The sequence below is a fragment of the Heterocephalus glaber genome, unplaced genomic scaffold (genome assembly GCF_053883595.1).
Source record: "Heterocephalus glaber isolate CG9 unplaced genomic scaffold, H.glaber_assembly_v1.0 deba00000901, whole genome shotgun sequence".
Lineage (NCBI taxonomy): Eukaryota > Metazoa > Chordata > Mammalia > Rodentia > Bathyergidae > Heterocephalus > Heterocephalus glaber.
Genome location: NW_028258171.1, coordinates 1,941,823 through 2,013,911, shown reverse-complemented (window position 1 = coordinate 2,013,911; position 72,089 = coordinate 1,941,823). Strand labels below are relative to the sequence as shown.

At 37.0% G+C, this 72,089-nt stretch overlaps 1 protein-coding gene across 2 annotated transcripts; it reads left to right on the top strand.

The window, feature by feature from the left end:
* The first annotated feature begins 15,860 nt into the window (after positions 1–15,860).
* Sec23a (SEC23 homolog A, COPII component) lies at positions 15,861–71,459 on the top strand. 2 transcript variants are annotated; one of them, XR_206012.4, is made up of 21 exons: positions 15,861–16,008; positions 20,743–20,984; positions 22,864–22,921; positions 23,434–23,520; positions 23,743–23,979; positions 29,045–29,124; positions 29,862–30,006; positions 38,706–38,864; positions 41,506–41,621; positions 46,081–46,204; positions 47,581–47,661; positions 48,973–49,062; positions 50,916–51,022; positions 53,340–53,493; positions 58,666–58,743; positions 60,106–60,267; positions 61,292–61,378; positions 62,380–62,535; positions 64,663–64,728; positions 67,261–67,410; positions 69,878–70,040. XR_206012.4 is itself a non-coding variant. In XM_004862747.4 (20 exons), the coding sequence occupies exons 2-20, from the start codon at positions 20,764–20,766 to the stop codon at positions 69,965–69,967; spliced, it is 2,298 nt and encodes a 765-aa protein (XP_004862804.1). In that variant the 5' UTR covers positions 15,861–16,008; positions 20,743–20,763; the 3' UTR covers positions 69,968–71,459. The 2 variants fall into 2 exon arrangements, 1 of the variants encoding a protein (XP_004862804.1); XM_004862747.4 differs by lacking the exon at positions 67,261–67,410 and having other exon boundaries at positions 69,878–71,459.
* The last annotated feature ends 630 nt before the right edge of the window (positions 71,460–72,089 follow it).

Here is a 72,089-nt window from a genome sequence, read left to right as displayed (position 1 = left end):
ATTGGCCTGTAGTTCTCTTTTTTGGGTGGATCTTTCTCTGGTTTTGGTATCACAATAATGCTTGGTTCTAGGAATGAATTTGGGAGTGTTGCTTCCCTTTCAATTTCATTAAAGAGTTTGAGAAGTATCAGCATTAGGTGTTTTCTAAATTTCTTATAGAATTCAGCAGTGAATCCATAGGGGCTTAAGTTTTTCTTTGCTGGTAGATTTTCATTTACATCTTCAATTTCATTGAGTGATATTGGTTTATTTAGAATTTCATATCTTCTTGATTCAGCTTTGGTAATTCATATGTATCTAGGAATCTGTCCTTTTTTTTCTGTTTTCCATCTTGTTAGAGTACAAGTTTTCGAAGTAGGTATTATCTTTTGGTTTTTGCAGGACCTGTTGTGTTTTCACCCTTTTCTAATTGCATGGATTTGAGTCTTTTCTTTCCATTTTTGGTAAGATTGGCTAATTTTTTGATAAGGTTGGCAAAGGGTTTGTCAATTTTATTTAATCTTTCAAAGTATCAACTCTTCATTATTTGTTTGTATTGTTTTCTTAGTTTCAATTGCATTAAATTCTACTCTGTTCTTTATAATTTCTTCCCTCCAAAAGTTTTGTGCTTGACTTACTCTTTTTTTCTAGAAGCTTGAGAGTCAACATTAGGTTATTTATTTGAGTTCACTCTATTTTTCTTTTTTTTTTTTTGGTACCAGGGATTGAACTCGGGCCCTTGTGCTTGTAAGGCAGGCAGCAGGACCACTGAGCTAAATTCCTGGCCCTTCACTCTATTTTTCTGATGTGAGAATTCACTGCTATACATTTGCCTGATAGGACTGCTTTCATTGCATCCCATAAGTTCCAATGTGCACTATTGGAATTTTTGTTTAATTGTAGAAACTATAATTTCTTCTTTATTTACATTTGTGATCCATAGGTTGTTCTTATGGTTGTTATTTTATTTCCACGTGTTTACGAAGTTCTTGTAGTTTCTTTTACCATTGATTTCCAATTTCATTGCACTATGGTCTAATAATATGCATTGGATAATTTCAGTTCCTTTGCATTTGTTTAAGCATGTTCTATAAGCTAGTATGTGGTCTATTTTGGAGAACGTCCCATGTACAGCTGAGAAGAATACATATATTCTGATGTTCTGATGAATAAATATATTCTGTAGACATCTATTAAGTCCATTCATTCAAAAGTTTAGTTCAGTTTTGATATTTCTTTTTTGAATTTTTTGTCTAGTTGATCTGTCTATTTGTGACAGTGGGGTATTGAGGTTCCCTATGACAACTGTATTTGTGCTTATTTGATTTTTCATGTCTGTTAATATTTGTTTAATATAGTTGGGTACACTAGTATTTGGTGCATATATATTTATGATTGTTATCCCTTCCTTTTGGATTGTTCCCTTTACAAGTATGTAGTGACCTTCATTTTCTTTCTTGACTAGTCTTGGCTTGAAATCCATTTTTTCTGCAAATAGCAAAGCTACCTTTACTTTTTTCTGGGTTCCTGTTGCATGGAGTATTGTTTTCCATTCTTTGACTTTCAGTTTATAAATTTTTTTTTTTGAACCAGGGATTGAACTTGGGACCTTGCGCTTGTGAGGCAGGCACTGGAACCACTGAGCTAAATCACCGGCCCTGTAAATTTATTTTTGAGTTAATTGTGTTTCTTGTATGGAGCGTATTGTTGGATCTTATTTCTTGATCCATTCTGCCAGTCTGGTTTTTTTTTGATTGGTGAATTGAGACTATTTACCTTTTTGTCCTTCAACCTTCCTTCTAATCTCTTTTTCTCTTTATTACTCTTATTACTTTTAAATTTTCTCCCCAAAGTATAAAATTACTCAATTGAAGGGATATTTACTGTGTATAATTTTCTGGTTTGTTTTAGATTTTGTTACATAACTATAAATCTTATTCATATAGTTAAAGGAGGCAAATTAATAGTTACTACAGCTTCTTATTTTCTAGGCTCTGTAGATCCTATTGTCATTACTGATTGTATTACTATAGCCAAGGTGACATAGTTGTTCTGGTCAGTTGCTCTTCCTTGTATGCCATGACTGAGATTCTCTGAGGTCATAAACAATACTATAGTCCAATACCAAAGAACCAGGAGCTAGGCCAAATAGCCAGCAACTTCTCATCCCCAGTAAATTGAAGAGGTAGGATCTTGTGACAGACTCAAAAAGCCAAAAGCCAGCTACAACTAGAAGACATCTTTGAAAAGTAGTCATTTCCTAAGGATGTCTCAATACTAGTAATAAAGCTATCTACCATAAGCTTTTTATAACCATCAACAGATAAAATAAATTTTTAAAAATAGAAAATGAGACAACATGGAACCAAGATGCAACACCATCTCCTTATACTGGAGTTGCTGTAAATAAGTTTAATCTTTCTGATATGTGTATTATTTCTAATTCGCAACATATAAATTTAAAGTGCAAAGTAGTGTTAGTATAGACACACAGTGGACCCTCGAATTACAACTGGCCTCACATATGAACAACTCGGGTTACGACCAGAATTTTAGTTTTAACTTATGACTAAAGTCTTGAGTTATGACTCGAATTCCAGTCTTTCTGTGTGGGGTTAATTGAGAAATCCTGGCCCAATGTCTAAGAACACTGAGATCTGCCTACAAAAAGGCGTGGCCTAAAATTATTCATGCGAGAGACTTTGAAGGCTGTGTGAACTAACCTGAGTGTTCAATTGACCCCATTGATGATGACACTGTCACTGTAGCAGAGTCCATAGGCTTGCAGGTAGACAGTGGTGATGTTGAGGAACTGATGAAGGAACACTCAGAGGAACAGTCTACAGAGGAACTTTAGCAACTTCTGGCTAAGCCACAGAGAATGCAGCTGAGGAGCTTTCTGAAGAGGAGGGGGAGTATCAGCAATCAGTGCAGCAAAGTCCTTCTTCTGAAGTAAAGGAAATCCTGAGAAAATGCACAGAGCTACAAACATTTGTAGAGAGACCCACCCAGACAGAGAAAAAGCCAACTGTTACATTCTCTTGCTTAATGACAATGTCATGTCATACTACAGAACAATGTTAAAGAAAAGACAGAAACATACAACCTTAGACCAGTTTTTAGTTCTGAAAAGGTTGAGACCTAGTGAATCAGAAGCTGGTCCTAGTGGGCTACGGACTCTCCCAAGGAGAGAAAGGACACTAGAGGACCAGATTCCTGATGTTCAGTGGAAGGGGACTCTCCTTCCAAACAATAACCACCTTCCATTTTATCCTCTCTTCCTGCAAGCCAAAGATGTCCACTCACTGAATGGTGAGTACAGTATAAAATTGTTGTTTCTGGTAAAATAGGCACATTTTATAACTTTTTAGTGAATACACACTAGGAAAATTATTGGTGTTTATGGTAAATTATGCACATTATACAACATTTTTATTATGGAAAGGTTAGTTAAGGAGTGCTTTGGGAGGTTCAGAATGCATTATGGGTATTTTATTTCTTATAAGAAAAATAGTCAACTTGCAATCAACTTGAGTTACAACTAGCCCTCCAAATGAATTGAGTTAATAAGTCAAAGGGTCCACTGTAAATAATTTATGAGTAACATTTTATGAGCAAATATTTTTCTTAAACTTTTGTTTGTTTTGCTTTTGTTGTTTTGGGTTTTTTTGAGACAGGATCTATGTAGTTTAGACTGGCCTCAGACTCACTATGTAGCCTGGACTGGCCTTGAACTCATGGTGAACCTCCTGCCTCAGCCTACTGAGTGCTGGGATTACAGGTGTGCACCACCATGCCCAGTTTAAACTTATAAGTGTATAATTTAATATGTACAGAAGTTTATTGGATGGTGTTTTATAATAAAATCCTTCTTTGCCTGTTTATATTATAACTCCATTTTTTTATCCTTTAGGGCCTGAGAGAACAGGAAAAGAGCATATTCTGAGTTATAGTAATTTATAAGATTATTTTAACCTTATTCATTTATTTATTTTTTGAGATGGTCTCGATATGCCTGTGGCTTGCTGATATGTCCTCTGTAACCTGCTGACATGTCCTTAGGATTGCATGTGGCCTGCTGACATTTTCTTTGACCTCAGTAAAATGCAAGCTACATTTCTCCAAGATGGCAGGTGGGGTCATTCGAACTGGCTATGTCCCTGTCCGCCCTTTATTGCATACAACCAAGGCATACTGTTCAAACTTACAACCTACCACTTGGAGTTATTGTTTTGTACAGTTCTGAACATCTTGTTTATAGAGCTTTAGTACACCATGTTTATACAGTACTGTAATTTTTGCTTATTGTCCTGTACAGTTATGCACTTTTATGCTGTGTTATACATTACAGTACTGCATATAAGGGTTATGCAAATAAAAGCAAAATCATTAAGTTGGAGTTTCCTTTTACCACTTCTTTTTTCTGAATATTGTAATGTACCTACTATATACAAGTCCTCATTTAGTGACCAATTCATTTAACACCCTAGTCACAGGAATGTAACTTGGTTGTTAAAGAAGGAATGTCTGTATTAATGTTAGGTCAATCTTATGAGTCAGGTACTATTATTATGTTCATTTTACTGATAAGGAAACAAAGCAGAAATGGAAAAGATAATTTGCTGGGTCACAAAGTGCAAAAACAATGGAAGTATATCTAATTGTCTCTAAACAAGCTGGGTGAATACAGTTGACCTCTAATGTATTTCCTAATGTTCATTTTAAGGCCTTTTCTTTTTAAACACTCCCTGTAGTTTTCAAGGAATTGATTTTAGTCAGGCTGTAACTAATTTAAAGATAAAATGATAAAAGTCCTTAAGTTAAGAGTTAAGGAATTATTGCTTATGAACTGTAATAAGATAGTTGGGAGGCTTCGAAAGATACTTCATGGATGTAGTCAAACTAGAAAGTTATTTGGTTAAATTTTTTTCATTGGTTTTGGGGCAAACAGATTTAAGAAATATGGAGAGATACTCCCATCTCACATTTAGATGATAATCAAGACAAAATTAATAATATCAGTACTCAGGAGGCTGAGACAGGGAATGGAAAGTTAGAGGCCAACTTGGCCTATGCAGAAAGAAATTATCTAAAAAAAAAATTTGAAAAAGTAAGTGTGACTTCATTTCTGGATTTTCTTAAAATACTTTTTTGGGGTATACTGTGGGTTAAACCCAAGGTCTTCACACTGAGCTACATCCTCTGCCCCCCTATTTTGAAACAGAGTCTCACTAGTTGCCCCGGTCTGCTTGAACTTTCCATCATCCCGTCTCAGCTTTCTGAATGCTGAGATTACAAACATGAACAACCATCCCTAGCCACAAATACTTTTTCTTTTGAAACTGAAAGTTATTAGGAGTTTCTGTCCATTTTTCTGGAGAAAAGAACAAGTAATTTTATAGCCAACCAACCATGAATGAATTATTGCTTACTACCAGATTCTATGTATAAGTAGGTGTTAGAATTAATATGAATCAAAGCAGAGGAATACCAGAATGGGACAAAGTTTATCCTATGAATAAATTATTTTCTAAAAGAAGAGGTGAGTAATAAAATGTTTCGTAGTTACTTCCTCATTGCTGAGACAAAATACCAGGCATCCAAAGTTAAAAGAGGAAGGGTGTATTTTAGCTCACATTTTGTAGAGGTTTCAGTCCATAGTTGGCTGGGTCCAAGGCAGGGGAGCATGGTGGAGGGGCATCACAGAAGAGAATTAGTTCATGGCAGGGCAGGCAGAAGACAGTAAGCAGCAAGCAGCAGAAGCAAGCCTCCCTTTCCCTCTTATCTCACTCAGACTACAAGCCTTTTGGGTGGTGCCACACACACTCAGGGTGGAGCTTCCCATTACCCACACCCAGAACTATGATAAACCAATTAGTGGACTAATCCAGGACCACACACACTTAACCCACATTCACACACTCTAAATTCAGCAACCTCCAAACCCCATCTATGAATGCGTGGGGCTTTGGAAAGGATATCTAGATACAAGTCATGACAAAGTATAATCATGGTTCTGAAAATTTAATTACACAGCAAAGAATTCATTCAGGAGAGAGGTGCTGGGAGTGCTGTACTGTAGATCACTATGGCCAGGCCTAACTCCCCTCCTCCCGCCCATGAGGTAGGGCCCTGTGGGAGGAGAACAGGTAACAAGAGGGTGTGGCAAAGCAAGGCCTGGCCAAGAAAAGGACCTGTCTTCCTCCGCATCCATTCCACATAAAACTATCAAAGCATGATGACCCTCAGACCTTGGCTATGCTCCAGGTTCTGGTTACAGACCATCCCTTTTACCTCCCCCTGCACTTCCCTTATCTCTAACACTATAAATAAAGTGCTGCAGTTCTCAGGAAGTCCTTTTCTCCTGTCAGGAGTGAGGCTCCACCTGGCCCCAGCTTTTGTATCTCTTTGTTCGGTCCTTTTTCTTCATCCCTCATCATTCCCCCTCCATGGACCCTTCAGCTGCTCAGGCCATGGCAGAAAGGAAAGTAAATAAAGACTGATAAGCTTAACTTTCTGATACTTTAAATATAATATGACCTAAAAGAATTCTTGATGTTGTTTTTTGTGCAAGATTAAGTGTTTGTGTTTTAACATTTGGATCTTTGATCCATTTTGATTTTAGTGTAGTATATGATGAGATACATGGGTCTACACTTAGTCTTCTGCATGTGGACAGTCAATTTTCCCAGGACCGTTATTAAAGAGGTTATCTTACTTCCAGTGTATGTTTTTGGCCCCTTTCTCATGTCAAAGATTAGATAGCTGGATGTGGCTGAGATTATTTCTGCTTCCTCTCTTCTGTACCATGGATCTACATGTCAGTACCATGCTGTTTTTATCACTGTAGCTTTATGATGTAACTTGAAATCCAGGATTGTGATGCTTCCAGCTTTGTTCTTATTACCCATGATTGCTTTGCTATTTTGGGTCTCTCCCTCCCTCCCTCTCTCTCTCTCATTTTTAAAGACAGGGTCTCAATATGTAATTCACTGACCTTGAACTCACTGTGTACCCCAGGCTACGCTCAAACTCGCAGCAATCCTCCGGCCTCAGTCTCGCAAGTGTGGCATTACAGGCATGTGTTTCCATGCCTGGCTTATATTTTGGGTCTCTTTTGGTTCTGTATGAATTTTAAGATTGTTTTCTGTAGATTTATAGGAATACTGTTGGTATTTGGCTGAGATTGCTTTAAATGTACATGTCAGTTTTGAAAATATGGCCATTTTGACAATACTGGTTGTGCCTACAAAGGAACAGCAGACGTCTTTCCATTTTCTTATGTCCTCTTTGATTTCCTTCTTTCAGAGTGCTGCAGTTTTCATTGTAGGGGTCTTTCACTTCCTTGGTTAGGTTAATTCCTAAGTATTTAATTTTTCATGATGCTATAATGAATAGTATTGTTTTCCTAATTTCTTCTCATTGAGTTTATTATTGCTGTACAGGAACACCATTTATTTTTGTGTGTTGATTTTGCATCCTGCTACATTGTTGATTTTGGCTATTTATTCTAGGAGTCTTTTGGTGGAATTTTTTGGGTTTTGTGTGTAGAGGATCATGTCATATCTATACGTACATATCTATAGAAACATATATTCCTGTACATATCTTATTTCTTTCTTTTGCCTGATTGATCTGGTTAATTTTCAAGGACTGTACTGAACAGAAGTGGTGATAATGGAGATCTTTGTCTTCTTCCTGGTTTTAAAGGGAAAGTTTTCATGTTTTCCCCCCTTTAATATGATGTTGGCAGTAGGTTTGTCATGAATGGCCTTTACCAGATTGAGATGTCCTTCCATCTCTGTTTTCTTTAGGGTTTTTATCATGAATGGAATGAATGTTGGATTCTATCAAAAGCTTTTTCTGCATCTATTGAGATCTTCATGTAATTTTTGTCTCTGTCTGTTTATGTGATGTATCACATTTATTGATTTGCGTATGTTGAACCATCTTTGCATCCATGGAAAGAAGCCTACTTGGTCATGATGTATGATCTTTTTGCTGACTTGTTGCATTCTGTTTGCCAATATCTTGTTGAGAATACTCCTTAAAGACATTGGCCTGTTATTCTCTTTTTTTGGTTGGATTCTTGTCTGGTTTTGAAACCAGGGTAATACTAGCTTCCAGGAATTACTTTGGAAGTGCTCCTTCCCTTTTGATTTCATTGAAGAGTTTGAGCATTAGATTAAGTTGTTGTATAATTTGGCAGTGAATCCATCAGGACCTAGGGTTTTCCTTAGCTGGTAGGACTTTATTACTCCTTCAATTTCATTTCCTATTATTGGATTATTCAGGGTTTTTCTATCTCTTGGTTCAGTTTTGGTAATTCATATGTATCCAGATGACTATCTATTTCTTCTGAATTCTCCAGTTTATTGGCATATAAGTTTGTGAAGTAGTTGCTAATAATCTTCTAGATTTCAGCAGAAGTCTATGAGGTCTATTTGTAATTTCACCTTTTTCATTTCTAATCATATTGATTTGTGTCTTTTCCTTCTTTTTTTTGGTAAGATTAGTTAAGTGTCGGGCCGGGGATTTAGCTCAGTGGTTTCACCGCCTGCTGTGCAAGCACAAGGACCCGAGTTCGATCCCTGGTACCAAAAAAACAAACAATCAAACAAAAAACAAGATTAGTTAAGTGTCTATTTTATTTATCTTTTCAAGTTTTTTTGGTCTCTATTTCATTTATTTTTGCTCTGATCTTTATAATTTCCTTCCTTGTAGTAGCTTTGGATTTGGATTGTTCTTGTTTTTCTAGGACTTTGAGGTGCATCATTAGCTTATTTATTTGACCTCATTCGGTTTTTCTGATGTGGGCATTCACAGTTGTAAACTTCTATCTTAGGGTTGCTTTCATTGTGTCACATAAGTTCTGGTATGTTGTACTGATATTATTATTTAATTCTAGAAACTGTCTAATTTCTTCTGTGACCCTTTGACTATTCAAGAGTGTATTATTTGATACTCATGCATTTGCATAATTTCTGTGATTTCTTTTGCCATTCAATTCTAGTTTCATTGAACTATTATCTGATAATATATGTGGTATATGTTTGTTTTTTACATTTACTAAGCATGTTTTATTGGGTATTATGAAGTCTATTTTGAAGAAAATTCTATGTGCTGCTTAGAAGAATGTGTATTCTCTTATTGTTGGGTGGGACATTGTGTAGATATCTATGAAGTCCATTTGTTAGAAGGTTTGTTTCAACCAACTCTGATCTTTCTTGACTTTTTTTGTCAAGGTGATCTATTTGTGTTAGTAGGGTATTGAGGTCCCCCATTATGGTTGTATTTATGTTATCTGATCTTTCATGTCTAGCAGTGTGTGTTTTATGAAGTTGGATGCACCATTGTTTGGTATATATATCTTTATAATTGTCAGGTCTTTCTGTTGAATTGTTCCCTTTGCCTCTTCTGATCAGTTTTGGCTTGAATTTTACTTTGTCTGAAAAGAAGATAGCTTCTCCTTGTTGTTTTCATTTCATGGGCTTACATATAACATCTCTTAACTGTTTGCCAGGGATGTAGCTCAGTGGCACTGTGCCTGCCTGGTAAGTGTAAGATCCTGAGTTTGATTGCTGGTACAAAAAAAAAAAAAAATCTCTCAACTGTTAGTGTACTAGAATAAAATAGTCTCCACATTTGCCACTTGCTTTCAATAGATCTATTTTAATTTTTTTTTGCACTGGGGATCAAACTCAGGACCTTGTGAGGAGGCACTATGCCACTGAGCTAAATCCCTGCCTGACTCATTTTAATTATTACATCAAGTTATTTGATAAGATAATTATGCAGATTAAAGGAATAGTCAATGAAGGTTTCTTTTTAAAGTGAAGGGACACAGGAAAACAATTTTATTAGACATTTAATAATCTGAACAAGTAATCTCCAATTTTTGCCCGTATTTTCCTCATTTTGAAAATATATCTTTCAGATGGGCAAAGTTCTCTGAAACAGTCAGCTGCTTATATCACCTTTCATGTATGAATCTGGAACATGCCCATTTTGTAAACAGTGACTACAAGGGGACTGAGATATGAAGACAGACAGGGAGAGAGAGGAGGGGGATGTGAAAGGAATGAAGATGTGTTATGTACATGTACCAATCTCCCATGATGAATGTAATCATCATACTAATAAAAATAATAATTAAAAATGATTACACATTTCAAATATATGACTACTAGGTCCCAGTTTATTGTTAATTCTTGTTTGTCTTGCATTTCTATCATCAGAACACAAGACTTGCAGATTTTTTTTAATAGACAAGTACCCTTTTATTGAGAAGTAAGACAAATGCATTTACAATATTCAATCGTTAGATTATATAATCTGACTGAGACTTTTTAAAGCAGCAGTATACCATGAATTACAATTTGTAAGGGGAAAAGAAAGACATTCCAAATGTTTGTTACAGAAAATACATTGGAACAATGACAGAAACACTTAAGGCTATATAGTATTAGACCTTTTCCTCCATCTCTATAGAAAAAAAATCAGTACATTTTTGTCATGAAGACAGGCGGCTGATTTTGGAAGGGAAGAAACAATAAGACAGGGCTTCTGGACTTCTTTTTTTTTTTTTTTTTTTTGGTACCAGGGATTGAACTCAGGACCTTGTGCTTGCAACGCAGGTGGTGGCACCACTGAGCTAAATCCCCAGCCCAAACTTCTGTTGAAAGGCTAGTATGTTTAAAAATAGAGCCTCATCAAGGTTCAGAATAAGAAATATACACTGCCAAGCAGTCCCACACTCACAGGATATTAACTGCACACTCGTTAGAAACTAAAAACTGCTCCAGTCCCTCCACCTCACTGAGGACTCAGAGATTACAAGAGTCTTTTCAAGTCCAATAATGCTTTCTGAAATAAGATTGTTGAAAAAGGGATCTCTGTTAACAGTGCAAAGAGCATTTTGATAGAAATTCATGTTTACAAAGAAGTTAAATGATACAGGTGTTCCTTACACCAGCAGATGCTGTCCTTGCCCTAAAAAGGGAGAAATACCTAGCTAGCCACAGTAGCTAATATGGGTCAGTCAAAAATATGTGTAGGAGTCCTACAGGGCATCTTGTATAAGTCAATTCCTAAAGTATATGTATTTGACACTCTCCAAGTGAGGATATTACTTTTTTTGCATACATTTTTTTTTTTTTTTAGGTACCGGGGATCGAACTTGGGTCCTTGTGCTTGCGCAGCAGGTGGCGAAACCACTGAGCTAAATCCCTGGCCTGGATATTACTTTTTTTGAAGAACATCAGACACATCACTAGGTCTCTTATTCCATGAACTATTGAGGTAGGAGTCTCCATTTGTCTCATTTTCACAGATTACATCATAAAGTCAAATGCAAGTACCAAACACAACAGTAATCCACAAGACTGAACCATTACACTTTGTACTGAGTCTTTCCTTCTGTAGACAAGCAACATTGGGAATTCTTTGTGCATTCTGACATAACTAAAACAAGCAAAAAAAGCTTAGATATCTTGTAGACATGTTTGTAAATAAATATCACAAATTTTAATTATGCCTTTATGTTTTAAGAAGCTTTGCAACTATTAAAAAAATAAATAGAGGGCCGGGGATTTAGCTCAGTGGTTCTGGCACCTGCCTCGCAAGCGCAAGGACCAGAGTTCGATCCCCGGTACCAAAAAAAAAACTAGTGCAATCATTAGTCATAAAATAGTACTGTGGATATTGAAATGTGTTCCTACATCTACAACAAAAGCTGTGACCTTAGAAAAGGAAATGACTGTTGTTTCTTACTATCAATCAGCAACAGAAGGAAGAAAAAGAAAACACGTCTTTAAGAAACGACATGCAGTTTAATTACGGTAAAATAGTGTTAGTAGATATTTTCTCCACTAACTCAAGGACAAGAGTGATCACGGGAAGCATGTGTCACACCTTCTGATATTTGTGTGTTATGAAAAAGTTGAAAATACAGGAAAGCTCATTAAGTGAACATCCCTTAAACAACAGTTATAGGTTTTAACATGTTACATGTCTTAAATATTACCAAAAGTTAGTTTAATTTATGAAAAATAAACCACTGCTGAATTTAAAAATAAAAAAAAGAAAAACAACATTATGATGGAAAAAACCCATTTAGTATGCATCATTTAGTATCTTAAATAAAAGACTATTCAAAGAAACAGGCTATGTAACCCATGACTTCCTGGTCACGAATGCTTTCTGTTAAATGCTTACATGTAATGAACAATACAAACATGTGTGCAGATTGGACTTCCAAGAAGTATGAGTGTTTTTAGAGTATGTCACTGACCAAATTGCTTCATCAGCTGGAATTTAGAAACTAAAAGTTAGTAAAGGATGACTTAGAATGTCTAGCTAGTTCAGATTTTCACTTGGCTTTAAAATATTAAGTTTCAGAAGAACCATAAAAGTTTTATTTTAATCACGTTTACCCAAAAAAGTGATTCAAAACATGAAAACGGGCTTTCCTGGGGTTAAATACATCAAAATGACATAGGCACTTCCAATTCATGCATCACTCTCTGAGACACAGTGCAACTGGAAATGTTTTTGCCATCACAGTGGATATTTCTAAAAGCCAATGCTTAGGGATGCTCCTGAACCTTAAAAATAAAAAGAAGTAACAGCACAGAGTTTTCTAAGGATGGCTGTGTTTCCGCACACTGCAGAAAGACAAGAAAAACAGCCTTCTAGAGTTTCAATCTGCATTGTAAAATGGATTTCATCTCCCTCAGCTTGCTTGCTGACTTCTCAGACCTCTTGATCAGCAGCCTATTTTCACTGATTCTTTGCTAACTGCTGTTGGTACTCTGCAGGCTTACACATTTAAACTTCTGTAAAGAACACTGCAAGCTATTTCATGTAATTTAAGTTTGTGCTGAATGTTCTTCAAAGGATTTTATAACTAATACAATATTTTAAATGAGTCTTCAAATTCACTTGTTGTTATACCATATTGTTGCTTTCTCCAACTTTATCTACAAATGATCTGATTCCAGGTAAATTTAAGAGGGATCCAAGGACCAGCGCTCTTCTAATAAAGCCAACAACCACAGGAAAGATGCCCCCGAACAAGAGAAAGAATCCATAAATTTCTAAGATCATGCCTATCAAAGGCCAACCAATAAGGACTACAAATACACCACCCAGAAAAAATCCTTCTGTAGCTTTCATTGTATGTTTTTGGAAGAAGAATCTGAATTTTCTTTCTAAACCAATTACAGAAGTCAAGCCAGCCACAAATAAAACATTTCCAGTAGCCAGTAGTGCTTTGTCAAAAAAGAGAATCACAGGCAGGGGATTTAGCTCAGTGGTTTTGCCGCCTGCTGCACAAGCACAAGGACCCGAGTTCGATCCCCGGTATGAAAAAATAAAAATAAATAAAAAAATAGAATTGACCTGAAAGTAAAAAAACAAAAAACAAAAAACAATTGATGAACACACAGAAAGATGAATGCACTCTTTAAAGAATGACCTCTTTGCACTGTCCTCTACCACTATCAAGTTATCTCTTTTTCCTTTGGAGAATACAGTAAATCATCTTCATGTTATATTAAAAAAAACAAACTAAAGGATGGTGCAATTGTGACTCATTTCATTATTATATCCTTTTAGGCAATCCCATCCTTTTTCTTAATACTTTACCTAATTATCCTCCAAAGGCCTCACTTCTTTTTAAAAATTTTTCCATGTATGCCAAGCAAGCACTCTACCATTGGGCTACATCCCCAACCCTAGCTCCACCTGCTTTAGAACAACTTCTTGCAGGTTAGAATTTCAACCTATGAGTTCTTGAAGGACACAAATACTCAGACCAGAGCAATATTGATAAGACCCAAGACAGCAAGCTTGCCCCTTCTACTATCCAAAGACAGCTACAAGGTCCTCTGCAGACACTTAATTATCTGGCATCTCTATCTTGGAATTCCTCAGTGTGCAGGACAGTGAGAAGTAAATTTTTGCTACTTATAAGTTATCCTGTTTATAGTATTTTGTTATAACAGCCTGAATAGACTAAGATACATGTCTATTTACCCTACTCATTCTGGGATGATCTCCTCTTTCTCCTTTTCCTTCTTCTTCCCCCTCCTCCTTCTCTTCCTCTTCTCCTCCCCCCCCTTCTTCCTCTGGTCTTTCTCCTTCTTTTTGGGGGGGCTTTTTTATTGGTACTGGGGATCAAACTCGGGTCCTTCCGCTTGCGAGGCAGGAGCCGGAACCACTGAGCTAAATCCCCGGCCAGTCTTTCTCCTTCTTTTTATGAATGTCCTTATTCTACCTTTAAAACATTGCCAATTGCTATTTACATGTAGTCAAGAATCTCTCTTTTTTTGGTACCGGGGATCCAACTCGGGACCTTGTGCTTGCTTGAGAGGCAGGCGCCAGAACCACTGAGCTAAATCCCTGGCCAAGAATCCTTCTTAAGGGAGCTCCCCGAACCCACTTTATTTGCAGGTGTGCACTAAATTTTTGCTTTTGATTTTCATTCCTTTTTTAGGGTTTTAAATTTGACAACCAAACTCTTTCTCTTCCACTTTCCAAAACACTCAGCATACACACTATACAAAGGGAAATAAATGTATATTTGGTGCTATCTTCTCATGAATATAAACTTTGAAGAAAGGATTTTATCTTTTTCGAGTCCATAGAATACCTCTTTTGGTACTGGGAATCGAACTCAGGGCCTTGAGATTGCCAGGGAGTCCATAAAATACTGATGGGGTAAACTGTGCAGGATTTGAGGTGTGGTCATACTTCTAATTAATTCTGTGAGCATCTCCTCCCTGAAAGGAGGCCTTTTGAGACCATGAAATTGAATGTTTTTTCAACCTGTTAAGGTCCCATTTTCCTCAGTTCTTTTCTTGGAAAGAGAAGCAGTAAATTTACATCCAGAGCAATCAGTCAAAGGTGGAGACAGGGTGACAGAGGTAGTGGAGGAAAAGAGAGACTGACTAGTAATAGTGTGTAAATTCTTCCAGGCCAGAGTCTTTGAGTTATTTTGCTTACGTCACATTATCAGCATTTTAAACTGCTGTCTGGTACATAGCAGGTGTTCAGTAAATATTTCTTGCACTGAGTGAAAGAAGTAACTTCACACTTTTTTTTTTTCCAGAGATGTAGTTTGTGGTTTTAGGACTCAGCAAGGTCCTAGATGTTCTAGGGAACTCATCCATTTCTCTCTGCAAGCTGAGGAGTGTTTTAATTTTTCGGTAGTGGGGATTGAACCTGGGGCCTTTGCATCGAGCTACATCTCCAGTACTTTTAAACTTTATTTTGAGACAGGGTCTCTCTAAGTTGCTAAATTGGCCAGGCTGGGCTGGAATTTGCCATCGTCCAGCTTCAGCCTCCCAGGATGCTGGGATTACGGGCGTGCATCGCCGCGGGTGGCTCTGGGCGTCTCAGGGCCAGCTGCAGTTCTCCAGCCTTTCTGCGACTGCAGGAGCGGGACTCGGTGCTTTCAGAGAGGAAAGTGTCCTACAGCGCCGCCGCCTCGCTCCCAGGCCAGGGTGGTTCGTCTGTTTTGGCCCCCTGGCTGCGACGCGGCCTCCAGTCCCTCTTTCCCCCTCTAGTTCCCTCCACGGCTCCCTACTCTCGCACACTACTTCCACACCCTCGCCTCCCGCGGCCCCGCCCCCGGCCTCCCCGCGGCCCCGCCCCCGGCCTCCCCGCGGCCCCGCCCCGTTTCCGACAGGTCCTCCCCCTCAGCCCGCCCCTTACTAGCTCGAGGCCCCGCCCTTTGCCCCCAGTGTCCCCGCCCCCCTGTTCCCCGAAGCCCCGCCCTTTGCCCCGGGGCCGCTGCCACTCTGATCCGTGGCCCCGCCCTTTGTCCCCCGGGGCTCCGCCCCTCGCCTCCCCTTGACGTGGCAAAGGCGGCACCAGCCGGGCCGGCCTGGCCGAGGTCCTCGCGGAGGCCGGAGGCGGGGCGGCGCCGGCCCGGATTGCGGTGCCACGGCTGCTCCTGCTCGGTAGAGCGGACTGACTTCGCCGGGCGGAGGCTGCGGCTGGCTCGGATCTCGTCGTAGGGCGCTGGTAAGGGCCCACTTCGCGGCCATCTGCTCTCCGCTGCCCGGGGCCGCGGCGCCCAGCGTGGAGCCAGGGCTGGCGGCGGCGGCCTGGGGCCCGGGTCTGGTGGTCCCGGCCCTGCCCTGACGCCGCCTGCGGCGGGCGAGGCGCGCAGGAGGCTCGGCCCGGGCGCCCGGAGCCCGGAATCTGTCACCCCGGCCCGCCTCGCCCTCCTTCGCTGTCCCGGCCCGGCTCCCGGCGCCCGCTTCGGGTGGAAACTGAGAGACGGCGTGAACGGGCCCGGTGCCCACACCACCCGGGACCCAACCGGGACCCTCCCTCCCTCCCTCCCTCCCTGCCCAGCCCGCGCTCGGGCGCTGGTGCTGCTCGGTTCACCCCTTGCCGTATCTCAGGTGCCCTAGACTTTGAACCGAGCTGACTTCATCACCGACTGTCGGCCGTTGGGGTTACAGAGGTGAAGGGGAAAGTTAATGCCCTGGGCCTTGGTTACTGATCGAGCTCAGTTTTCAGACCAAGACTGATCCTATACCGTTGAGCTTCCGTTCTGCTAGTAGTGTTTGCCCCTTCTCGGGTAAGGAAAAGTCACAGAAGTTATAGTGAATCCACATGTATCACTGGGGAAGAGATGTTGAATTCACGTTCTCACATGAACTTCCTTAACCTCTACCTCACAAAAACCACGGGTAATTAGCCAAGTTAATTTCAAAAACGTTTTTGATTTAAATATAAATGCATGTTAAATCTCCTATCTTCAGTAGTATCGTTAACATCATTTCAGAAAACCATCCATTTTAAGCTGACAGGAAATGTTAGAGTTAGATGGGACCCTGTAGTTTTATAGCCCAAATCCCTCATTTTACTGATGAGAAAATCGAGAATAAGGGAGATTAGGCTGTTTTCCAAAATCATAAAGCTACTCCTTAGTCCACCTCATTGAGGATTTTACCGCTGAGAAGTAGGAGAGGCACATTTAACTGTCTAGCAATAAATGCATCTGATTGAAAGGAATTCTAATTTTACTTGCAGTTTTGTGTGTTTTTCAATTGAGTACGTTTAAAAGGGCTAAAATTGGAATAGTGAAAAACTAATTTAAAGGGAATTCCTTTTAAAATGCTCTGGGCAAATATTTAAAGTGACATATTGCTTTGCTTCTAGGTTGCATTGAAAATGGAGCATTTCTTTAAAATGTTCTTTTATTTTTTTTTTAAAAAAGATCAGCTTGTTAAGTGTGCGTTCTAATATAGTATGAATAATATTTATTTGGTTTTATGCTTTTATGTGAGCATGTTAATTTTAGGGGATAGAGTGCTTGTCAGATAATGACATTTTATATAAAACTAGCTTTTAGAAGGACATTTGGACTTGAATTAATGATTTTAACCTTGAGCAGTTCCTACTTTTGAAAGGTGAGGGAAGAAAAGGAGATGTGGATGGCTGTGCAGTTGGACCAATTAAGAAAAAAACAAGGGGGACTTTCATCAAACTGTTGCTGGGAGTTAAGAATGTAAGAAACATAGTGGATGTGATTTACTGAGCATAGGCTATTAGTGCAGAATGATTGAGAGAAAAAAATGTGAGAATTGTGCTCTACTGTTATTCAGGTGATGTTGTCCTAAAAAGTACGAATGTGGGATTATAATCCAGCCTGCTATTTGTTGTAGAAACCTAAACCAGGCTGTTGACTGTAGGTAAATATCTTCCTGCTAAGGCTCCTAGAGCTTTTCTCAGTGAGGTTCCCCAGCCATCTTGGGGCTTTGGTTCACAGGATCCCTTTATAATCTTCAATATTATTTGAGGATCTAAAGGAAAAAACAGCTGTTTTAATAGAAGGTAGGTTTTCATGACTACTTCTGCAGTCTGTTGAAATATGCTGTATGAAGGAAATTTGGCTTTATATAGAAACATAGTTGGAAAAGGAAGAGATTTAACAATAGCTTCTTCAGATAATTATGCATATTCTTGTTTGATATCACACCAAATCCCAGTAGTTTTAATTAAGACATTAAAGGTTAATTCCAGTGTGGGATCTGAAACCTTAGAAGCGAATATTTTGAATTCATATTAAAGCCCATTGATTATTCTCCACTTTGAATGGTTTATCTACCATATATGATATTGTAGGATCATAAATTGACCATTTGGGAGATTTTGCTTCACTGAATATGTGTGTATTCTAAATCCTCAAGTTTCATTATACAATGTCAAAAACCACATTAATTCAATCACTGCTCTCATCAGGAGAATCTTTACATATTAGGAAGGTATCAAGCTCTTGTATAGATACAAGATTGTAAAAACTTTAATATTTGCTTTGAAGATCAAATTTTATTAGTAGCAACAAATATTGTTGTTTTCCTTGAAGTAATGTGGCATTTGAGAAAATGTGTGAAGTACTTCTTATATATTGTCTTTGGGAGAATGGAGAAAGTAGTGACTCAAAACATTTTTTGTGTTTAGTGTTTCAGTGAACAACCACGATTGGTCTAGTGTGTTTTAGTGGGTATTTTAATGCTTTTTGGAGATAATGTTTTAGATTATAGGTGCAATTATAAGTGCAGAGAATTTGATTTGCTTTTTTGTTCAGGAGTAATAATGGGAGGGATCACATAGTCCTAGAATTTATAGTCACATTTGCAACATGAAAGCTGTTTGTTAAAACTAGATATTTTTCCTCTCTGAGGGAAGTTGTCATTTTTCTTATTGTTGCTTCTTATTTTATTTTTTTTGGTGAAACGGGTTTGAACCCAGGGCCTTTACACTGAGCTAAGTCCCTAAACCTTTTCCTTTTTTCTTTTTTGTTGAGACAGAGTGTCGCTAAGTTGTCCATGGTGGCCTCCAACTTGGAACTCCCCGGCCTCAGTGTACCCTGGAGCTGGGACCAGACCTTTGTTTGGTCGTTATCATCCAGCAGTCACTTTTTCTTGAAAACCCATACTCCTATATTTACACTATAGTTTAGTCTTATCTTAGGATTTTTCTCTAGCCATTATACACCTGTGAAATACACATGCTCATTTGGTTGGTTTTTTTTTTTTTTTTTTTTTTTGGTACCCTGGATCGAACTCAGGTCCTTGCACTTGCAAGGCAGGCGGCGGAACCACTGAGCTAAATCCCCGGCAACATGCTCATTTGATTAGTGCAACAGTCTCTGGTTGTCTGTGGCATTCTGGCATGATAGAAATAAGGCAGTTTTTCTTTTATATTTTTCTTATTTCTTTTAAAGAAAAGAATGGAAAGTTGCTTAAAATACTTAGATTGTTAAGCTTCTTTTATTGTAATTTGTATATCAACATCTATTTGAAAGTTTTTCTAAAATTAAAATTGTTTTACCTAAATTTGTATTTCCCCTTCCTTCATATTTTAGTTTCTTTCTCTTTTTTTATTTTTTATTTTTTGAGACAGGATCTGCTTTGTAGTGCAGGCTGGCGTTGAACTCACTGTTTAGCCCAGGTTGCCTCAAACTCCTGGCAATCCTCCTGCCTAAGCCTCCTGAATGCTGGGATTACAGGCATGTGCCTCCATGCTTGGCTCCTTAGTTTCTTGTCTCACTGTTTTTCTTAGCAACTTTAACATCCATGTTGGTTCTTCTGACATCCTAGGTTCACAATTCTTAAGCTCTTTTAACTTTGCCCTTCATTGCTGCCACATAGCACTTGAAACTCTTTATCCTCCTACACTTTTGGGTTCTTCAGCCTCCTTCCATGACTACCACTGTTGCAATTTGAGAGCCTGAGAGATAGAAGGATGCCTAGGTGGGAAAGCTGACATTCTAGGCAGGGAGTTAGTAACAAAATTGAGCTGTCCCTTAATGCTAGACCTTCCCTAGAGTGGCCTCCTCTTCCTCTGGTGATAAACTTAAATTATTATATTGGAATGATATATCTCAAATTAGAGTTTAAAATGTTCTCATAAGTTAGCATGTAAACATTTTCTTGTATTGTTTCTGCAGAAGAGGTTATATGATAGGTAAGTCACAGAATACCATGTAACAAGCATGTTGTTTACTGTGTCACAAATATCCTATATTTGCACAGTAAAAAGTTACTTGACTAGTGAATATATACCTAGTTTTAGGAAAATCATGTTTGTTATGTGCTATTAAATATTCTCTTACAGAAAGTTCATGGGAACTTAATCATTTCTGGTTAGAAACCATGTGAGTTTTAAGAGTTTATGATTTTGATATTTGTTTTGAGAATAGTGCAACTTACAAAGCTAATATTGAAAGCATAAGATCTAGGTTTATGCTGGGCATGGTGGTGCATGCCTGTAATCCTAGCACTGGGGAGGCTGAGGCGGGAGGGTTGCTGTGAATTTGAGGCCATCCTGGGCTACATAGTGGGTTCCAGGCCAGCCTGAACTATATAGCAAGACACTGTTTCAACTCCCACCAAAAAATAAAAGGATTTAGATTTACCATTCCTGCCCACTTTTGCCTTTTTTTCTCTATACACCTTTAAATAAATACCTGAGGACATTTGCTATTTTTTGCCATACTTTATACAAAAGTAAATAAAAAGTGTAAAATACTCTGCATTTGGCCTAATGAGGATTTGGGGTCTGAGTCATTATTTACTCATTATAAGTAGAGTTATTGTTGCTTGCTAATTGCTTTCTGAGATAAATATTTTGATTTGGTCATGATTTATAATGTGTTAGCATTGTTGAATTTGGGAAAACTTATTTTTAATCTTTTTAAGAGGATGCTAGATTTTAAAATATCTTTTGGTTTTGTTACAGAAGTAAGAATCAAGCTGTACAATGACAACCTATTTGGAATTCATCCAACAAAATGAAGAACGAGATGGAGTCCGATTTAGTTGGAACGTTTGGCCATCAAGTCGACTGGAAGCCACTAGAATGGTTGTTCCAGTGGCAGCCCTATTTACACCACTGAAAGAGAGACCTGACTTACCTCCCATTCAGTACGAACCTGTTCTGTGCAGTAGGACCACCTGCCGTGCAGTTTTGAATCCTTTATGGTAATTAACACAATGGGGACAAAACTAAAGTGGTGATACAATTGATTCAAAAGTGTAGTTTCTCCCTTAGTCATTCATATAAACATGCTTTTGTTTTTTAGTTAGTTTTAAAAATTAAAATAGTCAAATCCAAAAAGCTGTTAAGTTTTAGGATCATCCAGGTTGTAGTGAGCTGATAATATAAAAGAAACCAAATATAAAAGTGTCGCCATAAAGGGCAGTGGATTCTATTAGTGTTTTCTAGGCACTGGTGCTAAGTGTGTATCAACCCAGCTTTTATCATTAGTAAGGTCATGGTTAAGTGGCCGGTGTTTGAAGAATGTTAAGATTTCTTAAAGATTAAGCCAAGGCCAGGGTTTTAGCTCAGTGGTTTCAGCGCCTGCCTCGCAAGCGCAAGGTCCCGAGTTCGATCCCTGGTGCCAAAAAAAAAAAAAAAAAAAATAGGATACATGCTGTATAAGACAATTTCTCTAAAAATGCACTATTGGGGCTGGGGATTTAGCTCAGTGGTTCCGGCACCTGCCTCACAAGCGCAAGGTCCCGAGTTCAATCCCCGGTGCCAAAAAAAAAAAAAAGATTAAGCCAAAATCTTAGGAGTATTTTTTATTCCTCCTTCTGTTCCCTCTATCTGATTTGATAGCAAAGTGAATTAGACCTCAAGAATGTTATAGGTTCTGTGTTGTATACTCCACCTCCACTTATATCCTACTTACAAATAGCACTGTCTTTTTTTTGGAAATACAATTTTTTACTAACTAGATTCCCTGTTTTCATTCTTGTCTTTCAGCAGACTATTCTACCTAGAAGCTGTACTTTTATCAGTGGAAGTCAGATTATTAAAATCTTGTACTTGCATTTTATTACACTTGCAATGAAAAATCCAAACCCCTTATCAGGACCTGTAAGGCCCCGTGTGATCCAGCCTCTGTGTATCTCCCATCTTGTGTAATCTCTCTTCCTTATTTTTTTAATCTACATATCTTTTCCTCTTTTTGATCCTTGAATGTACCATGCTTATTCCTACCTTGGAACATGTGCAGTAGGAGTGCATCCTTCCTGGACTGCATTGCCTTTAGATTTTCCCATGACTATTTCCTTTCCATGCATGTCATACTTCGTTTCTCTACTTATAAGGCTTTCCTTTAACTTAGCTACCCATACACAGTCTCACATCCTGCTTTGTTTAATCTTTATTATCATTATCTAAAAGTATTTTTTGTGTACACATCTGCTTGTCTTTTCTTTTCTAAAATGTAAACTCCATGAAAGCAGCAACCTTTTCTTTCTTGTTTACTGCTGTATCACCAATACCAAAAATAAATTTTTTTTTTGAGACAACCTCTTGCTATGTTGCCCAGGCTGGTCTCAAACTCCTGGATTGAAGTAATCTTCCTGCCTGGCCTCTGGAGTAGCTGGTTTTATAGGCATGCCACTCTGCACCCACTTCATTCATTCATATATATATATATATATACTTTATTTTTGGTACCGGGGATCGAACTCGGGACCTTGCGCTTGCGCAGCAGGTGGCAGAACCACTGAGCTAAATCCCCAGCCCCACTTTATATATTTTTGAATTGAATAAATGTATTCTAGGTCTGTATGTAGATGTTGCTAATGTCATTTGAAGAAACACCTAAAATTATCTTAATTTTACTGTTGATTTTGGTATATATTATTTTATATTCACTAGGTGAACTTGTTTATGTTAAAAGTATGAATTAGATATTGGTAATACCTAAAAATACATTAACTTGAAATCACTTTGAATATCAGTTTGAATGTGTTCATAATTTAGAAGTTAATTTTATTGAAATTAGGATCCTTATTAAATTGAATTGAAATATAAACTACTTCATTTTGTCCTTTCTTGAAACAGTCAAGTGGATTATCGAGCAAAACTGTGGGCTTGCAACTTTTGTTATCAGAGGAATCAGGTAACTACCCCCACCCCCATTGCAGATGTTTATGCTATAATATTAGTCATATAGAAAAATATATATTTAAAAGTAATGATAAAATAATTAGCATTCACATAGTAAAATTATCTTTCTTAATTTGATGATCAAGAAGTAGGGGCTGGGGATGTAGCTCAGTGGCACAGCGCCTGCCTGGCAAGCATGAGGTCCTGAGTTCTATCCCTGATAACAAAAACAAAAAAGAAATAATTATTCTTAGTTTAAAAATTTATCAGTGGGGCCAGGGATTTAGCTCAGTGGTTCCGCTGCCTGCCTTGCAAGCACAAGGTCCTGAGTTTGATCCTCTGTACCAAAACCCCCCCCCCAACACAAAAAATTTTATTGCTGGGCCAGGGATTTAGCTCAGTGGTTCTGCTGCCTGCCTCGCAAGTGCAAGGCCCCGAGTTCGATCCTCAGTACCAAAAAAAAAAAAATTATTGCTGTTTTTGGCAAATAATTTGTTAAAAATTTTTGTGTTTTTCTTTCTGTAGTTTCCACCTACTTATGCTGGGATATCTGAACTGAATCAGCCTGCTGAACTTTTGCCTCAGTTTTCTAGCATTGAATATGTAGTTCTGGTAAGAACATTGGAGCAAATATTTAAGAAATTTAAATATTTAGTCAGTTTATACCAAAATAATTGCTTAGTTTAGCTGAATTACTAGGTGTCATCCATCACATGTTGAATTAGGATTCTGTTGTATGCACTGTTTAGTCTCTGACTCTTTTATATGCTATGCTGAAGTGTTAGTACCTTTAAAAAAACCTTATTTTTCTTATTGTGATTTTTTTTTTTAAAGCGTGGTCCTCAGATGCCTTTGATATTTCTCTATGTTGTTGATACTTGCATGGAAGATGATGATTTACAAGCCCTGAAAGAATCCATGCAGATGTCCTTAAGTCTCTTGCCACCTACGGCTTTGGTTGGACTTATTACTTTTGGGAGAATGGTGCAGGTTCATGAACTTGGATGTGAAGGCATTTCAAAAAGTTACGTCTTCAGAGGAACAAAGGATTTGTCTGCCAAACAACTGCAGGTAAATACGGTAGTTTTCTACCTGTCTATGACCATCACTTTATCTATGCTTATAAATGCCTTCTAGATGTATATTTCTGGAAAATAGAAAAATTATGAATGATAGAACTGTATTATAACAGAGGCTTTAAATTTAGTGTTGACCTTCATTTACTTTTGTGTGCCTTGAATTGTATATAAGATTGAAGACTATTTACTTTCAACTGTAGTTTTAAAATTTAAAGTGAAACTAAAGGTATTTTACTGAACCTTGGAGGGCTTACAGGAGAGTCATGCTGAAGGCTAAGAGAGAGCAACCATACAGTACATACTAGCTTTTGCTAATATATGACATCTCTCATTTAGGAACTAAACACTTTTAGTGTTTGGCAAGGGGAAATATTTTGTGATATGAGAGTTATTAATATATGAAAGTAATATTTTTAATGATGTTTGTCATTGGGGAAAACTGCAAGTTTTTTCTTCTAAGACAAGAGAGTCATTTGTAGCATAATAGGATCATCTGGAAATGTTTTAAAAATTTTTTTTTAAAGTTGGTGGCATATCCTTGTAATTCCAGCAAATATGCACTAATAAAAAATTGTTTTGTTACTAGTTGTGTAACCTTGGACAGATTACTTAGTTTTTCTGATTGTCAGTTGTTATTTGTAAGGTAGAAATTAAGAAATCTACTTATTATAATTTTTTGTGTAATACTATATATATAAAGAATTTAGCTCAGGATCTGGAGCATAGTTAAGTCTTTAGCAAAAAGTTGCTTGTTGCTATTCCTGATAGCAGTATAGGACATACTACAGGATTAATTAAAAACTTTTATCTGAAGATATTTAGCATTTCTGATTGTTTTGTATTTTCTACTATATTACTTCATGACTAAGCATTTCTGGGTTCAGGAAAGCCTTAGTAAAACAGTATTTTTGTGTCTAGGGAGTGATTTTAAAAATTCTAAACAAAGCTCGCGGTTTGGTTAGACATTAAGTTAGAAATTAAGACATACACATTGGGCCAGGGATTTAGTTCAGTGGTTGTGCCGTTTGCCTTGCAAGTGCAAGGTCCCAAGTTCTATCCCAACATACACTTTTACAAGGTATATATAGGTATATATGTAACTTATGGCTCTCCCTTCATATGATTTCATTTACCTTTCCTTCTTTCTTCTTCCTCTTTTTTTTTTTTTGGTACAGGGGATTGAACTCAGGACCTTTCGCTTGTGAAGCAGCCGCTGGAACCACTGAGCTAAATCCCCGGCCCCTTCTTCTTTTTTAAATTTATGTTTTGAGACAGGTCTTGCTGTGTAACTCAGGCTGGCCCCAAACTCCCAGTGATCCTTCTCCCTCAGCCTCCCAGGTACTGGGATTATAGGCGTGTGCCACCATGCCTGGTTTACAGTCTCTTACAGAAGAGACTCAGAATAGCAAAAGCAATCCTGAGTAACAAGAGCAAATGAGATGGCATTACAATCACAGATATAAAGTTATATTACAAAGTTACACTGTTAAAAACAGCATGGTTATTGTCAGAAAAACAAGATACTTGATTGGTGGAACACAATAGAGGATGCAGAAACAACCTGAGGCACATTCAACTGTCTGATTTTTTTTTGGGGGGGGGTACTGGGGATCGAACCCGGGTCCTTGCGGCGAAACCACTGAGTTAAATCCCCGGCCCCATCAAGTATCTGATATTTGACATGGGGAACAAAAACATTTGCTGGAGGAAAGATAATCCCTTTAATAAATGGTGTTGGGAAAACTGGCTAGACACATGCAGAAGGTTGAATCTAGACCCATTATCTTTCACCATGTACTAAAATAAAAATTGATCAAATATTTGAATATTAGAACCACTTAGTCTGCTGGAAGATAAAATAGGTAAAACTTTTTGAAAACAGGTATAGGCAAGGATTTTCTGAACCGGGCCCCAGTTGCACAAGAAATAACATTAAGAATCAACAAATGGAATTATATATTAAAAAGTTTCTGCACATCAAAGGAAACAACCAACAGACTGAAAAGATAATCTATAGAATGGAAAAAAAAATTTGCCAACTATTCCTTCAACAGAAAACTAGAATATGTAAATAACTCAATAAAAATTAGACCCTGTAAAATAAAATCAAATAATGGGTAATTGAAATGAATAGTTACTTCTCAGAAGAAGAACAAATGGTCAATAAATACATGGAAAAATGCTCAACATTTTACTGGCCATTGGGGACAGCAAATTGGAAACACTGAGATTTGATCTTACTATCATCAAAAGTCAAATAATAACATGGTGGCAAGACTGCAGGAAAAAGGAACTTTTTGGCATTGTTGATAACAATGTAAATTTGTATAACTATTGTGGAAATGAGTATGCAGTTTCCTCAAAAAACTAAAGATTACATTCTACCCAACTATTTACCTTCCAGGTATCTTCCTAGATAAAAGACATCATATTATAGTGATACATACATTCCCATGTTTATAGCAGCACAAATCATAATAGCTAAATCTTGGAAGTGGCCATGTGTCCATCAACAGATGAATGGATAATGAAAATGTTATATTTATACACAGTGGAGTACTACTGTGCTATAAAGAAGGATAGATTTGGATTTGAGTCATTTGTAGGAAAATGAATACACTTTGAGACCATAATGTTAAATGAAATAAATCAGACACACAAGCTAAAATATTGGATGGTTCCTCTTATATGGGAAACCCAAAATACAAACAAATCAAAGATGAAATAAAAGATAATAGGAAATAGGGAGATAAATATATATATTTTTTTGGTAGCAGGGATTGAACCCGGGTTCTTGCACTTGGGTAGCAGGTGGCGAAACCACTAAGCTAAATCCCTGGCCCAGGGAGATAAAATTTTTATAAATGGGAGATTGATCAAGAGATGGAGGGAGTGAAGGGGGAAGGGAAGGGAATATAAAAAGAATTAAAATGTTATGTACATGTACGTACTCCCCACAATGAATGTGATCATTATATATTGCAAATATGCACTAATAAAAAATTGTTTTGTTACTAGTTGTGTAACCTTGGACAGATTACTTAGTTTTTCTGATTGTCAGTTGTTGTTTGTAAGGTAGAAATTAAGAAATCTACTTATTATAATTTTTTGTGTAATACTATATATATAAAGAATTTAGCTCAGAATCTGGGGCATAGTTAAGTCTTTAGCAAAAAGTTGCTTGTTGCTATTCCTGATAGCAGTATAGGACATACTACAGGATTAATTAAAAACTTTTATCTGAAGATACTTAGCATTTCTGATTGTTTTGTATTTTCTACTATATTACTTCATGACTAAGCATTTCTGGGTTCAGGAAAGCCTTAGTAAAACAGTATTTTTGTGTCTAGAGAGTGATTTTAAAAATTCTAAACAAAGCTCGCAGTTTGGTTAGACATTAAGTTAGAAATTAAGACATACACATTGGGCCAGGGATTTAGTTCAGTGGTTGTGCCGTTTGCCTTGCAAGTGCAAGGTCTCAAGTTCTATCCCAACATACACTTTTACAAGGTATATATAGGTATATATGTAACTTATGGCTCTCCATTCATATGATTTCATTTACCTTTCCTTCTTTCTTCTTCCTCTTTTTTTTTTTTTTGGTACAGGGGATTGAACTCAGGACCTTTCGCTTGTGAAGCAGCCGCCGGAACCACTGAGCTAAATCCCCGGCCCCTTCTTCTTTTTTAAATTTATGTTTTGAGACAGGTCTTGCTGTGTAGCTCAGGCTGGCCCCAAACTCCCAGTGATCCTTCTCCCTCAGCCTCCCAAGTACTGGGATTATAGGCGTGTGCCACCATGCCTGGCTTACCGTTTCTTCATAACATTTACTACAATTTCAGTTTTATACTCATTTACCTGATGATTTGATTAATTCCTTTTTGTTTTCAGATTTTAATTTCCATGAGGGCAGGGACTATTTTTTCATCACATATCTTTCACATATAGCAGATATTTAACATAGAGTTGCTGAAAGGTTTGGATGAGCACAAGTTAGGAAATATGGACATTAAAGTTACAGAACCACTTATTTTGTTTTTGTCTAAATTTTGTAAAATTTTATTAGTACATGTTTGCAGTACATAAAGATGTTTACATAAAGATGGTTGATCCAAGAGTTTTCCTAAATATTCTTTGAAGTCTCTCAATCTGTTTCTTTTTTTCTTTTTTTGGTGCCAGGGATCAAATTCGGGACCTTCAGCTTGCGAGGCAGGCGCCGGAAACACTGAGATAAATCCTTGGCCCATTCTTTATTTTTTTAAAAAAACCTTTTAAGAAAAGTTTATGTATTTTATTTTATTTTATATTATTTAGTTTTTAAATTTGGTCTTTATTTCTTCAAATAAGTTTTTTTTTTTTTGGTACCGGGGATCAAACTTGGGACCTTGCACTTGTGAGGCAGGCGCCGGAACCACTGAGATAAATCCCTGGCCCATTCTTTATTTTTTTAACCAACCTTTTAAGAAAAGTTTATTTTTACTAGTGCATGTTTGCAGTGCATAATGATTGAGGGAGAGGCATTCACCGAGGGAGAGGCATTCACCGAGGGAGAAGGTGCATGTGCATGACACATCTTAATTCTTACTGCCCCCTCTCCCTGCTTCCTCCATCTCTTGATCTCTTTCCCATTTATAAGAAAGAACAACTCACTTTTTCAAAGAACAATTTATTTTTTTATTTTTTATTTTTTATTTTTTTTTGGTACTGGGGATCGAACTCAAGACCTTGCACTTGCGAGGCAGGCGCCAGAACCACTGAGCTAAATCCCTGGCTCAAGAGCAGTTTATTTTGATTATTAATTAGAAATAAAGTATTCCAAGTTAGCATCCTTCCCCTTTGCTCACATAACACCTTGTGCTTTGACCTCTCATGTCAATTATTTCACTACATTGTCATTATTTTTCTGAAAGTCTCCCCAGCTGAACTGTTTGCTTTCTCAGTAGAGAGACCATGTGTTCTTTGTTCGTGTGTACCTACTTTATAACACAATACCTTGCACATAGTAAATCTTTGTAGAAGTAATTAAATAAATATCACTCAAATAATCTCTTTTTCAGGAAATGCTGGGGCTTTCTAAAGTACCAGTTACTCAGGCAACACGTGGTCCTCAGGTACAGCAGCCACCTCCTTCCAACAGGTAATAATCAATTATGGCAAACAGAATTTTATGATTTATGCAGCTACTTTAAGCATCATGGGCCCTTAACTTGAACATAGGCATTTAGTAATAATATATTATTAAATCTTTTTAGGAACATACCTGTATTGGACTAATATACCTTTTAAGAATTAAGGCAGAATCATGTCACTGAAATGGTTTGCTTTTCATCATTGCAATATAAGTTTAGTTTTGATATATTCTTGGCTTTCTGTGTTTGGATTCATAAGGATGTAATTTTTGTGGTTTAGAGGCAGCCAAAGAAAAATAAGACCCCAAAAGCTTTTCATTTTGTCATCTCAACCTTAGAGGCAGATTTTTCTCCTAAATTTTCTCATCAGAGGTGGTCCTCACATAGTTATGTCAGGAACTTTAAAGCTTATGAGATGAGTAGATAGATAAAAGATGAAACTTCAAAGTTGTGCTTGGCCGGAGTGCATTGTAGACAAAGGTAGTGTCAAGTGGGGTTCCTGGACGGGTAGCATCAGCTTTACCTGTGGAATAGATTGAAATGCAGGCTCTTGGCTGCACAGACCTGCTGAAATGAACTTCAGAAACTGGGCCTTGGAGACAATTTTAAAACAAACATTACAACCAACTCTGAGGCTCATTCAACTTAGAAACCATTAGTTTGCTATGTATTCAAAGTGTTTTTCTCTATTTTTGTTGTTTCTTAAAGCCTCACACACATTTAAAAATGACTTTTTGTTTTCTAGATTCTTACAGCCAGTACAGAAAATAGACATGAATCTCACAGATCTTCTGGGAGAACTTCAGCGAGATCCTTGGCCTGTCCCTCAGGGAAAGAGACCCTTGCGTTCCTCAGGAGTGGCCCTTTCCATAGCCGTAGGGCTACTGGAGGTAGTGATGATGCATTTATTTTGGAATATAACTTTATCTGTGCATGCGTGTGTGTGTGTGTGCGTGTGTGTGTGTCTGTAATCCTAAGGATAGAGGAAAAAATCGAATCAGAGTGCTTTTTCTTGTTACTCTCTCAGTCAATATTCAACATAGAATATGTCTGTCACCTCAGATACGTGTGAGTTTTAACCTGTAGAATAAACAAGCAGTACTACAATGGGCACCAGCTGGATATGCTATAGTTCAATTCCAACACCATCTGTATAGAGATAACATCAGATGTCACAGACTAAATGTTGAGTTCCATGAGACTTGGCCCCTAATTCAGATGTCAGTTGCATCTAGTAGGTTGTCACCTCTCCTTCTGACTAGTCATTTGTAAACTGGGGGTTCCCATAACCTCCTCTTCAAGTTTGATTAATTTTCTAGAGTGGCTCACAGGCTTGAGGAAGCACTTTACTTACATTTACCTGGTTATTATAAAGTATATTCCAAAGAAACAGCCAGATGCTGCTTAGAGTGAGAGATGGACCTTCCATCCCTCTCCAGGCATTCCACCCTCCAGGAGCCTCCGTGTCATCTTAACTCTCCAGAAGCTTGCCTTTTGGATTTTTTGTAGAGGCTTTATTACATAGCATGATTGAATATATCATTGCTCACTGTTGTTCAATGAGAAATTTTTCATTATCTTATGATGTATTAATATTAGTAAAATGATTAACAGTTGATTCTCTTTTAGTACCTGGTGGTCCCTTCTATATGTATATTCAGGTGTTTTATTCTATGCACTGTTTTTTCTTGGATATTATAGTTTTAAGTATCAATTTTGTTGAATTGTTTTATCTTCTTTAAGCACTTCACTTATATGTACATTGGATCTTCCTTGCTTGTTTTCTATTTCAGCACTTTGTCTTTTTAAAAAAAAAAACTTTTCTATTTCATTTTCATTCTCTTGGTTATTTTTTAGCTTTTCTTTGGTGCTCCTAAATTTTCATTTGAACCTGACAGTTGTTCTAGGTCCATTGCTAGCTTCTCTTTTTTCTGTTTCATGTACTTTCCTCCCAAGTTGCCCTTGATGTATGTGAAGACTTGCAGTCAGAACACGAGAGATAGCTCAGTGGGATTTAGTGCTTTTTTTTTAACCTATAGAATATTTGAAGTGCAGATGTAATTTGTGTTTTAGTTTTGTGAAAATCATGTTGGTATACTTTTATTTGTTCTTGTTCTTCTTCTTTTTTGTCATTTTTTTGTTTTTTGAGGCAAGGTCTCGCTATGTAGTTCAGGCTGGCTTTGAACTGACTCTGTAGCCCAGACTGGCCTTGAACTCTCAGCAGTCCTCTTGCCTCAGCCTCCCAAGTGCTGGGAGTATAGGTGTGCACCACCACACCTGGCCTGTTCTTGTTCTTCACTGTTGTTTAATCTTTACATAATTACCTCATATAACTAGAATGAAGAGTATTGCTTATTAAACTAGTTTAAGAAAGTTATAGACGTAATGAACATGCTTTGTAAAAATGTTCAAATAATATATAAGGATGTATAAAAATGAAAACTAAAAGAGCTTTCATTGTTTTCCCCAGACTTGTTAATCATATATTTAAAGTTGTTGCAGTTTATATAATTTACATTCTGTTCTGAAACCATAATGTAACTTCAAAAATATACTCTTCAAAAATATACTCTAGTTTGTCTGATAACTGCTTATAGAATTTAGAAATAAAAAAGCATTTTAATATGATTATATAAGTAGTGTAGAATAAAGCAGAATAATTATATATACATAGAGAAGGAAATATAATCCTTTGTCATTGCAACTTTGCTGCTACTAGAGAATCTTATGTATCAAGCTTTAAGGATACCCTTTCAGTCGTTTTTCTAGATTTGCTTATTTCCTTTGGGTTGTGCTTAGTTGCCCTTTTTTGTAAATTTTCTGAATTCTTACAAACCCAGAACTGTTTTTAATTTTTCCTTCTCATTTTACTGGTGGTTGGGTGGCTCTGGAGTCTAGGTTCAAAATAATCTTCATTTGGAAATTTGAGCCACTTCTATCTAGTGTTCTAAAATACAGTTTATTGGTGATAATTTGATGTAGACTTGTTCTATTTCTTTAGGAAACTTATTTTTCTTGTTAGATATTTTTAGAATGTTCTCTTTATAATTTTAGAGTTCTGAAATTTCTTAAGGCTGTGTTCAGGTTTGATTATTTTTTCATTAGTTATTTTTGGTTTTTGGTAAGCTCTTTCAATCTGAAGACTTCTGTAATTCTCCAATTTCACTTTTTTTGTCTTTTTAATTCTATATTCATTAGATTGATGCTGGACCTCTGTATCTTTATATATCCCTATTTTCTTCCTCAGAGTTTTCTTCTTTGCTCCTATTCCTGGGGTATTTCCTCAATTTTATTTTCTTTATCTCTAACCCAGTCTTCAGATGTGCTCTTTAGCCCATCTATGTTTTTTTTTTCAATGCTTTTCATTCCAGATGAGAGTTTTCATCTTTCTTAGTCACTTTCTTTGTCTCTGGGACACAACACCTGACACCCACAATTTAGAGGAGGAGAGGTTTATTTTGGCTCATGTTTTGTAGAGGTTTCAGTCCATAGTCAGCTGGCTTCAGGGCAGAAGTAACGTGGCAGAAGGCTGCTCACCTCCTGGCATCCCCGAAGCAGAACGAGTCAAAGGAAGAGCTGGAAGGGACAGTCTTCTGAGTCACACCCATGGTGACCGCCTCCTTTAACCAGACCCAACCTGCTAATAGCAAATCAGCTATAATGTCCTTATAACCCAGTCACCTTCCAAAGGTTTACATCTGTGACCCCATGAGGCTTTTGGGGGACATCTAGATATAAACCATCACCTCTGTCATGTTTGTTGTGAAATCTATTGCAACATGTGCTCTTCTGTATCTCTCAGTTTATCCAGTTTCTGTGCTAAAAACCTTGTGCCGGCAGATGACATACTTTCCACAGTTCAGATTACAGGAATTTCTTTTTTTTTTTTTTTTTTTGGCACCATGGATCGAACTTGGGTCCTTGCGCTTGCGCAGCAGGCGGAGAAACCACTGAGCTAAATCCCCGGCCCTGGTTACAGGAATTTCTGATGGCAGAATCTGATGGATGTCATTAGTGCTTATACCTAGAGTACAGATATACACTGTATCTTCTTTGGCCCATTTCTGGTTTTCTTTGTGTCTTTTTAAAAAAATTCCAAATATGGAGCTTTTCATGTATTCCCCTGGGAAGATCTAGCTTACTTTTGCTTTCTGGGATTTATATAACATATATATTAATAATATATATTTCTTTTTTTTTCGTGTTCATCCAGTGTAGTCTTTTGTTTGAATTCCTCAAAATTTGTGGTCTACTGATAGCATAATTTCTTATCTTTCAATTTTATTTACTTTTTTTTCAAATTTTTATTTTTATTAGTGCACGTATGTAGTACCTGATGATCATGTTCCTCCTGGGGAGTTGGGACATGTGCATAACATATCTCAGTTATTTTTTCATCCCATTTCCTACTCCTTCTTCCCCCTTCCCTCCATCTCTTGGTCCCCTTGCTATTTCCAAAAGATCTATTACCCTACTTCCTGTTATCCATTTTTTATTTGGTCTTTTATATATATATATAAAATTTTGGGTTTCTTATATGAGGGAAACCTTGCAATATTGAAGGTTGTGTATCTGATTTATTTCACTTAACATTATAGTCTCAAGGTACATCCATTTTCCTACAAATGACTCGTTTGTCCCTCTTTATGATAGAGTAGTACTCCGTAGTGTATAAATACCACATTTTCTTTGTCCATTCATCTGTTGATAGACATACAGGGTGCTTTTAAGAGTTAGCTGTTATGAATTGTGCTACTGTAAACATGGGTGTGCATGTATCATTGTAATGTATTTGTAACTCTTTTGGGAAGATACCTAGCAGGGAAATAGCTGGGTCAAATGGAATTTCTAGTTTTAGTTTTTTGAGGAATCTCCATACTTATTTCTATAGTGGTTGTGCCAGTTCACATTCCCACCAACAATGGAGAAGGGCTCCTTTTCCACTGCACCCTCACCAGCATTTGTTGTTACCTGATTTCTTGATGATGGCCAGTCTTTGTGAAGTAAGATTGAATTTTGTTTTAATTTGCATTTCTCTAATGGCCAGAGATGTTGAACATTTAAAAAAAATGTATTTATTGGCCATTTGTACTTTTTCTGAGAAATGTCTGTTCATTTCAATTGCCCATTTTTTGATTGGGTCTTTTATTTTGAGGAGGTCTAATTTTTTTTGATTCTTTTATATATTCTAGATATTTGTTTTCTGTCTGAGAAGGAGCTGGCAAAAATATTTTTCCATTCTGTTGGTTGTCTTTTCACTTTGTTGGTTGTTTCCTTTGTGGTGCAGAAGCTATTTATTTATTTATTTATTTATTTTTGGTACCGGGGATTGAACTCTGGTCCTTGTGTTTGCAAGGCAGGTGGCAGAACCACTGAGCTAAATCCCCAGCAGAAGCTTTTTAATTAGATATGATCCAATTTATGGATTCTTGATGTTTCTTATGTGTTTCTGTGTTGTTTCTTGTTGTGTTTCTTGTGCTGGTTCTGTTCAGAAAGTCCTTGACTACACCTATGTCTCCAAGAGTTTTACCCATTTTATCTTCTAGGAGATTAAATGTTTCTGATTTAACATTTGGATCTTTGATCAAGGTTGATTTTACTTTAGTACATGGTAGAATATATGGGTCTAGATTAGATCTTCTGCATGTGAACAGCCAGTATTCCCAGGAGCACTTATTAAAGAAGCTATACTGTAGCACCTCAGTTCATGAACTTAATTTGTTGCATGATTCAGGGGAAAATGGCCACACTTGTGTTTGTGCAAAGAAGATAGCCTCAGTCTTGTTGGTCACCTGTTGCTGAGTTTGCAAATAAAAACAAAATTTTTGCCAAATGTTTCTGTTTGTGAACCAGATTGTTTGGAAACAAAAGTGTTCGTGAGCCAAGATACCACTGTATTTCCTCCTGTGTGTTTTTGGCCTCTTTGTCAAAGATCAAATAGCTGAATGAGCCTTGGGTTGTTTCTGCATCCTTTATTCTGTTCCATTTATCCACATGTCTGGTTTTCTTCAATACCATGCTGTTTTTAACAGTGTAGCTTTGTAATATAACTTTATATCTGAGATTGTGATGCCTTCTTGTTTGCTTTTTTTTTGGTACCAGGGATCGAACTGAGGACCTTGCACTTGCTAGGCAGATGTGGCACCACTGAGCTACATCCCCAGCCCTGCTTTTGTTACACAAGATTGCTTTTGCTCTTCTGGGTGTCTTTTGGTTCCATATAAATTTTCTTTTCTTTTAAAATTTTGGGGTAGGGGGAGTTTTAGACAGGGTCTTGCTGTGTAGTTCAAGCTGTCCTTGAACTCCCTATGTAGCCCAGGCTAGCCTCAAATTCATGGTGATCCTCCTGTCTCAGCATCTCAAGTGCTAGGATTACAGGCGTGTGCCCCACTCCTGGCTTCCATGTGAATTTTAGGATTGTTTTCTCTATATGTCTGTGAGGAATGCTGTTGGTATTTTGCTTGGGATTCCATTAAATCTGTATATCAGTTTTGGAAGTATGGCCATTTTGATAATACTAGTCCTGCCTATCCAGGAACAGGGGAAATTTTTTCATTTTCTGATGTCCTTTTCCATTTCCTTTTTTAAGATACTGTAGTTTTCATTGCAGAGGTCTTTCATTTCCATGATTAGATTAAGTCTTTTTTTTTTTTTTGGTACCAGGGATTGAACTTGGGTCCTTGTGCTTGTGCAGCAGGCAGCGAAACCACTGAGCTAAATCCCTGGCCCGATTAAGTCTTAAGTATTTAATATTTTTTAATGCTATTGTGAATGAATGTCTTTTTGCAACCTTTTCATGGACTCTTAATTCTTTGCTAAGATGGTCATTAATGTTTTTTAGTTTTGTTTAGCTTAGCTAGCTTTTTATTAGTGTCTTCTGTAAACTTGATGATCCATTATCTGTTTAGTTATAGCTTCTTTGAGCTCACTCAGTACTTTATTGGTCTTTTAAAAAAATTCCTTCTGTTATGCTTTTGAATAATTTGGCTATGTGTGTTTTGATTTCTTTCCCCTTGATGCCCCATGTATCAGCTTGGAGGGACTTGGCAGTTTTTGGAAGCATTTTGGTGTTGTGTCCTCTTATGTTTCTGTTGTTTTTGTTTGTTTGTTTTTTGTGCTGAGGTCTGTGCCTTGATTATAGTGGAAGACTTTGTTACTAGTATGGAGACCTCTTTAGTTAGTGTCAGCTTTTTATGATGCACTCTGGGCATGGCTAACTATAAGCCTTTGCTTCTGTCCCAAGATCCTATCACCTCATTTTATTTGGGAGCATAGGCAACAGTGGATTTGGCCCAGCACCCAGCTCAGGAATGGGTGGCAGTATTGTTAATGACAAAAGGCAATCCAGATATTGGCTTACAGAGAAAGCCAGTTAATAGCAACAACTGTGCCACCCTGGCAGTAGCAGTACAAGCAGCAGTATTAAGTGTTGAATACAAACTGGATATTGACATAACCTGTGAATCAGTATTATACCACCTTTAACTATAGAAAAGAGATCTATAATTATAGTGTAAACAGTAAAAGAAATAAAAAATTGACATACAGCCAGGCGTGGTAGTGCATGCCTGTAATCCCAGCACTTAGGAGGCTGAGGCAGGAAGATCACTGTGAGATTGAGGCCAGCCTAGGTTACATAGTGAGTTCAAGGCTAATCTGAACTACATAGGGAGACCCTGTCTCAAAAAACAAAACAAAACTGAAAAATTGACATAAGTAGCTACTAAAGGCAACAGCTATACCTCTACTAACAATAGATCTGTATTCAGTAGTAATACCATAGAGTTACCTAACTATGTAAATATTCATAAAACTTAATGGTTATATTAGTAATGACAAAGGGGGTGGGAACTGGAGAGTGAAAAAAGTAGAATTTGAAAAATTAATCAATGGAAGATGAAAAGCAAATGAGAAAAATGAGGTAAAGGATCCTATTCAGGAGTAAAAGTAAGTTAATAATAGATAAATGTAACAAAAGAAAAAACAGAGCAAAATAAAGAAAAAAATAAGAAGGGAAAAAGAATTAAAAGGAGAAAAGAAAGAAAAACAAAAAAAAAGAAAAAAGGAGACCCCCCCCTCCCCGCAATCTTAAAAAACCAATGATGGAAAAAAGAGAAAAAACTAAGTCAAAACAAATTTTCCGGTATTTTTGAATGAGTGTTTCTTTGTAGAATCTGCAGTCTTGGAATCCAGCAAGTCATGCTCTTCTCTGCCTAGCTTTACAGCTTCTGAGTTCGTGAGGTGCCCTCCTTGCTCCAGAGGGCCCTCTGTCTGTACACTGCAGGCGGCGGCAGCTGTCCTAGCCAAGTTGTGTCCTTGTTCACTTGGTAGATGGGGAAGGCACTCAGACCACTGGTGGGTTGGTTGGGTGTAGGCAGTAGTGGGGGTGGGTGTTCAAGCAGACTGTTGGACCTGATCCCAGCAATTTCAGGTCCAGGCATCTCTCAGGCTTGGTTTCTTACCACACAGGCTGGGGCAGTGTCCTTCTCCACCTGACCTAAATTTCTTGTGGATATGTCTAGCCTGCACCTTCTTCACGGTTGTCTTCTGTGGCTCTCACCCAGTCACTGTGGGAGGGTAACACTGGAAACCCTTGGGTGTAGTTGTTCTGTGGTTTAATCTTAACCCCTCCTTCCTCCCTTAGTTTTAAACCCTCTCTGGCAATATAGTAATGTTACGCTGTGTTTTCCCCAACTCTAGCCTCATGAAGGAGTCACTTTTGGAGTAAAACACCAATCTGTTTTTGTAGTTTACAACAGCCATGGGATTCTCTTGGGGCCAGTGCCCTGCAGGCCAGATCCATTATTTCTCCCTCGATCTGCTGATTCTCTGAGGCTTACCTTCTGTCTCAGGGATGGCCTTGTCCATCATCAGGATGGTCAGTTGGTTGGTGCCTCTGCTGTCTGGTGCCAAGGGGAAGCAAAACACGGAATGGCCTTGGAGTTGGTGGCTGGTTGCAGCCAGGGTGCAAAATCCAGTCTCGGAGTTAGTTAAGGGGTCTACTTATTTTTAAATAGTACCTTTTCTTTCATTTCACTGGCATCATGGGAGGAAGGAGTGGTAGATTGGAGTACTCAATTTGTGAACTTTGATCTATATGTCATGGTGACACTTTAAACATAGAAAGAAAACAGTAATAAATGGATGGAGATATATCTTGGTGGTAGAGCAGTTGCTAGCTAGCATGCATGAGGTCCTTAGTTTGCTCCTGAGCACTGTCCCCCAAAAAAGAAAAAGAAGAAAACAATAACTATAAAGAGAAGATGCCTTTTTTTCCCCCCTCTCTACTACTCTCTATTTAGAACTAGTTAGGCTGGAGAAAGGTTCTTGTTTGTAGGTTTATTATAAGTTTATAGATTTATTATTTTATTAGGTTTATAGATTATTTAAAAATCAGGTATCCAGTTCTATTTAAGATTTTAAAGTTGTGTAGACACCTTGTTTTTAAACATCGTTTTAAACAGTTGATTATTTTATTGCTTAGAAATACATACTTTCCTCTTTTCTTGAAATAATCTACCAGAAAGATATAACCATATATCTTTCGTTTTCCTTTAAGTTCTAGTGATGCATTTCTTTTTTCCAATAGTGTACTTTTCCCAACACTGGTGCTCGTATCATGATGTTCATTGGCGGTCCTGCCACCCAGGGACCTGGCATGGTGGTTGGAGACGAATTGAAGACACCTATAAGATCATGGCATGACATTGAAAAGGACAGTACCAAATATGTAAAAAAGGGAACTAAGGTAATTTTGATTTTTAAACCCTTTTATCACACAGGAAAACAGGTATTCATTTGATTAAAGAAGAATGTAGATTATTTTTCTACCCACTGATAACCATGAAGTATGATACTATAATTGCTATACAGTATTGGGGAAATATTTTTTTTCAAGTTGTCAGACTTTTGGGTTGAAATATTTAAAAACTTAATAGTTAGATTCCAATAGTTATATCTTTAAAGATTAGTCCTGAGAGAAACTTTCTGTGCCTTTTTAAATATTCATGTCACAGAATGTCTTTCTCCTCAGGAAAAAAGTTTCTCTTGTTTTCTCTTCTCAAGAGGCAGCCTCTAATGTTTCCTCTAGATGTATGTATGTTGTTCATAGTTTGAGCAGTCCCATCATTTTCTTGCAAGTTATTTTCTGTCATCTAACTTTACTTTTGGGGGGCTTGTGCAAGTATATTTCACTAGTGATGTCTCTTTTATATTGGATCTGCTTGTAGTGTCCCTGTTAAAAATACTCTTTTAGATTTCACAATTTTAGCTTGGTTGTGCTGTATTATAATTTTTAAAAGTTAATTTTATTGATATACTTTTTTTTTTTTTTTTTTGGTACCGGAGATTGAACTTGGGTCCTTGTGCTTGTGAGGCAGGTGGCAGAGCCACTGAGCTAAATCCCCGGCCCTGGTAGACTTTTTTTAAAGCATAAATATAATAGTCTTTATTTAAAGTTGTACAATCACCACAATTTTAGAGCATTCTCAACATTCCCTCCAAAAACTCTGCATTCATTAGCAGCCATTCCCTATCTTGCCCCAACTCACTGTCTGTCATTCACTAGTCTGCTTTCTTTCCTTTTTAAATTAATTTTATTGGTACATTTTAGGTATACAATACAATGACATTCATCATTGGGAATTTGCCCCTTTATATAATCTCTCTTGGTTCCTAGTTTTTCCCCATTCCCCTGCCCTCCAACCCCTCCATCCCTCCCTATTTACAAAGACTTTGTTTCCATTTTTTCATTTTCTCATATTAATTCCATTTCTTTCTTTCCTTTCCCCTACCCCTCCCACTTCCCCTTCCCCTTTGCCCCTTTTCTTCCTATTTCACATTATCTATTATACCTTTTAGTCCTTATGTACACTTTCAGTTTCTCACACTAGAGAAACTATTTGGTATTTACATATGTGTGTCCTATTTATTTCACTTAAGAGTATCATCTCAATGTGCATCCATTTAGCTATAAATGTCCCTAATTTCTCATTTTTATGGCTGAGTAGTACTCCATTTTATAAAAAAACCACATTTTGTTTATCCAGTCTCCAGTTGATGGGCAGTTGGTCTGCCTCCAAGTTTTAGCTACAACAAATTGGGTACACTTTTGATATATATAATAGTCACATTCATCATAGGGAATTTGTACCTTTTCATAATATATCTGGTTTTTTTTTTTTTTTTTTGGTGCCGGGGATCAAACTCGGGTCCTTGTGCTTGCGCAGCAGGCGGCGAAACCACTGAGCTAAATCCCCGGCCCAATATATCTGTTTTTTAATGAGAAAATAACTGTAACTTGCATTGAATGCCTCACAATCACTATAAAACCAAAAAAGGATAATACCATTTAAGTGGTTAACATACACAGGAAACCCAGATACAGAGTATAATTTTCAAACACAGTATTGCTCCTTTTTTCCCCTCCTCCAATAAAAAAAAGAAGAAAAGGAAAAAGTCATCTAGGTAAAGAGCAAGATGAAATCAAAATTGGCAGCTCACTGAATGCTTAAAATTCAGGAAATTGGTTCTGTAACTGCATAATATATCTTGATTCTTCTTTTTTTCCCATTCCCCTCCCCTCCCTTCAATCCGTCTTCCCCTCCTTATATATAAAAGCTTCATATCCATTTTTTCCTTCTATTCTTTTTTTCCTTCTATTCTTTTTTTCCCTTTTCCCTTATTGTCATTTTTTAGTAGTCTTTATTTAAAAAAAAAAAAACTAGGCATGGTGATACATGCCTGTAATCCCAGCTATTCAGGAGGCTGAGGCATGTCAGCCTGGGTAGCTCAGTGAAAACCTGTATAAAAATAAAAATAGCAAAAAAAGGGCTTGGGCTGTAGCTCAGTGGTAGAGCACTTTTCTAACATGTGTGAGTGCCTGGGTCCAATCCCCAGTACCACTTGAAAAAAAGTAATTAATGAGAGATAATTTTTGTCACAGTTATTGAATACTTTTTTTTCTGGTAGCTAATTTTCTCTTTGAGCTTGGAATTTTTCTTGGTAAAAGCTACAAAACAGTGTTTTACATTTGCTTATCTTATTGCTTTTGGCAGTGTCTGTTTTTGGATATTTTTGTTACTTAAATGTGGACTTAGCCAGGAAAAAGAGTTCTGTGTTGCTATCTTGTGTGTTTATATTTGAAAAGCAAGATGTTCATTGTGGTATTTAAATTTTCTGTCACTTAGGGGTTTATTTAGAAATAATGGCTTTTAAGTAAAAGAATAGGAAAATGACATTTCTAGAAGTTACTGTATCGTTTTTATAAGACATAGCAAATTAAGAACAAATCATATTTAAATTATGAATTATTTTTTAGTCTTAAATAAATTTGATCTGATTTATAGAATGATTACGCTTACATTTTTAATTTTTAAAATCTTTTATAGCATTTTGAAGCATTGGCTAATCGAGCTGCTACAACTGGCCATGTTATTGACATCTATGCCTGCGCATTAGATCAGACGGGTCTCCTGGAGATGAAATGCTGTCCCAACCTTACTGGGTATGTATTAAATTATTTTACAGTTTTTGTAAATATAAACTAATAATGACCGTTTACAAATATAAACCAATAATGACAGTTTAGGCACAAAAATAGCATCTTACCCTGTCAGAGGAATATCTGTTAGCAGTTTTGGTGTTTCTTCTGTAAAGTTCTCTTTAAATATTTTTTCAGAATATTGAATTACAAAGGCACAAGTTCTGCTTATAAAGCTGATTTTGATATCCTGAAGCCCTTGTTTCATTTTATTATTTAAGAGCATCTTTTTGTGTGTGTGAGCTACACCCCCAGCCTGTTAGCAACAGCAGTTTTGATGTATGAATTCACATACCATAAAATTGACCTATTTAAAATGTTCAGTGTGATGGTGTTTAATGTATCATATGTTGCCCAAAAACCACTGAAATATAACTGGAACATTTTTATTATCCTAGAGAGAAACTCTACCCATTAGCAGTAACTTTCATTCCTCCCTTCTTTCTCTTTCCCCCACTCTCTCAGCCCTAGGTGACCAATAATTACTTATTTTAGTTTTTTTTTTAATAAATGGAATAATACAATATTGGGTTCCTTTACTCAGCATGATGTTTTCAGGGTTCACTCATCTTTAGGACGTACCCTTACTTCATTTCTCTTTATTGCCAAATAAAAAGTGAAACATGGGTTCAACTTATTATTTAATACTATTCCATTGTATGGATACATCACATTTAATCCATCAGAAATGAACATTTCATTACTACTTTTTGGCTATTTTGAATAAGGCTACTTGAACGTGTGTGTAAGGTTTTGTGTAGAGATTATGTTCGTGTTTTTCTTAGATATATGCCTAGAAATGAATTTGGTGGGTCCTATGGTAATCTGTGCTTAACTTTTTTTTTTTTTTTTGGTGTTTAACATTTTGAAGTAGAGCTGGGTGTGCTGGCAGGCTCCATCATTAGGGAGGCTGAGGCAGGAAGATCACCTGAATTGAAAGCCAGCCTGGGCTACATAGTGAGTTCAAGACCAGCCTAGAATATATAGTGAGATTTTGTCTCAAAATACCAAAACAACCCAAAAAACCCCTCCAAACCAAGCCAAACCAAACCAAAAGAAACAAAAAATCATTTTGAAGTATTTTGAAACTGTTTTCCAAAGTCACTGCATCACTTTATATCAGTTCCCACTACCCAAGTGTGGGGATTCCAGTTCCCACACTCTTACCAACACTTGTTATTATCTGTCTCTTATAATATCTGTATGAGTAGGTGTGAAGTAATATTTTGTTGAGGGTATGATTTGCTTTTATCTGAAGACTAATGATGTTAAACATTAAACAGTTTGTTATTAGCAGTATCTGTTTGCAGCACATAATGATTGCGTTCATCTTGGGGAGTTGGTGGTACTGGATGTATATGGCGTCTTGATAAGTTTTAGTCTCTACTCTCCTCCCTGCCTTCCCTTCTTGAGAGCGCTCTTCCTTCCCACAAAGTTTACCTCCCTGTTTGCTACCACCTCACTTTTATTTTGCTCTTTAAGTTTTTTATAGTTTGGGGTCCTCATATAAGAGAAAGTGTGTGATTTATAACCTTGTGTCTGATTTATTTCACTTAGCATTATGGTCTCAAGGTGGATCTGTTTTCCTACAGATGACTCAAATTTATCCTCCTTAAGGCTGAGGAGAACTCCATCGGTCAGCTGTACTTCTTTTGAGAAGTGTCTATTCATTTCAGTTGCCTGTTTTTTAATTGGATCTTTTATTTGGGGGGATATCTAATTTTTTGAGTTCTTTATATATTTTAGATATTAATCCTCTGTCTGAGGAGTAGCAAAATTTTTTTACTATTCTGTAGGCTGTATTTTCACTATGTTGGTGGTTTCCTTAGCTGTGTAGAAGCTTTTTAATTTGATATCCCATTTGGTTCATGATATTACCTTGTGCAGTTGGGTTCTGTTCAGAAAGTCTTTGCCTCTGCCTGTGACTTTTAGAGTTTTATCTATTTCTAGGAGACTCAGTGCTTCTGTTTTTGTATTTAGATCATTGATGCATTTTGATTTGACTTTAGTTCAGGTTGAGAGATACGGACTTAGATTCATTCTTTTGCTTTTTTTTTTTTGTTACCGGGGATCGAACTCAGGTCCTTGTGCTTGCGAGGCAGGTGCCGGAACCACTGAGCTAAATCCCTGGTTCATTCTTTTGCTTTTTAAAAATGTTTCAGTACTGGGGATCGAACTTGGGACCTTGCGTTGTGAGGCAGGCAGCAGAACAACTGAGCTAAATCCCCGGCCCTACTTTTGCTTTTCTTTTTGAAGAGGCTTTTTCTCCAGTGTATGTTTGTGACCCCTTTATCAAAACTCAGATGGCTAAGTGCGCTTGGAGTGGTTCCTGAATCCAACAGTTCTTTTTTACTGGTCAACATGTCTATTTTTGTGCCAGTACCTTACTGTTTTTAGTGCTGTAGCTTTGTAGTATAATTTGAAATCCAGAATTGTAATGCCTACTGCTTTGCTCTTTTTGCTCAGGATTGCTTTGGCTCTTCTGGTTCTGAGCATTTGATGTGTTATTGATTATAGTGTGACATAGTCATAGATGACATGTATGTAAATGTAGAAAAATCTGAATCTAAAAACTATTAGAATTAATATGAGAAGTTATCAACATTTCTGGACCTAAGTCAGTATACAAAGTACTAGATTTTTATACACCAGTAACAGCAAAATTTACAAAGATAAAATCTGTAAAAGCATCTGAGATGACATATTGCAACTTTTATCAGCATCCAAAGTAAAATTACTATGAATTATTCCACATCAATTTTTGTTTTTTTGCCTATTTTAATTTTTGATTGTGTTCTTTTTTTGTATATATTATACTGGGAACTTGACCCAAGGAATGCAGAGCTACAGTAACCCCAGCCCTTTTTATTTATTATTATTTTTTTACTTTAGAGACAAGGTCCAGCCTAAACTTGCTGTCTTAGCTTCCTGAGTAGGTGAAATGATGAGTGTGTGCCTCCGTGTCTGGCCTTTTTTGTTGTTTTATTGTATCTTTTATTATTGTTTAAAAATACTTAAACATTAAAAAAGTATGGGGCTGGGGATTTAACTCAGTGGTTCCACCACCTGCCTTGCAAGCACAAGGTCTGGAGTTTGATCCCTGGTACCAAAAAAAAAAAAAAAATTAAAAAAAAGGATGTGCATTTTTGTGTCAATATTTGTGTGTGTATCCTTTTTATACAAACAGCAGAATATTCTACACATCTTTTCCCACTTGTGTTTTTCACTTATCTCCTGGAAATCAATCTTATTACTCTATTGTGTGGATATACTATACATATTTTATTCTCTAATAGATGGTCATTTGGGTTGTTTTCAATTTTTTGTTATTACAAATAGTGCTTCATTGAATAACCTTATTAATTTATTTTGCTTTTTGTTTTTGTTTTGCCAGTGTGGACTCTTTGTGAGATCATATCTTCAGTAACTTGGGGCATAGATTCCTGATAGTGAGGTGGCTGGATTATAAAGAAAACTAGTGTGTAATTTTGATATTTTTAGTTTCCTCTGCATCAGGGTTGCACTGTTTATGCATTCTCCTAGCAACATACGAGGGTGTCTGTTTTTCACAGCTTTAGCAATGAAATGTATTGTCAAGCTGTGACTTGTGCTGATTTATTAGAGAATAAATGATATCTCAGAATAGTTTTTATTTGGAAGTTGCTGGCTTTTAAAACTTTTTTTTTAATTAAAGAGGCATGTATATGCCTACTGAAAGAAACGTAGACAGTGCATAAGTGCATGAAGATAAAATGTTCCTTAATGCCCCTTTGTTCTCATTCACTGAATGTGAAACACACATATACTACCCACACATACACTTTTTTGGGAGGGATTTGAGACAGGGTCTTGCTACTTATTTCAGGCTGGCCTTGAACTCACTAGCCTAAACTGTTCTTGAGCTCACAGCGATCCTCCTGCCTCAGCCTCAGAGTGATAGGTTTACATCTGTGGCCACCAGGTGTTTTTTTTTTTTTTTTTTTGGTACTGGGGATCGAACTCTGTTCCTTCTGCTTGTGAGGCAGGTGGCGAAACCACTGAGGTAAATCCCCGGCCCATCACCAAGTTTTTAAGAATGGAAATGCCTGCTGTAAAACAGGAGAACTGGGAGGCAGAAGCTGTATATTATCTTATATTCATTTGTGTCATTTGAATTTTATGATGTGTGGGTGTATTACTATTTAAACAGAATTTTAAAAAATTACTGAGACCAAATGCTAGTGTTAGGGACATTTACATACCCTCAGAATTGAGATTATTTGTAAGATGAGGATATTTTAAAAAATTAATGATAATACAGCACATTTTGGAAAATATCTTTAAAATTTGTTGGTATCTTGAGAAGTGATTTATTTTTCTGCTAACACATGAACCAGGTAACTGTCATATAGTATATACATTGTGTTTTGTTCTTTCCATGCAGAGGATACATGGTAATGGGTGACTCTTTCAACACTTCCTTATTCAAACAAACTTTTCAAAGAGTTTTCACCAAAGATATGCAAGGACAATTTAAAATGGGCTTTGGTGGGACATTAGAAATAAAGGTAAGAAACCTGACTTACGTGGGATGTGTTTGTTAGGAGATAAAATTTGTAGGTTTCCCTATAATTTTGAAATATTATAAATCAAATCCAATATAGGCTATAAAAATAGTGGTTATTTTATATGGGAACTTCATGTTAGAAATTTGTTCAGCAAAAAGGCCTATTATTAAATGTACGGTGAAACTTTATTTGAACATTTCTGAACAACTGTTAGAAAAATAGAATTTTATAGGTAAAATTTCTTTTAACTATGTATATTAGGTTTAACATTTTGTGTTTTATCTTTTTCGTGCTAAATTTTTATTTTTGTACTAGATTATTTTAATGGCAGAAGTTATCTAACTTGAGGAAAGTATTCTGTGTCATTAGGAAACTTTCAAGTTTGAAATGACAAAGTTTTATGCTTAGTTGTTGTTATATAACACTATCATTCATTTCAGATTTCGATTTTAAAAATCCACAGGCTTTGGTGTTAGGTACATGTGCATTACAAGTACACTGATTTTGAATTTTCATTAAATATTTCATATTAATCATGTTATTTTATTGAATACTTGTTGTTTACCCATCATTATGGTAGGACATTATAGAGATGTCAAGGCGTATATAAGGCTGAGGTCTTGTTATAGAAAATCTTAGTCTTTTTTCTGGTACCAGGAATTGAACTCGGGACCTTGTGCTTGGGAGGCAGGCAGCGGAACCGCAGAGCTACATCTCTGGCCCTAGAAAAATCTTAGTCTTTATAGACAAAACTTACACATGTGACAGAATGAAATCATAATAAATATAAAGGCTAATCAAAAAATACAGTATGTTTAAAAATTAATTACAGTAAAAGATACATTGCCATTAATCTTTCTCAAAATCCTCTCTGTCATGTTGAAAATGTTTATTTCCTCATTCTTGGCACTTTCAGAAGCAGTTCTTACATGACTTTACGAGGTGCGATCAAAACATGCTGCTGCCTGGTGCCATCCAAAGTAAAGGCAGGCTTGTAAAAACATTGTGTGTCTTGATCCACCTCAGTTTTGAAGAGAGATTTTCTGTGGGAGGAAAAATAGAAAATGATGTGTGTGTGTGAATTAGGGTGTGTGGATTTGGAGTATGGTATGAGTTTGAATTTAGGGTGGGATTTCCAAGTGGAGACCTATGGGCTGATGGAAATAGAAGATTAAAATTGAGTCAGGGCTAGATTTTAAATTTTGGAGTTATCAGCATAGAAATAGTCACTGACTAATTACTTTTAAATGTTACTATATTTTCTTTGGCTTTTGAGTTTCAAATATGGAAGAATATCTTATGTCCTTAGATACTTAAAGTTGAACATTTGAACTGACCTCTGAGGAAACCAAATATGCTATATTTTTATTTTTCAGACCTCAAGGGAGATAAAAATTTCAGGAGCTATTGGACCTTGTGTGTCTCTCAATTCTAAAGGACCCTGTGTGTCTGAAAATGTAAGTCATTCTTATTCTAGAAAGAAAATATAGTTAATTCTCAGGACAGCACCAGCAGAGACCTTCCAGTCAAATAATTGTCTGAGCTCTTTATGTTGTTTAGCTTCATTGGTATACTTCTCTTTGTGGTTGACCTTTTCATCTACCTTTCTTATCCACGCCTAAGTTAAAACTTTTGTATTGTTATGAGCCTTCTGTTTTTCATGGCTAAGTTATTCCTTGCCCCAGTGTGCCTTAAAACATTTTTATAATTTGGAGATTTGGAGACTTCTGAAAGTCAAACTTCCAAATGGATTTTTGTTACGAGAATGTCCAACAAAATAACCAAATTAGCTAGGTTTAAGTTTCAATTCCTTTTTTTCACTTTATCCCATTTGTAGAGGTGTAATGCACTCCAGAATTGTAGAATCATGTCTCTGTAGAGAGGACAGTGGGACATATAACACGAGGTAGGTAATCAGCTCTAAAAATGACAAAGTTCCAATGTTGATTTTAAGCAGTTTGCATGGTGAAGATCTATACTGAATTTTTCTTAGGAATAGCTGCAAAAATTCTGATCCAGAGGACCTGTTTATGTATACATATATTATATATTAAAGCAATATCTCTTCACACAGATCAAACACTTGGATAGAAAGATAATGTTAGAAGCTGGGTGTGGTGGCACACACCTATAACCCCTGCTACTCAGGAGCCTGAGGCAGGAGAAATCATAAGTCTGAAGCCAGCCCAGACAATTTAGCAAGACCCTATCTCAAAAAATAAAATAAAAAGCCTGGAGATGTAGCACAGTTGGAGAGCGCTTCCCTAGGATCAATCCTCAGTACACCTCCTTCTCTGTAATAATGTTATTGTAAACACTTCATTAAATGGCATATGCTTCTTTTTGAACCTTAATTGAATTATTTATTTTATTAGTAATAGAATGTCATATGCTTTTAAAGACTACAATATGAAGACCTAGAATCAATACTCACCTTTTAATTTACTTAACAAAAATTTGTATTATCTTAAAATTTTGTTATGAAAGAATTGTATAATTTTATTTCATGATATATCGTATGACTAAGGAATTGTAAGCTTTTTTTTTTGGTACGGGGGCTCGAACTTGGGACCTTGTGCTTGCAAGGCAGGCGACGGAACCACTGAGCTAAATCCCTGGCCCAGGAATCTTAAGCTTTTAATGTTCACTGAATTAGTTTGAAACCTGAAAAATGTTTTCACTTTCTGAAAGTTTTTTTCTCCTTAATAGCTATTCTACTAATAATTAAGTGCTTTGGTTTTCAAGCATATTGTTTTTTATTTTTACAGGAGATAGGGACAGGTGGCACTTGTCAGTGGAAGATATGTGGACTCAGTCCCACTACAACCCTAGCCATATATTTTGAGGTTGTTAATCAGGTATGACTTTCTTTATTTGAATATTAAAAAGTAAACAAATACTTCATTTAGGCCATGAATATTTCATCTGAATTTTAGGATTGTTTTTTCTAGTTCTGTGAGGAATGTGTGTTTTGGTAGGGATTGCAATGAATCTGTAGATTGCTTTGGGTAGTGTAGACGTTCGAGCAATACTGATTGCTTTAATCTATGAGCACAGATGCCTTTTCATTTATTTGTGTTTTGTTTTTTATCAGTGTTTTATAATTTCCATTGTAGAGATCTTTCATCTCTTTAAACTTACTCATAGGCATTTTGTTTGTATCTATTGTAAATGGGATTGCCTTCTTGATTTCTCTTTCTTCCTTTTTTTGATGCTTCCAGGGATTGAATCCAGGGTCTTGCTTATGCTAGGCAAGCACTCCATGACTGAGCTACACCCCCAACCCTTGGTTCTTATTTCACATAATTTGCTTTTTGTGTATAGCAATGCCACTGATTTTTCGTTTTGTTATGTTTTTATTTTTTGAGACAGGGTCTCCCTGTGTAGTTTACTGTGTAGCCCAGGCTGGCCTTGAACTCATGATAATCCTCCTGCCTTAGCCTCCTTAGTGCTGGGATTATGGGCATGCAACACCATGCCTGGCCTGATTTTTTTGTATGTTGGTTTTTTTTTTTTTCTTTTTTGAGGTGCTGAGAATGGAACACAGGACCTTGCACATGCTAGGCAAGTTATCTATCATTGAGCTACATTCCCAGCTTTTTATGTTGGTTTTGTATCCTACAACGTTATTGAATTTATCAGTTCTAATAGTTTTTTGGTAGATTGTTTGGAGTTTTCTATGTAGAGGAAAGATCATGTCATTTGCAAACAGTGACAGTGTATTTCTTTCTCTTGCCTGAGTCCTCTGGCCAGGACTTCTAGTATTATGTTGAATAAAAGTGATGAAAATGAGCATCCTGTCTTATTCCCTATCCCAAGAAAGCTTTCAGCTTTTCCCCATTCAGTGTAATGTTAACTGTAGGGTGTTTGTGTATGACCTTTATTATGTTGAGGTTTCTTCTGTACCTAATTTATTCAGCCTTTTTATCATAAAAGGATGCAGAATTCTATCAAATGCCTTTTCTGCATCTATTGACAAATGATTTTTGTCCTCTATGTTTTATCGATATGTATCATTTTTATCCATTTGCTTATGTTGAACCAATCCATGAATTCCTGGGAAGAATCCACCTTGATCCTGATGAATAATCTTTTTAAGCTGCTGTTGAATTTGGTTTGCTTGTATTTTGTTGAGGATTTTTGCATCTGTGTTCATCAGGGATATTGACTTGTAGTTTTCTGGGGTTTTTTTTGTCCTTGTTTGGGTTTCATATCAAGATATACTGCTGGTCTGATAGAATGAGTTTGGAAGAATTCCTTCTTGAATTTTTAAAAATAATTTGAGAAGACCTATATTACTTATTTAAATATTTGATAGAATTTAACAGTGAAACTATCTGACCTTGGGTTTTTCTTTGATGAGAGACTTTAAATTTTAGAGTAAGTCTATTCATGCTAGAAAGTATGTAGTTCATGATTATATGACAGCAGCACAGTAGAGTTTAGTTTTTTAAAAAAATATTTCCACCCTGCCTTCCTTATTTTATTTTATTTATTTATTTTAGTCCGGGGGATCGAACTCAGGACCTTGCGCTTACAAGGCAGGCGCTGGAACCACTGAGCTGAATCCCTAGCCCCTAGTTTAGTTTTTACTCCTTTGTTTTTTTTTTTCTTTTGGTACCGGGGATCAAACTTGGGACCTTGTGCTTGCAAGGCAGGAGGTGGAACCACTGAGCTAAATCCCCAGCCCTACTCCTTTGTTTTTACACAGCACAATGCTCCAATTCCTCAAGGAGGACGCGGTGCAATCCAATTTGTGACCCAGTATCAGCATTCCAGTGGGCAGAGACGCATCCGAGTGACCACCATTGCTAGGAAGTAAGTTGTGTTTGTTAAAGATTTAATTCACATGTCAGGTCCTGCTACTGAGCTGGGTTCTTATTTTGGGTGACCTCTATGACTATGAACAGAGATCCAGTTTATTTGCTAGAATATTCATCGATAAGAACAGTGAGAGCACCAGACATGGTGGCACATGCCTATAATCACAGCACTCCGGAGGCTGAGGCTGGAGGATCCCCGCCAGTTTGAGGCCAGCCTGGACTACATAGCAAGACTGAAGAAAACCCAAAGTATTACAGCCTGGCACATTGGTGCAAACCTTTAGTCACAATTACTTGGAAGGCTGAGGCAGGAGGATCATGTGAGCTAAGACCAGCCCCTTGAACTCTTGTGAGTTCAAGACCAGCCTGGGAAACAGTGAAACCCTGTCTCAAAAACTAGTACCCCTCAAAAAAAATTAAAAAAAAAAAAAAGGCCTGGGGATTTAGCTCAGTGGCACTGTGCCTGCCTTGCAAGTACAAGGTCCTGAGTTCGATCTCCAGTACCAAAAAAAAAAAACAAAAACCAAAAAACTAGTACTCCTAAGACACTGTTCAAAATATTTTATCAGCACTCAGGAGGCTGAGGCAGGAGGATCATAAGTTCAAAAGCAGCCTGAGCTATATAGCGAGTTCAAGGCAGACCTAGGCTTCATAGTGAGTCTCAACACCAAAAAAGGAAAAACAAAAGAAAAATTTACCTCAGTCACATGAGAAAATCAAGTATTTTCCTTTATTGTGAAATTCACTACCTGTATATACTTAATGATATAGTGTAGTTTGCTTTTCAAATGATATTTTCATTTAGTTCATTTGTCTTTATCTAGCTTCTGCTTTGTGGACTGGGTACTGTTAGGAGAGGTTATGAATTCAAAAGGCTTGAGCATACTTGGTCTGCCATGTGATGGTATGGTATAGATCAGCCATTTCTGCTGCTTATTATTTCACTAAGCCAAGGTAATTTATACTTGTCAACCATCTGGAAAACATCTAAACGTTATTTGTCAAATGAAAGAAAATTAAAGATAGAGGAGGAAGAGGAGAAGAATTTTAAAGATGTTACTGCCTAAATTCCCTTGGGATCACTCTTACATCTAAAATTAGTTCAGTATTTATTTTCAGGAAGTCCATAAGTATTGCCAGTCATGTCAAAGTGAGGTACTTTAGAATTAGGATCAACAGTGGCCCCCCACCTGCCTCTCAAGTGCAAGGTCCTGAGTTGGATCCCTTTTACCAAAAAAAAAAAAAAAAAAAAAAAAAGAATTAGGATCAACTGAAGTATTACAAAACTGTGTTTTTGAAATTTTAAATAAACAAACACTATTGTTGGGTCTACCCAGCAATAGTTTGACTGGACTGGCTTTATAGAACATACTGCTATGTTATGCATATCAAATTAATCCCTCAGATAAAATCATAACTTTTGATGGGTTTTAGTGAATGTATTAACAGAATAAAGAATACAGAGTAATTTAATTACGCTTTTTATCACTGATGATTGAAAGACCAAAGAGTCAGAAATTCTGATGTTTTATTAATTTTCCAGTTTAATAAATGAGAATTACGTAGACTGAGTGAAAACCTTTATTTTTGTATTTCCATTGTTCTGCTTTTATGCAGTTGAAGGAATTGAATTCTGAAGTCTGACACAGAGACTTGTGTATTTCTGTGTGTGGGTACACATACATATGCACAGTCCACAAAAACAGTACACACTTCAGCAGTTCGCCATACTAATAAATGTCTGGAAGCTCATGGCCACCACTTTGAGCACCTCTTGTAATTGTAGAGGCCAAAGGTAACTTGTGTTAATCTCATGATAGCTCAATAAATTTAGTATTAAAATATTTATACAAGTTTTTCTTTTCCTGCTGTATACATTTTTTTGGCAGACTCTGTACTATTAGTTCTCTTGTGAAAATCTTTTTTTTTTTTGGTACTGGGGATCAAACTCAGAACCTTGCACTTACAAGGCAGGCACAGGCACCACTGAGCTAAATCCCCAGCTCTAAAAAATCTTAATGCTTTAAAGAGTGTGGTGGGAGATATGCCTGTCCGAGTACTTAGAGAAGTACTTAGACAGTACCAAGTACTTAGAGAAATTTTTTTAGGTTTAGTTGTATTTTTCTGAAAAATAGTTAATGGTATGATGAAATAGTTATTAGCAACTTAAAAACATGCTAATTTGTCTAGGTGATATTGGAATTTTGAAGTATTGAAATAGTTTTCTGTATATTTTAAATTCAAATCTGTGTGGTAGCCAACTATGATATTGTGACTATTAGCAACACTTCTGTGCTTTCTTTTTTCTTTAGTTGGGCAGATGCTCAAACTCAAATCCAGAATATTGCTGCGTCCTTTGACCAGGAGGCAGCTGCCATTCTTATGGCTCGGCTGGCAATATATAGAGCAGAGATAGAGGAAGGGCCAGACGTGCTTAGATGGCTGGACCGACAGCTCATCAGGCTGGTGAGTAGCACTGTGCCTCTCCAAGCCTGTGTGCTTCCGTTTGCAGTAAGTGCTCGTTGTGGACAGTCTCTTTGGAAGTGCTTACCGTGTACTCGAAATACTGTATGAGGGACTCCTGTTCACATCACTGAGACAGTAGCAGAGTAACGCACAGAATCCAGTGATCACTTCCAGTGAACTAGAATGCCTTTTTCCTTAAAATGAAAGAATGGAAATATGTAACTTCTTATTTTTTGTTTATTTTGGCTGATATGAAATTAATTTGAAATTTAATTCTATATTACTGTAATGGTTCTTAGTGCTTTTTGGTGCTTTTCTCGATTTCTTTTCCTTTTTTTTCCTTCCTTCTTTCTTTTTTTTACTGCCTTGGGGATGGAACCCAGGGCCGCATGCATGCTAGACAAATGTTGTAAAACTATATCCCCAGCCCTGTATTTTTATATTGCTGTGGTTTTAGTTTCCTAGTTTTTATTTCAATGAAACTTTTTATTTTGTATGAATGTATAGACATCTTTTAAAAGAAATTAATTGGTATAAAAATATACATATACATATAAAATATAGATAGGTCTTGATTATTTGTATCTAGATTACCAAATGTATGCTAGTAAAATTATTGCTAATGTTAACATACCTTTTTTGTGTGTGTATATGGTGTCAGGAATTGAATCCGGGACCTTTGCACTGAGCTACATCCCCAGCCCTTTACATCTTTTTTTTTTTTTTTTTAACATTTTGAGATAGGGTCTCCCTAAGTTGCTAAGTTGCCCAGACTAGGTTTGAGCTTCTAGTGCTCCTGTCTCAGCCTTTCAGAGTGCTGAGATTATAGGTGTGAGCTACTGTGGCCCACCTTTTTACTTGGGGTTTTGACATGTCAGGAGCCATGGTTTGTTAGGATCTAGAGGCTTTCCTAAACTCAATTCTTTTTGTTGTTTTTTCAGGGGATTGATCCAAGGGGTGCTCTACCACTGAGCCGCATCCCCAGTTCTTTTTTGTTTTTATTTCTAAGACGGTGTCTCACTGTGTTGCTCAGGCAGAATTTTACCTTGCAGTCTTCCTGCCTGAGCTTCCCTAAGTGCTGGGATTTCTGGTGTGGGACACTGTACTTGGCTTTAAACTTAGACCTTAATTCTCTGTTTTTAGTTAGCATAGTGTACCCTTTTATGTTCTTGAAAGTTCAAGTTCGTCTTTCACTTTTCAGTTCAAACACCTCATTGAAAACTTATAGAATGTAAGAGAGAGCTAACTGGTTTTTAAGCTATGGAATGGGTGGCTTTTTTGTTTCATGTAGTTTTATTCTTGAGTGAACAAATCTTTGTTTAGTAAAGTCAGTCATATTTGTAGCATTAATCAAAACTTATTTTTTTCCTATCTCATCTCCAAGAACTTTTTTATACCAGCATCTCTCTGCTTTCCATGTTAAGGTAATATTAGTGTATCTTTTTAAAGAAGTGAGATTTAACCTCTCATAGGATCAGCCATTGATGGGACACACTCAGCACGTTGCTCCCCAAATGGACCTTTAGTTTCCAGATAGGAAGATATATCATGAAGTGTACTTTGAGCTTTGCTTGTTTAGGGCAACAAAAAAGTTTCTTTTTGTAGCAGAAAAGCTTTCTTAAAATTTCACTGTCATTTAAAAATCTGACATGACACCTGTGAAACCTGCTATTCCTCAACCTGAATAGAGAAGCTATTATTTTTTTTAACCCTTTACACAGATCTCCTCAGCATTATGTGACGTGTCGTCATTGTTTTGACCTATTACACTGGTTTGAAGTGGAACCTTTTTTTTAAATTTTGGTGGTGCTGGGAACTGAACCTAGGGCCTTGTGCATGCAGAGCACCTGCTGTTCTACCACTGAGCTACCTCCCAGTCCTCTTAAACTGGAACTGTTTAGTTTCCCAGATTGCGTTTTGCCCTATCATTTTACTTACTATAATTTTACATGTTGGCCTTGCTAGGTTCTCACCAACCATGTAAATTTTTCTTTTCTGGGTAATAAGTTGTACTCTTTTGGTTTTTTTGAGACAGTGTCTCACTATGTAATTCAGGCTGGCCTTGAACTCACTGTGTAACCCAGGCTGGTCTTGAACTCACGGTGATCCTCCTGCCTCAGCCTCTTGAGTGCTGGGATTACAGATGCGCACCACCATGCCTGGCTATAAATTGCACGCTTAAGTAGCTTGCTTCCTTTTCATTGAAAGTGATTTTATCTTTACGAGTAGTCAGTCTGGTTTTTTTTTTTTCGGTACTGGGGATTGAACTCAGGATCTTTCATTTGCAAGGCAGGCACAGCACTGCTGAGCTAAATTCCTGGCCCTTTAAAGTGATTTTTATCTTAACAAATGCATTATTTTGAGATTCTAAAAGCTGTTTGAAGTACTTAGCACTTTTACTTGTCAAGTATCTATGATTTATAGTAAAGTGCTTGTATGACACAAAATTGAATAGTACACCTTGGATTATCAGCTTGTATAAAACTCCTAAGTACCTTTTCTAGTAAAGGTGGACTATTTCTGTGTCCCTTAATTGTATGAGGGCAGTGAAATGACTCAGAAGATGGTAAGTTTTTAGAAATCTCAGTAGGTGCAGGCTATTCTCATACTTCAACGTCAAAACTTTCAACATTGTTTGACATGCTTGCAAAACACAAACATTAGTAGAATAGAAAACAGAAGAGTCTGGTAAATAGCTAAATGAGACAATTGCAGAACTGCAGTGTAGCTCTCACTTGCATACTGTATATTTTGCGACATTGACAGCACCTGCGGGGCATTTGGGCTGAAGGTTGGGTGAGTTGTGGCAGAATGAAAATTTACCTGTGCTCTTCCTTCACTTCAGGAGAGTGTGTCTGCTACCACAGTCAGGTGGCAGCAGGAACAGGAGGCCCCTGCTAGCCGACTTCCATCCTGCTTCTTGGGTAAACTGTCACCAGTTCTGTGCCTCCTCCATCTGGGTCCAACTGAGAATGGAGTTACCCAAAGAAACAGAGTTGTGTTAGTCAGCTTTTTGAGATCATTGATTTTAAAGAGAAAATGTGTATTTCAGCTCATGCTTTTGGAAGTTTTGTTTCATAATCATTGGCCCTGTTGCTTTAGGTCTGTGGTGAGGCAGTGGATCTACCATGGCACAGAGAGTATTGGAGCAGAGCTGTTGGTCTCATGGCTAAGAACTGAGACAGAGAGAGGAGGAGTAAAGGATGGGGTTCCCCCAGTCCTCTTCAAAGAAGCACTTCAAGAACTGACAGAGCTTCCAGTAGGCCCCATGTCTCAGTATCCGACAGCTCCCATTGTGCTCTGTGGCCTGGGGACCAAGCCTTGGAGGGGTGTATATGACCCAGTTTTAGTGTATGTGCTGCCAAAGCAAGCACAATGTGATCCAAACTGTAGGGCTGGGGATGTAGCTCAATGATAGGGCACCCGCTTAACATGCATAGGCTGTGGCTCAATCCCCAGGATGAAAAAAGAAAGATTCAAAGTGGACTACCATGCAGGACTGAAAGATTGCTATGGAAACTAGTGATAAAGACAGCTTGGTCGCTGTCTGTCTTGCACTTTGGCTGGCATCATATGATGTGCAAAGTTCAGTGACAGGATTTTAAAAATCACAACCTCTTGAGTTAGGTGGGGTAGTATGTGCCTGTAACTTCTGTATTCTGGGAGGCTGAGGCAGGAGGATAACAAATTCCAGCCTGGCCTGGGTAGTTTAGCAACTTAGTGAGAGTGAGAGCCCGTCTTTTAAAAAAAAGGACTGGAGTTATAGATCAGTGTAAAGACCCTGGGTTCAGTCTCTAGTACTGAAAAATAAAGGGGGCGGGGGCGGGACAAAAAATGAGCAGAGGTCATGATCAAGGAATTAAAGAAAGAATGCAAGTGACTATTAAACTTAATAAAGAGTTACTAATCTTGCTTAAATAGAACAAGACAGTTTTTATCTATTTTAAACTGGTAAGAATGAGAAGAACATGATAAGTGCTAGAGCTGGCCAGTATTCAGGGAAATGGACAGCTTTTAGTTTGAAAGTTTGGTGTATGAATCTGTACCGCTTTTATAAACGTCTCTATACCCAAACATGTAGGAAGAAATTGTTGACAACATCAAAGACTTTTAAAACTATCTTTTACTCGAAAATTCTACCTCTAAGAATTTATCCTAATGATACAACAGGACAAACGTAGATGCCAATAATGAGGGATTGGTTTGGATAGTTATGGTATATGTCAGCATAGCAGAATGCTAATCAGGTGTTAAAAATGAAGTAGCACTAGAGTATTTAATGACATCAAAGAACCGTTTCAAATAAAAGCAAGAACTTTGGACATAAGTAAATATTAGCTGGTGCATGCCTGTAATATCAGCTACTCAGCTGGCTGAGATGGGAGGGTCATGAGTTTGAAGCCAGCCTGGGTAACATAATGAGACTTTGTCTCAAAAAAAAAAAAAGTATCAAATACATCCTACATTGGGAAGTGGCCTTTTTTGTTTTTGTTTTTTGAGGCAAGGTCTCCCTTTGTAGTTCAGGTTGGCCCTGAACTCACCATGTAGTCCAGGTTGGCCTCAAACTCGCAGTGATCCTCCTGCCTCAGCCTCCCAAGTGCTGGGATTACAGGCATGTGCCTTCTTTTCCTTCCCTTCCCTCTCTTCCCTTCCCTCCCTTCCCTTCTCTCCCTCTCTCTCTCTCTCTCTCTCCTCTCTCTCTTGGGATTGAATTTAGGACCCTGTGCTTTTGAGGCAGGCACAGTGCCACTGAGCTAAATCCCCAGCCCTTTGTGTTCTTTCTTTACCAGATTGCCCATGGATCTCCTCAATTTTCTCCTTTTTTTTTTTTTTTTTTTTGGTATTTCTGGTGTATCAGATTTTTTAGCAGCAACTTCCTTTTGTACCTATTATGATATTTTGATATTATATCTTTCATCAGTTGGCTAATATCTTTTTTTGTGAAGTCTTAGGGAGCTCATGTTAAGCTTTTTGGGTCAATATTTAGGAATTCTTTATTTTTTCCAGAGCACTTAGTTAAAAAATCCAAACATTTAAGGGTAAGTTGTTATTGCACTGGGGCAAAGTAACATTTGCTTCTAAAATTTGGGTATTTTCTTTTGGTTGTAATCAGTCTGTTGCTAAGTCTATATATAATCTTCCAAAGGGAATACCTTATTTTGTTTTATTTAGTGTCAGAAATTTGGAGAATATCACAAAGATGATCCAAGTTCCTTCAGATTTTCAGAAACTTTCTCCCTTTATCCACAGGTAAGTAGATAAAAGGTCCATGTTGTTTTCTTGTGTTGCCAATAGCATTGGGTCTCATCTTTTCTGTTATTTATATTTTATTCACTTTATAGGACCTATTCTGTTGAGTTATTCTTTTGGTTATGCAAATTAGGGGATAACTTTGATGTTTATGCTGTGAATTCTTAGTGAAAAGTATATAGTATTTTCATAATTTGTCATTTATTTGTAGTAAATAGATATTTACTCTGAAACCTTACCATGAGTATCGTTAGGTGTAAGGCCGACTAGCTTTCCATCTAATAAACAAGGGTTCTAATTGCAGTGGACTAGAAAGACTTCATATGTGATAATTTTAGTCTTACATCAAGTTATCACCTGAGAACAGTTTTATGAGGCCATACCAGCTCAATAGAAAGGAACTAATTTTATTTACCTTATAGAATGTTTTTCACTGGGAGCAGGGGACTCTATCCCTTTATCTGTCAGTTTATTAGATTATTTATTTTTTAAAGTTTATTAGATTTATTAAAAGCCTTGTTTTTTTACATAATAAGTAAGAGATAACATTTATTTAGTGAGTACAACGTGCAGGGGACCTTAGGAGGATAAAAATGATGATGTAGATGCTGCTTTAAAAAGCTTCAGACCCAAGGGTGAGATCTGAGACAATCCGAACAATGCAGAAGAGAAAGTGAAAAATGCTTTGAAAGGTATACAAAATCTAAAGAAAGCTTTTCAGGTGGATGGTTTGATACATCTTTTTTTACAGGAGTTGGCATTTTAGATCAGTTTAGAGGGATGATTAGTGCTGAGATGTGGAAATTCAAGTTTTTGCCCATAAAAACTTTGTCTAAAACTTCAGCTTTCATTTTAGAGCATTCATTCATTCAAATCCTTATTGATCTGTAATCTATAAACTTCATTTTTATATAGGGAGATGTCAACAGACTTCTAATGAGGTCTGGAGAGCCAGGGTCTGTTTATTTTAAGCCATGCAAAATTCTGTTTTGGGAATTTTGAGGCCTCATCTTTGTAGAGAAGCTAATAGTAAAAAGCACAAAAGGCATTAGCGTGAGTATTTGACTGAATTCCTCACACTTTCCTGTTTTTCTTCTCTGTTCCTTAGATTTGAGCACCTGGGTTTTTGTCCCTATTTTTTTTTTTTAATTGCCTCTTGATTTTATTCTTGTTATAGGATTATATTTTTAAGCTGCTGATAAATATGAACAAGGTTCCTTTCTGGAGAATACACTTTTAAATATTCTTATAACTTGTTTTATTGTGTTAATACATAGTTGTAATCAAATGCTTTTGTTAATAGTAAACTCCTATAGTAATATTAAAATCAATAAAAGCCTTCTTACATGTTTTATCTTGCAGTTTATGTTTCATTTAAGAAGATCTCCTTTCTTGCAAATTTTTAATAACAGTCCTGATGAGAGTTCATATTATCGTCACCATTTTATGCGTCAAGATCTGACCCAGTCTCTAATCATGATTCAGCCTATTCTGTATGCATATTCTTTTAGTGGACCACCGGAGGTAAGAGAAGCAGGAAAAAAGTTGATTGGTCTTGTTACTGTTTGAGTAGCATTAAAAAAGCAAAAGTAACTAAGTTCTTTTTGGTAATATAGTTGTTGAATTTAAGAATTTATTGAATGAATCATTATCTCAAGTTGTTCATGTATTCACTTACATTTATGAGTACTTTTTAATACTAGGTATCATTATATTAGAAAATCATTAAAAATATGGTAGGAGAGACTTTTAGATCATTTTGTCTAACTATTTGGTCTGTCAAATCCTCTAGCATGTATGATTATTTATGTCTTTAACAATTTCCAGAAGTGATTATGATTCTATAGTATGTAGCTTATTTCAGAGTTTAGTATCTGATAGTTACAACAACCTTTCTAAACAAAGTCTCTTGTTTTAACATAATCTCATTTTCCTTTAGTCCTTTGAGAATATAAGATGTATAAAATGTGATTCAACAACTTGGCTCAGTAATCTGTCAACATCATCTGCCTAGTGAAGGTTCTGTCCTCGAAAACCTTTTTCTCCTGGCTCTCTGGCACCTGGTGTTCCTGCTGGGTTTCCTCCTACTAATGGAGGTTTCCTTCTCAGTCTTCTTTGTAGAGCTCTAAGTATTGGCACACCACGGAGTTCAGCCTGGGGCTTCCTTCCTCCATCTCTCTAAGTGATGCAGTCTAACCCCATAATTAATTGCCATTTTTGTGCCTGTGATCCCCAAGTTTATGCCCTCAGTCCAGGTCACCCTGTTGCATTCATATGGCAAACTGTTTCCCACGTGCCCTAAATTTGCTGTCCCAAGCCTCTCCCAGCTCACTCAGTGCTGCCTCCATCGAGTCACCTTTGATTCTTCCTGTCTCTGTTTTTTAAATTGTTTTTTAAATTTAATTTAAATTAAAATATACTGTGAGAATTCATAAAAGCAAGAGATTTTAATTGTAAAACTAAAATTCAGAAGATTTCCTGGAAAGATCTGTTTTGTGTTGTTATGTAGTTTATTTTTCCTCATTTCTCACTGTTTTCTTCCCGGCAGCCAGTTCTCCTGGATAGCAGCAGCATTCTTGCAGATCGCATTCTTCTCATGGACACATTCTTCCAGATTTTGATCTATCACGGTGAGGTAAGATTCTGTAGGATTTAAACCAGTGCATGGAAAGTCTTTTTCACTCACGGAAGTTCCCCCTGTATGATATGGCTAGTGTTTGGGTGCTGATAAACCTGGATTTAGGTTGAACCTCCCTAATCCAATATTCCAAAATCCAAGGTACCCCAAACTCCAAAACTTTTTGAGCACCAATACGACACCACAAATAGAAAATTCCACACCATGAAACTTGTTTCATGTTCAAAATTATTAAAAAATAGTTTATAAAATTACCTTCAGGCTATGTGTATAAGAATTATATGAAATGTAACTTTTGTGTTTACATTTAAGTCCTGTCCACAAGGTATCTCATCATGTATATATGCACATTTTCCAAAATCCAGAGATACCAAAATCTTTAATACTTTTGGTCCCAAACATTTTGGATAAGAAATACTTGACCCAGGGCCAGGAATGTAGCTCATTGGTGCCGCACCTGCCTGGCAAGCACAAGGTCCTGAGTTCAATCACAGTACCAAAACAAAAAACAAAAAAACAAAAAACAAAAACTTGACCTGTATGTATAAAATGTCATTCTTCCTAGTATAGGTTTTTAGGCTTCAATTGCAGTTTTGTTCATTTGTCAAGACACAACTGGACAAATGGATTTTACACAAGGCACGCTGTTATGAAAGTGAATGCATTGACATTTACATAGAATAGACATATTGCCTTTAAAGTAATTATCTCAACCAGGGTGCTCTTAAACTCCTGGGTTCAATTGATCCTCCTGCCACAGTCTTCCTGGCATGCATCACTATGCCTGGCTTTGTTTTACTTTTAAAGATGGAGGAAATCCTAATTTGTATCTATTTACTTAAAAATATTTTCTCTTGAAATTAGTATTTGTAAAAATTGAGATTTTTTTTCAATAATTTTATTTTTGTAGAGATTACTTTCTTTGAAAAAATATCTTAGGATTTTTAGGTGAGCAAGCCAGCAATTTAAAATAATTTCTTGAACTGTTTTAAAATTAGACCATAGCACAGTGGCGGAAGTCGGGGTATCAGGACATGCCGGAGTACGAGAATTTCCGGCACCTTCTTCAGGCCCCGGTGGATGACGCGCAGGAGATCCTGCACTCGAGGTTCCCGATGCCGCGGTACATCGACACCGAGCACGGCGGCAGTCAGGTCTGTAGCCCGCGTGCTTGTGTGGGGATGCACCCTCTGGGTCTTTCTTCTCCTTTTCTGACTTTAATCTGACTGGATTGCTCCTTATGTAAAGGAAGGGCAAGGGAAGGAAACGGGCGTGGATGGGATCCAGGGCTTGCTTTTACTGAGGCTTTCAGAGCAAACCAGTGACATTGTGCTGCTGCTTCCTGCGTTCTGCTGCAGCTCAGCCCTGGCGGCACCAGCCTTACTGAGCAGGGAACAGCCTGGGAAGTGGAGCTGTGCACTTCCCTACCTCCTGTTGTTTACTGGTAAAGTCTGTGACTGCTAAGTTTGTGGTTACTCACTTTTTTCTCTTTTCCCTCATTCTGCTGTTCCAGTTTTCTACAAAATAGATTGAAATGTTAAAGGAAAGCGTTGTGGTATTACAAAAGACTTAGGGGGTTTTTCAAACTATGAGGATCAAATGAGGTACATGCATGTGCACCTCTCCCTTTAAAGCCTTCAGAAGGTTAGGTCAGGTGCTTTCGTGTGCGTTCAGACAGCACTTCCTGCTACTCACTTATAATTCTAATCAGTTACCGTAAGTTAAGTATAAGTTGTTATAGGTTTATTTCACTTGCTGCTTAAAGGCAGGTTAGTTTGTTTACTACTGTATTCCTAGTGTCTAGTGCAGTTACTCAGAAATGACAATTTTATTAGGGTTTTACTGTACTTACAGCATGTATTAAGAATTTGCAAGGCCCTTTACTCTCTTTATTTCCTCTGATCCTGAGAATTCTGTTGTTATCTGTATTTTGTAGGTGATAAAACTGGGACTTAGGTGCCTTGTGGCCAAATAAGCCCAGCAAATGAAGGAGCTGGGATTTGAAACCTGGTCTTCTGACCTCAGGGACCAACCTTTTGAGTATTAATTAAATTGTTTACTTAGAGAGTAGAAAATATTTTGTATGATATTAATCTTCAAAAGATAAGACTGCCTATGTTATTCTGGTATGAGTTTAAAATTACAATGTATTCTTTTATTGATTCTCACTGTATATATTGCTATTTTCCTCATTTATTGTTTTGATAATGATAAGTCATGTTGGTAGATGGCTAAAATATTGGCTAAATTATCTCATGGAATCACCCATGGTTTAAAAAGTTTGAGAGTCATTGTTTAAAAAAAATGTAAATTTTTGTGGTTTTTAAAAACGTGTCATTTTATGGAACTTTGAATTTATGATATTTCAGGCTGCTTTGGAATAATTGTAATCTTGCACAAACTCTGTCATAGTTTCTGCACACACTTTTTGGGGGTCCTGGGGACTTCATATTGAGCTATATCTCCCTCCTCCCCACCACCTCCCTTTTTAAAAAATTTGAGATGGGGTCTTACTAAGTCACTAAATTGCCTAGGCTGGTTTGAACTTGTGATTCCCCCTGCCTCAGGTTCCCAGAGTGCTGGGATTACAGGCATGTACCGCCGTGCTGGGCTGCACACACAATTTTTATACACTGAGTTTTATATTAAAATGCATTGTGTGTTATTATTTAGGTTATAGATATGTGATTTGGAGAGAAGAGGGTGTATTTATTTTCTTTTTCTTTGTTTTGAGACAGGGTCTCACTATGTAGTTTCAGCTGACCTTGAACTCACTATGTGACCCAGGCTGGCCTTGAATTCACAGCAATCCTCCTGCCTCAGTTTCCCAGAATGCTGAGATTACAGGCATGTGCCACCATGCCTGGCTGCACACACAAGTTTTATATACTGAGTTTTGTATTAAAAATGCATTGTTTGTTATTACGCAGATAATAGATATTTGATTTGGAGAGAAGAGGGTACATTTGTTTTTTCTTTTCTTTCTTCTTTTTTTTTTTTGAGCAAGGTCTCACTATGTAGCCCAGGCTGGCCTTAAATTCATTACCAGTCCTCCTACCTCAGCTTTCTGAGTGCTAGGATTATAGGTGTGTGCCATCATGCAGGTGGTGCATTTATTATCACAGTGGCCTACACATTTGAAAACTTAATCTTCTTAAATGTTACATTTTAATAAAATTAATTTTACTAACATCAAATTTATTTCAGAAAGTATGTATTTATTCAGCTTATTTACTAAATCCATTTCTGATGGTTAATGCTATTTATTTTTTGCTTTTAAGGCCCGTTTCCTGCTTTCCAAAGTCAACCCTTCACAGACTCATAATAATATGTATGCCTGGGGGCAGGTAAGTGTAAATAACAGTCTTGGAAATTATTTCTGTCTGTTTTCATGGTTTATTTTTCTGAAGGCTGTGTTTTTTCCTGTGTATTTAGTGATGATTTCTGTTGGAAAAGTAATGAAAAAATAAGAGTAGAAAATAGAATTACTATTTGGTGGCACCATAGAAAATAAAAAAGCAATCCTATCAAATAGACAGAACTCCTTCTTATTGCAAGTTTAACACCTTACCCTTGAGACAAAAAGTAATAAAGTATATAAGATGGGAAGTGATGATTTAAGCTTAATGTGAGGCTGTGAACCAGAAAAGACTAATAAGCCAGGAGAGGCCAGGGACTGTAGTGGAGCAGAAAAGCAGGAAGCTTGCAAGTCATTATTGACAACTTTAATTTGGTAGAAATCTTAGCTCCTGATGTAACACCTCAGCATTTATCAAATGTCTAATATGTGCTGGACTCTATGTTGGTGCTTTAGGATATGCATTTGTCACTCTTGCCTTTGAAGAGCTTGTGGTCTAGTGTTAGAGATAAGATGCATATGTATATGTAAGTAAAGTGCAAATGCAAGAATATGGTCAATGTGCCTGAAGTATAAAATATTACAGGGATTAGAAAAAAAATGGAAGCGGTCACATTGAGTGTGTGTGGTAAAAGAGCTCAGGGAAAAGGCATGTTTAGTTTGGAGAATGGTTATTATTTCAATAAGAAATTGCATGAGAAAGGGAATTCTAGCTAGAGGACAGTATGGGCTAAGATAATGGCCTATATGTACAGATGAACAGTAGAACATGCATAGAACATGGAAATGTGTTACATGTCTAGATCATAGAAGATCTCGAATGCCAGGTTGAAGACTGGGAGGTTCTCTTTACTTGGTAATGGAGAGTTGTTGAAGGTTTTTGGACCGAGGTTCAAATTACAATCTTAGATTGTATTGTTTTTGAATCTTTTTTTGAGACAAGGTCTTGCTTTGTAGTTCAGGCTGGGCTTGGACTTGCAATCCTTCTGCCTCACCCTCCCAGAATGCTAGGATAACTGGCATGCCCTACCACACTCAGCAGTATAGTTGAATTTTAAGATTAAGTGGGAGACATCTGTAGACTGAAATTATGTTTACTGAAGTAATGGAAATAAGGGGGAATGAATGCAAGATGGTGAAAAAGAATAGGTTTTGGGAAATTCAAAAGCAAATTCATTGGAACTCAACTGGGAGTTGTAGGTAAGTATATTAGTCCAAGATGTGAAAGCTACATACAAATCTCAACTCTGATTGGATCCTTCATTAGGGGGAGAGAATAGATTATAGGGAATTATGGGGAAGTAAAGAAGTGGACTTTATAAATATAAATGATTCTTTTGTAAATTTAGCCTGAGAATATAATAATATGATAGAAGGATGATTGTTTTTAGGGTAAAAGCACAGAATTTACTTATAGGGCAAGTATAAGGAAACAATATGGGGAAGGAAAAGAACAAGAAAGAAAGAAAACAGATATTTTAAATCCTCGGAAGGAGACAATGTGATTAAGACTACCTGGAACTTAAGCATTGGTGAGGAGGCAGAACATTACTTATGGCAAAAGCAAAACGTGAGAACAATGGCAAAGAAAAAGATTTTGAGATAGAGACGCTCACATATATTTGAATACTTTTTTTTCAGTAATAGATTATTTGCTAACGTGAAAGGCTGAGGTAAAGGACTAGAAAACAGAGATTAAAAACAGCTATCATGAATATAAGAAATCAGCAAGAGATTAAAAAAAATGGCTTTTACAGCAGTGCTGAGCCCCCTGCCCGCCTGTTTTCAAAGTTTTGCTGTATAGATCAGGGTGGCCTTAAACTCACTGTGTAGCCCCAGGCTGGCCTTGAACTTCCAGGGATCTTGCTTCAGCCTTCTGAGAGCTGGGACTACAGGTGTGCGCCACTGTACCCAGCTGAGAAGTCCATTTTATTTACTAGGAATTTTAGAAGCATGCTTCCATAATGTTCTTTACCATGCTCTGTAGTTCAGGCACTAGAGCAAAGATGAAACATTTTGGTGGTAATTTAGGATGAGCTTGATAAAGAGGACACTTTAGAAAACAGGTAGAATAATTTTAGATGAGTGTTAATTGGCTAAGTGTGGGGTCCAGGCTAGGTAGAAGGGCCTGTGTGTATGGGAGGCAAGTACTTCGCCCTGAGCTACGCCCTCCATCTCTCACCACTGTCTGATTCCTAAGGCTTGAAACTTTAATCATGTACAGTGTCTCCCTTCTGCCCTGATGACTCACACATTTTCCCTATTCCCTCTACCTCCCTCCCGTGTCACTAGCCAGAGTCATGTCCTTATTACTTTCACATGGACTGTGGAGCCCGGCTGGCTGCTCTGGGACTTCAGCTCTTCTCTGTTTTGGCAGTGGCCAGATTAGTCTCCATCATGCTGTAGTCTTGCAAGTGAGCTCTGAAATCTTCAGTAACTCTGACTGAATTCTGTACAAATCCTTTCTGGTGGGATCGAGGGTCCTTTCTTGTATGACCCAAATATATTTTTCTACTGTTAGCCGCTGCTTAGATCTTTTGGCCAAATTGGACGTCTTACTCTACTTCAAACACACTGAGCATCTTCCCATCTTCGTGGCTGGAATTCTGTAATGAAAAATGTGATTTAATTCATGGACCAAATACTTCTTGGAAATGATGACTTCTTGTTTGTGAGTTAAAATGATAACATGGAAGGGTAGTTGGGAGGCTTTGAAAGAATGAGCTCGCTAAGTTGGTAAATGTGGAGAAATATCATTTCAGGCCGATAGTTTAGACTGCAGACTCTGCAAGTTGCTTCTCTCTGCCCTTACTACTTTGCCTACAAAGTTTAATACGTGCTTGATATAGATAGTAATGCTCAGTAAATATTACCTGTTTTCACTGGAAAAAAGTCTCTCCCTGAAGATGTCTAACATAAATTTATTTTAAACTTTGGAGTTTAATTATTGTTGCCTGGAAGTAGGGCATTAGAGGCATTAACAAGAGCCCGAAGACCTTTCTTGATTCATGCTTTTTATAAAAGAAATTATGTTAATATTTTCATAATCATAATAACTGATAAGTTGAATCTGTACTATTTTAGTCCCAATGCTAAGATTTTTAATTGTGAAAAACTTCTATGAGGTGTACATTATTTATCCATTTTTTAGAAAAGGAAATTAAGGTTTATATAGGTTAAGTAACTTACCCGAGATCACACAGCTCAATTGTGGCAGGCCCTGATTTTAACCCAGGCCTGATTCCACATTCTGAGTTTTTAATCATTAATTTGATGATGGCCGTTAACTTAGTAGCCAAGGGAATTAACTTAGTGTGATTTTTTTTTTTTTTTTTTTTGGTACCAGGGATTGAACTCAGGTCTTTGTGCTTGCGAGGCAAGCGGCAGAACCACTAAGCCAAATCCCTGGCCCTGGGAATTAACTTAGTACACAAGCATTTTATTTACTAAAAATTAATGGGATCCAATTTTCTTAGTTTTCTTTTTATCAGAAATCCACAGCCCAATCAATGTATTATCTGTGAATAGCCTGAAGAGGGCACCACTGTAACACTGCTTCTGTAATTAAGTGAGAAAGTTTGGACCTTTCTGCCTAATCCTGGATATATATTTTAGGGACAAAAAAAGGCCTATTTGAAAAGTTGAGATTAATTAACTGCAATAAATTTGATTTGGGCATTAGTATTTGTAGTTTCAAATAAGATCTCTGTTGAATGTAAATTAGGCAAGCCATATCTATTTTGTCTTCATCAGAATAAATAGATGTGGGTTTGGGTGAATTGAGGTGGAAAACACATAAAATGAAAAAAAAAATCAGGTACAGTCACAGGAAGAAAAACAGCAAGAGTCACCAGTTTATTATTGGGTTAGGTTAGTTTTGAGACCTGTCCTTGTCTATGGTAACTGTATATGTAAAATAAAGAGAAATATTTCAGTGTTACAAAATAATAGATTTTTCAAAACAATTAATAACGAAGAGCTACTGTACGCCTTCCATGTGTGCCAGGTATTGTTCTGTTTGCTTTTTTCTACTTGACTCTCTGAATTGTGGAACTCTGGGATAAATCCTGTTGTCCTTATTCAGACAGGAGAGCTGAGGCGCAGGTTCAGTAGCTTCCTCAGAGACGCATGAGTAGTCAGTGGCAGAGCCTGAGCTGGAGCCCAGGTGCCTGCCCTGACTCCATGTCTGTAATCCCAGCTCTACTCCCTCCATCACCAGGTTTCCCAAGTTATTATGATTTAGTGTGACAGATAATTTTCTCTTGTTCGGAAGAGGTTCCACATGTCTGGGTGCTATGTCAGATCAGATCCACAGCATCCTCACACTTCTTGTACATAGTTTCCATTTTCGAACTATTTCTATTTATTAATAAATGGAATTTGAGTATCAAAGGAAAAAATTTGAAGTTCAGGTATAAAATCTAGAAATACTTTCTCTTGCTCTAGGAAAATTTCAACTGGGCATGGTGGTGCATGCCTATAATCCCGGCACTTGGGAGGCTGAGGCAGGAGGATCACTGCAATTTCAAGCCCAGCCTGAACTACATAGCGAGATCCTGTCTCAGAATAAAAATTTCATTGTGTATGGATTAGGTATCAAGATCATTTTGTCAATACAGTTTTCAGTACATGTGCTGCTGAAGCGAGTGCTTATTAATACAGTTTTGATTAAAATGGATATTAGGAATTTCCCCTAACTCTTACTAATTACTAAAACCTGCAGAGATAAATTAAAGACTTGAAAACTTGACAAGCATAGTAAATGATATCGTGAATTTACATCCTTTCAGTGGGATTTCTGTTGAAATGGCAGGAGGAGGGTCAGGCTGTCTTAAGCCCAGGTCAGGCTGTCTTAATTGTTCACTGGTCTCGTAACGAGTCCCATCCTGAGACACCTCATCTTCTAGCAGAACCTCAGAGGTGATGGGAGCAGCCCGAGAGGAACAAAGACATAGTCCTGTTACTCAGGGAAGTCTACGTATTTAGGTAGAACTTCCTCCAAGGAATCAGGATCTTAGATGTTATTTCTGCTTAAAGTGATTTCCTTGTCTGTTTTAAACATAGCTCATACATTGATTATGTATTCCAAGGTATCACCCTATGTTTTAATCACAGTGAATACTTCTTTTTTCCTTTAGGAGTCTGGAGCACCTATTCTCACAGATGATGTTAGTTTGCAAGTATTTATGGATCACCTGAAGAAACTTGCTGTGTCAAGTGCTGCTTGACATGCTCAGCGTGTTCAGGACACTTAAGATGAAATAATATCTCAACTTCAGTTTTTCTTTATTCAATTTTTTCTTTTCTTTTCTTTCTTTCTTTCTTTTTTTTTTTGAGACAAGGTTTGCCTCTGTAGCTCAGGCTGGCCTTGAACTTGCTGTGTAGCCCAGGCTGGCCTTGAACATATGATCCTCCTGCCTCAGCCTCCTGAGTACTGGGATTACAGGTGTGCACCACCATGCCCAGCTCCTTTTTCAGTTTATCTGTGGAAACCGACAGAGATATCTCAAAACTTTTTTTTGGTGTCAGTATGATTTGAGATGACATGCAAAAAAAGTTCGCGTTTGTAGAGTAAGCTGAAGTATAATGAGAGCAATGAGAACAAATTTGTTTTATTTGCCACAGTATTAAAACTGGTTTTAGAAATTTGAGTTCTATATAACTTATGTTTAAGAGTAAGATCTGTCTGCCTTGTACTACAGATATAACTTACCTTGTATATTGCAGACAAATCAAAAGTGGCACTGAATGTCCTCCTGACCTTTTAAAACCTATTCAATTTTAGCCAGAAAGGAACAAATCAATAGTGGTAAATGTGAACATTTTTGCATATTTGCTGACTATTTTTCTGTGATTTTTCAGCACTTATGTATGCCCTTGTTTTGTGCTTGCTCTGTTGAAGTGGATTTATTTTTATGATTTGTTTGAAATTATCTGACTTTATAATGGTAATTTTCATAAAGATAATATCATGTTTTTTGTTTATTTGGAAAAATTGTTTAGAGATGAAGAAATATTTGGGGCAGGGATGATAATCCCACAACTGACAGTAAATGTGAAATTCTTACTAAGTACCCGGTTTATGTGACTAACTACAACACTTTTTTTTTTTAAAGAAAAGATTGCTAGAAAATAAAGCATTTTGTCACAGTACATAAAGAAAGCCTTTGCAGTAAAATGAAAATTGTAACTGCTAAACCAAAATTGGTTTTCATTACATTATTTTGATGTCTCCCCTTTTTCTGAGGTAAATTTTACATTATATCCTTCAGTATTTTAACACTATATTGGGAGCCTACACAGTTCCTTTTTCCTCCTGCTTCCTTTTTTATGAAATTTATTAAGATTCTTATTGAAACAGTATTATGTAATGTTTGTTTAATTGTGTCATGTGATACACAGTTTTATTTTGATTTATTCATTGATAATCATTCACTTTTATGTTCTAAGGTTTACTTGTAGCAAATATGTTTACATTGCTAAGGCCAGATATGATTTGACAATAAAATTCACATATCAAGTGCTGAAATGAAAGGTGGTGCTCTGATACATGATTAGAGAGACAGTTTTGATGATTGTACTCACATGAACACAATCACAGGATGGTAAAACAGAAACTTGTAATTATTTATATTATATTCATTTAGTTTAACTTTGTTCCATCGTATTTGAATTGAACTGTGCTAGGCCAAAATGCCAATAAAATACGCTCTTCTCTGATTTTCTGGTTATTTTTGAATACTACTAAAGCTTGAGAAACCCAATGTAAAATTTAGAGCATTTAAACTTTTTTGGATTGACACATAATTGTACATATTTGCAGGGCACAACGTGATAATTTGATATATGAATACAATATGTCGTGATCAAATGGGGTAATTAGCATTTTCATGGCCTTAAACATGTATTATTTCTTTGTGTTGGCAGTCTTCAGGCTCCTGTCTTCTGTTTCTTTATAAAATATGTAGTTGTTGTAGCTATAGACACCCTACAGTGCTATAGGAACCTAGAACTCACTCCCGTATCCAACTGTGTTTAGTGCCTGTTGTCTGACCTCCCTCTGTCCTTCCTAGTTTCTAGTGACAACAGTTCTACTCTAATTCCTCAAAATCAGCTTTTTCTCACGTGAGAGTGAGAATATGTGGTCTTCTCATCCTTGCTTGGTTTATTTTACTTAAAATAATGTCCTCCAGTTCCATCCATTGCTGCAAATGATAGGATTTCATTTTTTTAATGGATGGAATTCCATTAAATATATATGCACAGGGACCGGGGATTTAGCTCAGTGGTTTCACCACCTGCTGTGCAAGTGCAAGGACCTGAGTTCAATCCCCAGTACAAAAAAAAAAA

Coding starts and splice junctions, on each gene's coding strand:
- Sec23a (XM_004862747.4), top strand. CDS start 20,764: ATGACAACCTATTTGGAATTCATCCAACAAAATGAAGAACGAGATGGA. Junction 23,521..23,742: donor GCATTGAATATGTAGTTCTG/GTAAGAACATTG, acceptor TTTTTTTTAAAG/CGTGGTCCTCAGATGCCTTT. Junction 30,007..38,705: donor TAGCCGTAGGGCTACTGGAG/GTAGTGATGATG, acceptor TTTTTCCAATAG/TGTACTTTTCCCAACACTGG.